Below are 70,167 nucleotides of genomic sequence, written 5' to 3' on the forward strand. Positions count from 1 at the left end.
ACCGCCAGACTTTATTCCTCAGCCTCTTGCAACGTTGCTGTTTATACCAGGCGTGTAGTTACCATGACGATGATGTCGCGCCATGATGATATAATAGTGATTATATGTCGCCAATCACCAACATTCCGCCACTAAGAAAAAGGGAGAAATCGCAAATTTGACGACGGATCCCGAAAAAACGAGCCGACCGTAACTATCAGTGATTCAGAGTCATCAAGGCCAAGGTTCTAGAACTTGACTTTAGAGACGTCTGTTTTAACGAGCTGTGTTCAGTCCAAGTTTGTTATTCTATACCTGAACTGGGAATTAGTGGCCCATGTTTTAATCCGGCCCCTAGAACGATTTTAGCTTCTATTTTTAAACCGTCTGTAACAACTTTCTGCACTTGTCCTTAATAAAGATGACACGAAATTAATTAAATAATAGATTCAATAGCCTGTATTTGACAGAAAAGTGATATTTTATTTGATATTTAATTTGTATTTCTTTTTTTTTTTCACATCAATGATCGCGTTCCGGCCCACCACTACTTGCCTGGATTCGAATATGGCCCTCAGAGGAAAATATTTGCCCACCCCTGCTCTATACTAAATCATTATACATTAAAATAAAAAGGATTTAAAAAACTAAAATGAACCCCAGCCAGACTGGCCAGTGAACAGCGCCCCTAGCGGTGGTGACAGGACCGTGCTTTGGCGCCCTCTACAGGCGAGAGGCCGCAGAACACGCAAAACGCCCTTAACTTCCAGGAGCCGCAGAAAGAGCCGCGAGCACCGGCGCAAACATGCGGCTCCTCTGCCTCTCTCTGGGCCTCATCGTGCTCACGTCACCGGACACGTCTACGGCCAGCGAGAGCCGCGCGCCGGTCATCGGTAAGAGGCATTTACATGTTAGCTTAGCGTTAGCTCCGCACTGACGTAGTCCCGTAGCTCACGTGCCAGACTCACGAGCGCGTTTTGTGCCAAATCACAGGCGTATTTTGAGTCATATTTGTGTATTACAAACGATTACGAACTGTATTTATGACAACAGAAGCGTCATTTTGCATTTTATGATGAATTATGAATATTATTTTTACATTTATTTTTTTAGATATGAGTGTATAGTTCACTTATTACAGAAAATACGTCACAATTACAAAACCTTGAAATACATAGTACTTAACATTTGAATTGGCATTTTATATCTTACATTTTTTTACTCATAAGAATTGAACAATACAAATCATCTTTTCTACTTATTCATGTGAGTTTGTTTTCATTATCATACAATTGTTGGACACGACAGAGCTCCATGAACCTGGAGAAGGTTTAAGCTTCATCTGCTTCTTTGTTTTGTCAAATTAAGCACTAAATGTACAGGATTAAACTAAACTATCAGTGAAGCAGAATAAAACCAGGACTAAACCAGGACAAAACCAGGACAAAACCAGGACAAAACCAGGACTAAACCAGGACTAAACCAGGTCAAAACCAGGTCTAAACCAGGACAAAAACATGTCTAAACCAGGACAAAAACAGGTCTAAACCAGGACAAAAACAGGTCTAAACCAGGACAAAACCAGGTCTAAACCAGGACAAAAACAGGTCTAAACCAGGACAAAAACAGGTCTAAACCAGGACAAAACCAGGTCTAAACCAGGACTAAACCAGGTCAAAACCAGGTCTAAACCAGGACAAAAACATGTCTAAACCAGGAAAAAACAGGTCTGAACCAGGGCAAAAACAGGTCTAAACCAGGACAAAACCAGGTCTAAACCAGGACAAAACCAGGTCTAAACCAGGACAAAAACAGGTCTAAACCAGGACAAAAACAGGTCTAAACCAGGACAAAACCAGGTCTAAACCAGGAAAAAACAGGTCTAAACCAGGACAAAAACAGGACAAAAACAGATCTAAAGCTAAATTAAACAAAGACTAAACCAGACCCTAACCAGGAATAAACTAGTATGAACTCAGAATTGGGTTTGGAGGGACAATGACAGTGGTGTCCTCGGGCAAGACACTTCACCTTTGCACTCGCGGGTTAATCTACTTTTTGTTTTGTAAAATTAAGCACTAAAACCAGCAAAGAGTCCAAGTGAAATCCCAAGTCCACAACGGAGTTATTTACATTCACAATTATCTTTTAATTAGAGATGAAATTAGTGACTAACTTTTACTTTCTGTGTTTATCTGCTCAGATGATGTAGATGATTTAAGTATTTGTTTTTGTGTTAATTAATACTTTCCATCTGCACAAACCAAGACATACATTCAAAATTCAACATCTTTGTAACGTTTGTAGAGGTCTAAAACAACTAGTCAGCAGGTTTTATGAACAGTAAGCCCTCATCCAGACATTTAATTATATTACAATGTGCTCGTTACAACTGTTTTAAAACTGTTATCGTGATTTAATTGAGGCCCTGATTGCACACGATCATCTCAACGTGTGTGTTTTTTACAGGAATTCTTTCCCAAGAGGTGAGTAAATACGACCCCACGCCCGACGTCGAGTCCTACATCGCGGCTTCGTACGTCAAGTTTGTGGAGTCGGCGGGTGCAAGGGTCGTCCCTGTCATGTGAGAACTGACCCTGACTATATCGAGCGCTCGTAAATGTAAATGCTTTAAACGCTGTAAATGTGCAACTGGTTTCTCCTCGTTCACTCAGGATCAACCAGACTGAAGAGGAATACAGAGCACTGTTCAACTCTATTAATGGGTAAAATGGAATAACTTATCCAACATATCTTATGCTCCTCCCAAAAAGTTACACAGTGTGTTTCCACGTTGCCCCGTCACGTTTCTTCCCTATTACGTTTCTTCCCCGACACGTTTCCCCGACACGTTTCTCTCATTGGGACTTTGCAGATTAAAAAAACATTTTCATTTCGTTTGCTTTAGGCTTCTTCTGCCTGGAGGAGGAGTCAGCCTCACCTCGTCCGGTTATGCCAGAGCTGCCAAGATATTTTATGATTTGGCAATTGAGGTAAAAGTCTTTATTTATTGACACGTTTCTGTTTTATATAATAGGTCGTCCTCACAAACTGCAAAGAATAAAGTGTAGTTTATGCAGTTTTAAGGCTTTGTGTAAACGGCACTGATTAGAAGTGTGTCTCATTCACGTGTTTAAGAGTCAAATTAAGTTTTTCTCGTATCGATAGATCTCGACTTTCAATTTGATTTTCTTTATCAAAAACAAAATGGCGATAAACACAATAAAATGCACGTAAATGTAAAGACTTTTAAACGTTTCACACAAAAACAGCCCAGTTTCTTCCTCCAAAGTCTGAACTCGTCTCCAAACGACACACTTTTACTGCCAGAGGATTCAAACCTTCAATGAAAGCCAAACGCACAGTATTTGTTTTTAAATCAGATGAAATGAGTATAAAGCTGAACATTGCTTTGCGTTGTGTAATTCCAGGCCCACCACCAGGGGGACCACTTCCCCATCTGGGGCACGTGCCTTGGCTTTGAGCAGCTGGCGTATCTGACGGCTCAGGAGCCCGTGTTGGTGAGCACGGACACGAGCAGCGTGTCGCTTCCACTCAACTTCACCGATGGTAACGAGACGACTTTATATTTATGTGTTTATTTCGCTTTTCATACACACAAAGTTCAGTTTTTACACTACGTGCCTCGTAGACGCACAGGGATGTCAAGATTATCAGGTGAACAGGTCACAATTTACCGTATTTTCCGGACTTTAAGTTGCACCTTTTTTCATAGTTTTGGCCGGGGTGCGACTTATACTCCAGAGCGACTTATATGTGACATTTGTTATTTTCACACTGGCAACCACAAGAGGGCGCTCTAAGCGACGCAGAAGAAGAATCTGCACTTCCTCTTCCTCTGGAGTTTGTGGAGTTGTTTTAGAAGTGACACAGAGGAAGAAGAATTCAATGGATTTAGTGATTTGGGGTAAAACTGATGAACCAAGAAATTACAATTGTGACCATTTTAGAAACAAAATCAAGTATTTTTGTTCAATATACAGCCCAAAAAATGCACGTAAATGTAAAGAACTTTTTTTATTTGGCTGTTTTTGTCACATTTAGCTTCATTTTGTCTTTCAGAAAGTAAAAAAGTTGAGGAAAAGTGACACTTCAGACCTCGGGAATGAAAGAGAATTTAAGATTTCACTGTCCCTCAGTCAAGGTCTCAGTAAACGTGAATAATCGTTAAATCGTGATGTTTTTTGCACAATAATCGTAACACTGAAATATGACGGCGTCACGTCCCCAGCGTCTACTTGTCTCAACGACAAAAAAGACAAAATAATCAGTCAAAAGTGCGATTTATCAGATTTCCAAAGCAGTTGTAGTGATATAATGTACTCTGCAACTCAGGCATTTCATATTTCAGTTTTCTGTATAGTGTTTTTGTTTGTTTTTGTCCCAGTCGTGTAAAAAGTGCACTTTAAACTCAATTGTAATTCAACTTTTTTTACCTGCATTTAAACTCTGCTCGCTCTAAATATCAAAATAACTCTATATAATCTAAATAATATTCGCTGTCTGTCTTTTGAGTAATGCAAATGGTACAAATTAAATATAATACACAATCATTTTACCTTTAACTAGGTTTTTGAAAAGGGCAAATGACGTTTTTACTGTGAGAACGTAATACATAGTGATATTTTTAGTGATGTTTGTTACCGTATTTTCCGGAGTATAAGTCGCACCAGCCAAAAAATGCATAACAGAGAAGAAAAAAACATAAGTTGCACTGGAGTATGAAATACAGTTGCAAGTGTGAAAATAACATAATATCACATATAAGTCACTCCGGAGTATAAGTATATAAGTGTATATATATATAAGTATAAGTCGCACCCCGGCCAAAACTATGAAAAAAGGTGCCACTTATAGTCCGGAAAATACGGTATGTTTTTTGTCCTTTTGCAGAAGCCAGAGGGAGTCGGATGTTCAAGGATTTCCCGGCTGATCTGATGAAGGCGCTGGAAACGGAGAACCTGACAGAGAACTCACACCGGTGGAGTGTCTCCGTGGAGGTACGTGTGAATATGACGGCATAAAACCACTATATTATGTTATAAAGCTGTTTTAAGGCATAAGTCGCACATTTGTCCTGTGAAAACGTGACTGTCTTTGCTCAGTTGTTCTCTGCGCACTCACAGAAGGACACAGTTTATTTTAGAACTTTAGAAACATGAGATGGGGAAGGCGTTTAGCGACGTGTTATCCCTGTAGGGGGCAGCAGAGGGCCATCAGAACTGGTTAGATTTGTTTGTTTTAGTGTCAGTTTTTGTGATTTGTCATCAAAAACAATGGTGCAAAATATATATCATGTTAACAAATAAATGACTATTAGTCCTACGTGCTTCATTTAAGAAAGTGACAGTTTAAATGTCTTTTTTGTAATGCAAACGCATCACTTTGTGCAGACTTACAACGGCAACAAAAACCTGAAGGAGTTTTACAAAGTTCTCTCGACAAACACCGATGGGAAAATAGAGTTTATATCCACGTGGGAAGGTAAGGAATCAATACGGCATAAACAAAATGAACAAAAAGACTGATTTAACGGAGAATTATGCACATTTTTTGCCGTTTTCGAAAACAACCACTGAAGTATATTTATTATTATTTTTGTTTTATTTATCACAATTTTGATACTGAAAATTCACAGATTTTGACAAATATTTCTACAATTGTAGTTTTGTTTCATCTTTACCTTCAGTCACCATGACAACTGCATCATATCTTACCTATTTTCCGACTCACATGAAACAAAAACACGTCTTTTTATATCGTAGAATGACATTTTCGAGAAAATCGTAGTGTATTTGATCATTATCGTGCACTAATGATCATTAACCTGTTCATATCTACCGTATTTTCGGCACTATAAGGCGCACTTAAAATCCAGTGCGCTTTATAATGTGGAAAATACGGTACTCATTTTTGGTGAAAATTCTACTTTGTCCCGTATTTTCCGCACTATAAGGCGCACTTTAAATCCAGTGCGCCTTATAATCCGGTGTCCCTTATAGTGTGGAAAATACGGTACTCATTTTTGGTGTAAATTCTACTTTTGGAGGTACTTTTGAAGGTTTCGTGTCACGGATTCTTTTTATCAATTGTTACCGTATTTTCCGGACTATAAGTCGCACCAGCCAAAAAATGCACAATAGAGAAGAAAAAAACATATAAGTCGCACTGGAGTATGAAATGCGGTTGCAATTGAGAAAATAACAAATAACATCACATAAGTCGCTCCGGAGTATATAAGTATAAGTCGCACTCCGGCCAAAACTATGAAAAAAGGTGCGACTTATAGTCCAGAAAATACGGTATGTACTTTTATAGATGAGCATGTACTATTTTTTAATTCCCAGCGTACAATTACCCAATCTATGGCGTCCAGTGGCACCCGGAGAAGAACGCGTACGAGTGGACCAAGCCGCACTACGCACACTCGTCCACCGCCGCCAAAGTCACGTTTTACTTCGCAAACTTCTTTGTCGATGAAGGTTTCGTGCCACGGATTCTTTTTATCAATTAAGCGGCGCTCGTTTTGCCGTCGGCTCGAATTACGTGTTTCTCTCGTCTTTGCAGCGCGGAGAAACTCGCACTCGTTTGAAAGCGAAAAAGCGGCGAGGAAATGTCTGATCTACCGGCACATTCCCACCTGCACCGGCGACAGAGGGATGTTCGAACAGATGTACTACTTTTGACCATGTAGCGTTTGGTTTTATTCACATTCTCTCTCAACGTTTCCTGTATCGGGACAGTGTGAATAAAGTTTTTGATGCTCAATTCTTCAGGTCTGATTAAATGTGGTAAAGTTCATTAACAAAAACTCAACTGCACTTTTTTTGGGGGGGAAATTTCTTTTTGAAGCAGTAAAATTTTGAGTATTTAACTTTGGATACGTCAATACCAAACAGAAGGTATCTGAAAGAAATATTACTCAAATATGAATTGTTAAGTTTTGAATAATCTAGTTTTGTATAATTACTCAGGCATTGTAAATATATTTTTAAATGTAATAAAAATATTGTAAACTTTTTTGATGTGATATTTCCAAGAAAAATGCTTTGATTTAAATTTACCATTTGGTCAGTCACAATTGTAAAATCTTAATTTTTCACAAATACATTTTAGCAGTGTTTATTCCCAAAGATCACAATGTAGAATAACACTGAAAATTACCAAAAATATTTAGTCATTGTGGTATTGGAAATTATCGATTATTTTTACATTTAGTATTTTCACAGCACCACAAGGATAAGGGCATGTATTCACCAAAAAAATATTGGTCATTAGCACAGGTCAGTTTACTAGGTGAACAGAGTTGGCAACACATTTTATAAAACTTAAAATAATGTCTTTTATTACAATATTATTTATCAATGCTTCAAAGTGAAAAAAAAAAACATTAGATACATTGTCATCCCTAAAATTTCAACCAATTTACAAAACTCAGAAGTTTAGTAAAATAAATTAGAGTTAAGGGGCACCAACCGTTTTTCCCAGACAATATTTATATAGACATTAGCAAACATCTTTTAACATGTTACTTTCTCGTACAGTCGGAGCGAACCTTAAAAGCCGTCTTGCTGTTCGGCACGACGGCTCAACGCGTGTGTTGCCTTGGCAGCAGGTACATTGGCACTTTGACCTGCCTGGGAAAACTTCACATTTCATTACTGACTTTTAGCTCAATTAAAAACTGGGCATCCACTTCCCTTGGTGCCAAGACCATTCAAGCTTGGGCAGCAGCTTTTGTTGTAACAGGTTCTTTTGTAGCACTGGCCTTGCTGTTGCCGAATGGTTGAAGTTTCGTGGAGGATATTTCTGCTGCAGAGGACGGAAATTGTATCTGGTATGGTAACGCACTGTGTGATGCGGCGCGAAGCGTATATACTTAGGAAAGTCAGAAACGCGCTCGTCTTGGTAGGTCTCTGGTCCCCCCTTTACGCTTTGATACTTGAAGCTATGCTCTCGTTTTGGCTTCACCGGTTCCTCCGGCGACACGTTGGGTTTGTACAATTGCAGAGCTGGATATTGGACTACGTAACCAGGAACATGTTGCTGCTTGTTTAGATACCAGGGACTCGGCACTTTGACCCAGTACGGAGCCAAACGTCCGGAATCCCACGACGGCAGCTGGGCCGGTTTGATTTGGGGCGTTTGGGGGACTCTCCGTGGCTCGTACGCAGGGTCAACGGGCGGTAGGACTGGTGGAGGTGGTTTCTGCAGGCCAAACACCCACCGCGTCGGGTTATGGAGAACTGGCTTGGGCACGATGATCGGTCGCCTCACCTGCGGCGAAAAAACGGAATACGTTTAAACTGGCAAGCGGCGGTCACGGTTTTCTAGAATGTAACTGCAAGCTAAAAGGCGTGAGATCAGAGTTGAAAGACAAACGGTCGCATCTTTTGCCGTACTTGCCTGCTCTACCATCGCCCCGGGTTTCTGAACATTGTGTGGGTCGGCAAATGCAACAGGACCTGCTAATAAAGTTACAAAAAAGGACTTAAGTTATATAGCATTAATGGGCCGATCACAGCCGTTTCTAGACTTACCATTTGCCCAATGCGCCACTATAATCATCAAACAGAACATCAATCTAGATAAAAAGGAGAAAAGATTCATTAAAACATATGCAAGTCATTAAAATGCATGTAAAAGTCATTCAAATATGTAAAAGTCAAACAAACTTAAAAAAGGGTTATGAATGAATATACATAGTACATCAACTGCTACAAAAAAGCTGAAGTCAAATTTAGGTATAAAAAGGGTTACATTGCTGCACTTTTGTGATTATTTGACTGACTTATCATTTGTCTGCTAATTTAACCTAAACTAACACATTTTAAAAGACACGTTTTGACACATTTCTCTTGGATTGACAAAATATCGTCCACATATAGTCATCAGGATACTCCTTTTCATTTCAGTCCCGTTTCCAAAGTCAAACTACGACTCATTGAACCTCAACTACACAGGCAAATACACCAAGTACTACAATTTCATTTAAAATTCCAGGTAGGCCCAGGTTGGACTCACCTCACAACCAGCCCCATCGTGCACGGTTCACGTTCTGTCCGACTGCCAAAGGTTAAACACAAGAGGCGATGAAGCTGCAGACCTCGTTCTTCCACCAGGCCATGAAAATCAGCCGTCTCAGGTGTGCAGAACAGGTGAGGCTGATTACGCCTTCTTCATCTTTAGCACCTGGACACGCCCATGACCTGCCGCCGCCACCTGCTGTTGACTCGCCGCATGTGTGCCAGTGTACAGATGAAGCGTTAGCAATTCAAATGGAATAAAGCATCTAGAGTTTATAATAAATTGAATGTAGATATGGTTTAATTGATTTTACAGGCAGTAAAAAAGTATTGCTTGTGGTCATTTGCATTCACCAAGGCTGCATTTGTCCCCTTGGTCGTACTTTACATGCCAAATGATAAACTAATATAAGCTTAAATCATCATGTTTACAACAAGATTTTTTAAGTTAGCAAATCAAGTGTTCAACAAGTAACAAAATTCTGGTGAATTCTGTTAATTCTGTTTTATTAAAATCCATTGTTTTAATATCATAATCTACTGTACAAAAGTTCGGTAAATACATGCGTAAACATAGATCTAGATGTTAACCCCAGTTATGATGTAGGCTTGTGTTTGTTGTATTCATATATTTTTTACGGTTATGTAGGCTTGTGTTTGTTGTATTTATATAATTTTTACAGTTTTGTATTTTTGTGTTGTGTTTATTTTATTTTAGAGTTATGTAGGTTTGTGTTGTGTTGTATTTATTTGTATTTTTTACAGATGTGTAGGCTTGTGTTGTGTTTATTTTATTTTTACAGTTATGTAGGCTTGTGTTGTGTTAATTTTATTTTTACAGTTATATAGGTGTAATGGCAGAAAATGGGTCATGTCATGTCATTCTAATGTTGTTTTAGGCCATGACATGTCACGGAATTAATATCTTTGTTGTTCTCCTGTGTGCAGATGGGATAAGAATATGAGGTCCTGATTATACTGAATATCTACTGTCCGGCGCCTCTTAATCATCAATTAATGCGTCAGGACCGGATTCAGTGTGGAAATGGTCTTAGATTAAACCTCTGAAGAGAGAGCTGGAACCGTCACAAACGTGATAGTCTGGTCTATCTCTTTTTGAGCTGATTTGGGTTGTGATTATGTTATGTTTGTTACCACCTATAAAAGGTGTACTTTGTAACTTGTAAAGTTAGGTAGGGACAGAACGAACTTGTCTTAGGGAAAGTGAGGGTGTTTATCCACTGTGCACGTGAATAAACTTCCACCTTTTGAGAGAGACCGAGAGACTCTGTTTCTGCTTCAAGTTATTGCCTGGTTACTCTTTACTTGATCATTGTTTACAGGAAACTGCCGTAACATAGGCTTGTGTTGTGTTTATTTTTTACAGTTATGTAGGCTTGTGTTGTGTTTATTTTATTTTTACAGTTATGTAGGCTTTTGAGGTGCTTATTTTATTTTATTTTTACAGTTATGTAGGCTTTTGTTGTGCTTATTTTATTTTTTACAGTTGTGTAGGCTTGTGTTGTATTTATTTTATTTTTACAGTTTTGTAGGCTTGTGTTATATTTATTTTATTTTTACAGTCATGTAGGCTTGTGTTATGTTTATTTTATTTTTACAGTCATGTAGGCTTGTGTTATGTTTATTTTATTTTTACAGTCATGTAGGCTTGTGTTATGTTTATTTTATTTTTACAGTCATGTAGGCTTGTCCATCCATCCATCCATCAATCCATCTTCTGCCGCTTTATCCGGGGCCTGGTCGCGGGGGCAGCAGTCTGAGCAGGGACTCCCAGACTTCCCTCTCCCCAGACACTTCCTCTAACTCCTCCGGGGGGATCCCGAGGCGTTCCCAGGCCAGCCGAGAGACATAGTCTCTCTAGCGTGTCCTGGGTCTTCCCCGGGGCCTCTTCCCGGTGGGACATGCCTGAAACACCTCCCGAGGGAGGCGCCCAGGAGGCATCCGGAACAGATGCCCGAGCCACCTCAGCTGGCTCCTCTCGACGTGGAGGAGCAGCGGCTCTACTCCGAGCTCCCCCCGTGTGGCCGAGCTCCTCACCTTATCTCTAAGGGAGCGCCCAGCCACACGGCGGAGGAAACTCATTTCGACCGCTTGTATCCGCGATCTTGTTCTTTCGGTCACTACCCAAAGCTCATGACCATAGGTGAGGGTAGGAACGTAGACCGACCGGTAAATAGAGAGCTTTGCCTTTCGGCTCAGCTCCCTCTTTACCACAACGGTCCGATGCAGCGACTGCATCACTGCAGCCGATGCACCGATCCAACTGTCAATCTCACGCTCCATCCTTCCCTCACTCGTGAACAAGACCCCGAGATACTTGAACTCCTCCACTTAGGGCAAGGACACCCCACCCACCTGGAGAGGGCAAGCCACCTTTTTCCGGTCGAGAACCATGGCCTCGGATTTGGAGGTGCTGATTCTCATCCCAGCCGCTTCACACTCAGCTGCAAACCGTCCCAGTGCATGTTGCAGGTCCGGGTTTGATGGAGCCATCAGGACAACATCGTCTGCAAACAGCAGAGATGAGATCCTGTGGTCCCCAAACCGGACACCCTCCGACCCCTGACTGCGCCTAGAAATTCTGTCCATAAAAACAATGAACAGAACCGGTGACAAAGGGCAGCCCTGGCGGAGTCCATCATGCACTGGGAACAGGTCTGACTTACTGCCGGCAATGCGAACACAGCTCCTGCTCCGGTCATACAGGGACCGGACAGCCCTGAGCAAAGGGCCCCGGACCCCGTACTCCCGGAGCACCCCCCAAAGGACACCCTGAGGGACACGGTCAAAAGCCTTCTCCAGATCCACAAAGCACATGTGGACTGGTTGGGCAAACTCCCATGAACCCTCGAGCACCCGATGGAGGGTATAGAGTTGGTCCAGTGTTCCACGACCGGGACGAAAACCACTCTGCTCCTCCTGAATCCGAGGTTCGACTATCGGTCGGATTCTCATCTCCAGTACCTTGGAATAGACCTTACCCGGGAGGCTGAGGAGTGTGATCCCTCTGTAGTTGGAACACACCCTCCGGTCCCCCTTCTTGAACAGAGGGACCACCACCCCGGTCTGCCAGTCCAGAGGCACGGTCCCCGAACGCCACGCGATGTTGCAGAGACGTGTCAACCAAGACAGTCCTACAACATCCAGATACTTTAGGTACTCAGGGCGGATCTCATCCACCCCCAGAGCCCTGCCACCGAGGAGTTTGCGAACAACCTCAGTGACTTCAGCTTGGGTGATGGATGAGCCAGCCTCCGAGTCCCCGGTCTCTACTTCATCTTCGGAAGACGTGACTGAGGGATTAAGGAGATCCTCAAAGTATTCCTTCCACCGTCCGACGACATCCCCAGTCGAGGTCAGCAGGCCTCCACCCGCACCGTAAACGGTGTTGGTGAGACACTGCTTCCCCCTCCTGAGGTGCCGGACGGTTTGCCAGAATTTCTTTGGTGCCAACCGATAGTCCTCCTCCATGGCCTCCCCGAATTCCTCCCAGGCCCGGGTTTTTGCCTCTGCGACAGCACGAGCCGCGGCTCGCTTGGCCTGCCGATACCCGTCGATGACCTCCGGAGACCTACAAGCCAGAGTGGCCTGATAGGCCTCCTTCTTCAGTCTGACGGCATCCCTTACTTCCGGTGTCCATCACCGGGTTCGGGGGTTGCCGCCACGACAGGCACCGGAGACCTTGCGACCACAACTCCGAGCAGCCGCAACAACAATGGAGGCGGAGAACATGGTCCACTCGGACTCAATGTCCCCAACCTCCCCCGGGACATGGGAGAAGCTCTTCCGGAGGTGCGAGTTGAATACCCTACTGACAGAGGGCTCCACTAGACGTTCCCAACAGACCCTCACAATGCGCTTGGGTCTGCCAAGTCTGTCCGGCTTCCTCCTCCGCCATCGGATCCAACTCACCACCAGGTGGTGATCGGTTGACAACTCTGCCCCTCTCTTCACCCGAGTGTCCAAGACACGCGGCCGGAGGTCTGATGACACGACAACAAAGTCGATCATTGACCTCCGGCCTAGGGTGTCCTGGTGCCATGTGCACTGATGGACACCCTTGTGCTTGAACATGGTGTTCGTTATGGACAATCCGTGGCTAGCACAGAAGTCCAATAACTGAACACCGCTCGGGTTCAGATCGGGGAAGCCGTTCTTCCCGATCACCCCTCTCCAGGTGTCACTGTCATTGCCCACGTGGGCGTTGAAGTCCCCCTGTAGAACAACGGAGTCCCCGGTCGGTGCACTGTCCAGTACCCCTCCCAAGGACTCCAAGAAGGCCGGGTACTCTGCACTGCTGTTCGGCCCGTAGGCCGCCACAACAGTGAGAGACCTGTCCCCCACCCGAAGGCGGAGGGACGCGACCCTCTCGTTCACCGGGGTAAACTCCAACACGTGGCGGCTGAGCTGAGGGGCTATCAGCAAGCCCACACCAGCCCGCCGCCTCTCCCCGCGGGCAACACCAGAGAAGTGGAGCGTCCAGCCCCTCTCGAGGAGATGGGTTCCAGAGCCCAAACTGTGCGTGGAGGTGAGGCCGACTATATCTAGTCGGTATCGCTCAACCTCCCGCACAAGCTCAGGCTCTTTCCCCCCCAGCGAGGTGACATTCCATGTCCCCAGAGTTAGTCTCTGTGTCTGGAGATCTGGTCGCCGAGGCCCCTGCCGTCGACTGCCGCCCAGATCTCTCTGCACCGGCCCCTTATGGATCCTCCTGCGGGTGGTGGGCCCACGGGAGGGCGGCCCCACGTCGCTCTTTCGGGCTGTGCCCAGCCGGGCCCCGTGGGGTAAGACCCGGCCACCAGGCGCTCGCCATGGAGCACCCATCCCAGGCCTGGCTCCAGGATGGGGCCCCGGTGACGCCGATCCGGGCGACGTAAACTGCCTTGTTCGTGTTGTCATCATAGAGGGCTTCTGAACCGATCTTTGTCTGACCGTCACCTAGGACCTGTTTGCCTTGGGAGACCCTACCAGGGGCATGAAGCCCCCGACAACATAGCTCCCGGGATCATTCGGGCACTCAAACCCCTCCACCACGTTAAGGTGTCGGTTCAAGGAGAGGATGTAGGCTTGTGTTTATGTTTATTTGATTTCTACAGTCATGTAGACTTGTGTTATGTTTATTTTATTTTTATAGTCATGTAGGCTTGTGTTATGTTTATTTTATTTTTACAGTCATGTAGGCTTGTGTTATGTTTATTTTATTTTGACAGTCATGTAGGCTTGTGTTATGTTTATTTTATTTTGACAGTCATGTAGGCTTGTGTTATGTTTATTTTATTTTTACAATCATGTAGGCTTGTGTTATGTTTATTTTGACAGTTGTGTAGGCTTGTGTTATGTTTATTTTATTTTGACAGTTGTGTAGGCTTGTGTTATGTTTATTTTATTTTGACAGTTGTGTAGGCTTGTGTTGTGTTAATTTTATTTTTACAGTTATGTAGGCTTGTGTTGTGTTTATTTTTTACAGTTATGTAGGCTTGTGTTATGTTTATTTTATTTTGACAGTCATGTAGGCTTGTGTTATGTTTTATTTTATTTTTACAGTCATGTAGGCTTGTGTTATGTTTATTTTATTTTGACAGTTGTGTAGGCTTGTGTTATGTTTATTTTATTTTGACAGTTGTGTAGGCTTGTGTTGTGTTAATTTTATTTTTACAGTTATGTAGGCTTGTGTTGTGTTTATTTTTTACAGTTATGTAGGCTTGTGTTATGTTTATTTTATTTTGACAGTCATGTAGGCTTGTGTTATGTTTTATTTTATTTTGACAGTTGTGTAGGCTTGTGTTATGTTTATTTTATTTTGACAGTTGTGTAGGCTTGTGTCGTGTTCATTTCAGGCAGACGCACAATTATACGCGTGTAATAAACTCCCTTCCGGGCGGCGCACCTGACGCACACGCGTGACTCTCACGGGACAGGTGCAGGAGCAGAGTCCACCCCGCGCGTGTCTGGGCCCCGGGACACCGCACTCCCGCCGCAGACCGGGACCGGGAGGAGGCACGTGGTGTGAATAACGTGATCCAGACGAGTTCACGTCGCGTCATAGAACCAGACGTTCTTCACTCGGTTTGATATTGATCTGTGAGAAAGACTTCCGGTTGTGTAAATGGAGAACACCGGCGCCACGGGTGAGAGATTCTTATTATAATGTATGTTGTGACGTAAGCACGGCTGGTTAGCTCAGTTGGTTAGAGCGTGGTGCTAATAACGCCAAGGTCGCGGGTTCGATCCCCGTACTGGCCACGACTTTTCCTTCTTTTGCCTGGTTAGTTGCGCTTAAATTCACTTAACTTTCGTGAAATCGTGAAAAATACTAGAATTAAAAGTATCTGAGATTTAATTTGTATACGACAGATTCTCCTGTTTTTTCTTATTCTGACATAGTTTGGCAGAATAGCACGTGTGGTAAATGTTTATCATAGTTTCACTTCTGTTAAGTTGCATTTTGTGAAGACGTTTTGAAAAATAAAGAGTAAATAAATGATAGGAAGTAGAGTTGATTTCTAAAACGGAATCCCTCTGTGATGTCATCAATGTGCGACGTGCCATTGCAAACTCAGAGACAGTTTATGCTTGACTGACACACAGTTTAAACGATCGTTCAACAAATTAAATGTGTTTTATGGTATTATTGTGCGTCAAATCATAACTGTTAACTGTCAATTATATGGATTTTGGCTCTTGTTTACAGTCTGGTTGCTAGGTAACAGCTGTGGAATTACCTCTACCTGTCATATCTGCTGCTCATGTCCAAACAGGAAGTAGAATTATAAACTTTACTAAAATGGTCAAACTGGGGCCAAATAGGGAAAATGTTTAAAGCAAAATCTGAAACATAATTGTGTTCACTGCGTTTTAGTGAAAAGTGTCGTCCAAAGTATCAATTTAACATAATTTTAAACCAGCAAAAACAACAAAAGACATTAGCTCAATTTTCACCAACGACATGTATTTACTCAATTATTATGGGAATATTATTGCTCTATTGCCCTACTTTTAATGTACTTTTGCCAATCTGAACTTCTGTTGACAGTTTGTATTATTATTTATGGCTCACGCATCGATTTTGAGACTGTGTGTGCTGGGGGCGGGGACAGGGGGGACGACAGGCGGGACGACAGGCGGGACGACAGGCGGGACAGGGGGGCAGTGGTCGCGGGACGGCGGCAGCGTCAGGCGCTCTCCCCTGGACCTCATCATGAACCAGATCCGGCGGAAGCGCTCGGACCGCAGGCCCCTGGGGCGGCTCCTGTCCTGGGCCTCGGACCGCTCCGTGAGCCGAGAGGACGAGGGCGACAGGAAGGCCCCGAGTCCAGGTGAGCTCCATGTCTGGTGATGTGCTGTCGCCGCGGCAACCCTGGGCTTAAACCTGAGGGGAAATGTATTCAAATGTATTCTAAAGTCAACTGCAAAGAACAATAAGTGGAAAAAAGAAACCATTATTGTAAAATATATCAAATCTGATCCATACTGAACATTCTCTATGAACATTCTCTATGTACTGTACATTCTCTATATACTGAACAACAGTCTTTATTCTTATTATGTTGGGTTTCCATAGGAACAGTATTTTGAGCGACTTAAAGTCCCTTGTGCGTCTTTAGTCACCTTTAAATCTGGTCTTTAACTCTGGTCTTTAATTCTGGTCTTTAACTCTGGTCTTTAACTCTGGTCTTTAACTCTGGTCTTTAAATCTGGTCTTTAACTCTGGTCTTTAACTCTGGTCTTTAAATCTGGTCTTTAACTCTGGTCTTTAATTCTGGTCTTTAACTCTGGTCTTTAATTCTGGTCTTTAACTCTGGTCTTTAACTCTGGTCTTTAAATCTGGTCTTTAAATCTGGTCTTTAATTCTGGTCTTTAACTCTGGTCTTTAATTCTGGTCTTTAACTCTGGTCTTTAACTCTGGTCTTTAACTCTGGTCTTTAAATCTGGTCTTTAACTCTGGTCTTTAACTCTGGTCTTTAAATCTGGTCTTTAACTCTGGTCTTTAACTCTGGTCTTTAACTCTGGTCTTTAACTCTGGTCTTTAACTCTGGTCTTTAACTCTGGTCTTTAAATCTGGTCTTTAACTCTGGTCTTTAAATCTGGTCTTTAACTCTGGTCTTTAACTCTGGTCTTTAATTCTGGTCTTTAACTCTGGTCTTTAACTCTGGTCTTTAACTCTGGTCTTTAAATCTGGTCTTTAAATCTGGTCTTTAACTCTGGTCTTTAATTCTGGTCTTTAACTCTGGTCTTTAATTCTGGTCTTTAACTCTGGTCTTTAACTCTGGTCTTTAAATCTGGTCTTTAAATCTGGTCTTTAACTCTGGTCTTTAACTCTGGTCTTTAATTCTGGTCTTTAACTCTGGTCTTTAAATCTGGTCTTTAACTCTGGTCTTTAACTCTGGTCTTTAACTCTGGTCTTTAACTCTGGTCTTTAATTCTGGTCTTTAACTCTGGTCTTTAACTCTGGTCTTTAACTCTGGTCTTTAATTCTGGTCTTTAACTCTGGTCTTTAACTCTGGTCTTTAAATCTGGTCTTTAAATCTGGTCTTTAACTCTGGTCTTTAACTCTGGTCTTTAATTCTGGTCTTTAACTCTGGTCTTTAAATCTGGTCTTTAACTCTGGTCTTTAACTCTGGTCTTTAACTCTGGTCTTTAACTCTGGTCTTTAACTCTGGTCTTTAAATCTGGTCTTTAACTCTGGTCTTTAATTCTGGTCTTTAACTCTGGTCTTTAATTCTGGTCTTTAACTCTGGTCTTTAACTCTGGTCTTTAATTCTGGTCTTTAACTCTGGTCTTTAACTCTGGTCTTTAACTCTGGTCTTTAAATCTGGTCTTTAACTCTGGTCTTTAACTCTGGTCTTTAACTCTGGTCTTTAATTCTGGTCTTTAACTCTGGTCTTTAAATCTGGTCTTTAACTCTGGTCTTTAACTCTGGTCTTTAACTCTGGTCTTTAACTCTGGTCTTTAACTCTGGTCTTTAATTCTGGTCTTTAACTCTGGTCTTTAACTCTGGTCTTTAACTCTGGTCTTTAAATCTGGTCTTTAACTCTGGTCTTTAACTCTGGTCTTTAACTCTGGTCTTTAATTCTGGTCTTTAACTCTGGTCTTTAACTCTGGTCTTTAACTCTGGTCTTTAAATCTGGTCTTTAACTCTGTTGTCTGCTCCAGAGGCGGGGGGCGGCGGCGAGCTCGACCTCGGGTGGGGTCGAGTTCGCTCTTTTCTCCATAAACTGGGATCGGAAACGGCGAACGGGAAGATCAACCTGTGTCACTGCGACCTGACCGCCACTGACCTCCTGGAACTCGGTAACAACATGTTTGACTTACTAAAATAAAGAAAGAAACGGTTTAGCTGAAGGTCATTTCTTAATAGAGACTAAAACGGGCGTAAGCGTCGACTAAACGTGCCTAAAATAAGGTTCTAAACCACAGGCACGCTGCTGCGCTACGTCCCGCTGCTGGAGGACTTGAATTTGTCCTGGAACGATCTGATTGGTGGAAGCCTCGGCGCGGTCACCTCCCACTTCGACCACGTGAACCGTCTGTCGGCGCTCAAGCTCAGCGGCTGCAGGCTCCGCCCCCAGGACGTCGACGCGCTGGGTAAGACGGCCCCCGGAGGAAAGGCTCCGACGCGAGGGCCGTGTTTAGTGTTGGTTTAGATCTGATTTAGTCGCGCTTCCTGATTGGTCCACGGGAAGAAAAGAGTAAATAAATAAACAAACATTTAATTTAAAGGTGCTGCAATTATTAGTTTTGTATTATTTATTTATTCATTTTCCAGACTCAGAGTCCGTAAAAAAACACATATTATACAGGCAAAAATAATACAAACAAATTTCATGTTCATTTTTGCCTGTTTTGTTGCTGTTTTTAAGTTTGCAAACTCTAAAAAGGTAAAAGATTCATAATAGTTTAGAGCGTTTAAAGGATATTTTACTTTATTTGTGTTTAATAGATTAGGCTCCTGATGTTAAGGCTTTACTGGACAAATACTTTTCATTTTGTCTACAGATATATTACACACTTAATCAGAAATTTTGCACGTTTTCAAGATAAAATGCAATTTTGAGGTTCAAATCAAAAAAGCAAAAAAAAATTCTAACCTAAAAATTCAAAAAAGTTGCTTTGTTGCTTTTTGTTTTTTAAATCAATATTGGGAAAAAAATCAAGATATTAAGATCCTTAATATCCTTAATATATCAGATCAATTTAGATCTGATGTCAGTTTATCATAGAACATGTTTTGTGGTTTAATTAATTTATACTCCAGGTATTTTCTTTTTTCTCTCTATTTACAATTACAAAACAGTAAGAATAGTGAGAAGAAAAACAACAACAACAACAACAACAACAACAGACATAAGACACTGAACTTTATCAAATCTATCCACTCATGATTTTTAAACACTGAACAAATACCGTCTTCTCCATGTGTCCTTTGTAGTACTTCCACACACTATTTCTACACGTATTCTTTCAAACGAGGCTAAACGTCCGTCTGTGGTTTCCAGGCAACGCTCTGAGCTGCCTGCCATCACTCCATGTCCTGGATCTGTCCTGGAACGCGGCGCTAGGCGGCGGCGGGCTCCGGGGCCTCGTGGGGAAACTGCAGCCGTCTCTGACACAGCTTCACCTAGTGTCCTGTGAGCTCACTGCAGCCGATGGCGCGTCACTGGGTTTGTGAAAAATACCGACACTCGCCACGTTTGAGGAGATATTCAGCCCGATACAAGATGTGTTCATGACTTACTAATGTCCAAGTACATTTCCCTCAAGCATCAATCATGTTTTATCTGATTTAGGCCTGTGTTTGTTTCCACTGAGCTCTGGTTTTGTCTCATAAACTGTTAAGATCTTCAGAAGATTTTAATATGATGTGACATGATAAATGCGGTGTTGAAATGATCGCCATTTACTGGAGCTTGAATGCAGGAGCTTTTATAATACCGTATTTTCCGGACTATAAGTTGCATAGTTTTTGCCGGGGTGCGACTTATTCTTATATTTATACTTATATACTTATACTTCAGAGCGACTTATATGTGATATTATTTGTTATTTTCACATTTGCAACCGCATTTCATACTCCAGTGCCACTTATATGTTTTTTTCTTCTCTATTATGCATTTTTTGGCTGGTGCGACTTATACTCCAGTGCGACTTTTATAGTCCAGAAAATACGGTACATGTTTTGTTCATGGATTAAAAAATATATTTGTCTGACTTTCCGATAATAAAATCTAATATACACACCGTTAGAAAATATGAGTTTATATTATTAAGTAGCTGGAAGAGACAAAATATGAATAAAAAACATTATTAGTGATTTAGCATGTCTAATTAGCACATTTAGCATTGGTACGGTTCCTGACAGAGAACTTTAGTGTAAGTTTGGCCCTTTATTATCGACCAAAACAAGAACCAAAATAGACCAGAAACGCAGCAATTTATGCAACTTTCCCCTCAAAATTCACACATTTTAGGCTCTTATTGTCTTATTCTTCCACACACGGCACGTTTTAGGACATGTCGTGTTTTAGGTGCTTCATTCGTCCCTTACACCACGTCCCGTCTGCTCTGTCTCAGGTGGGACGCTGTCTTCGCTGCCTGGCCTGTCTGTGCTGGACCTTTCGTGTAACCCGCACCTCATGGACGGACTCGGGGAACTGTCCTCCGCGCTGTCCCACACGACTTCACTCGGAGCGCTGAGACTTCAGGGAGTGGGACTGACACTCGGCGGCCTGAACGCTCTGGGTGAGACATCTGAAACCAAGTGGACACGAGTGATGCGTCTTCTCTGCGGTACAGGCCGAGTTTGTTAGCGCGAGGGTCAAATGGGCAAGGAAAGGAGGAAAAACCATTAAAAATGAGGAAAAAACATTAAAAATGAGGAAAAACCATTAAAAAAGAATAGCACATATTTCTTAAACGTTTTATCTGTGTTTGTGCAGAATAACTTCCATATTCTTCAGACACATTCTGTTTTATGGGATTTTTGAACTCCTGAATTTATTAATACCTGATTAGTGTCAGTTAAATTTGTTGTTTCTGGACTCTTATTTCGTCCGGCGTAATGGAAAGAGTAAAGCTAATGCTAATGCTGATGCTATTTTCTTTTTATATATTTTTTACATATTTGAAATATACAAAAAACACACAGAGAAGACTTAAAACGTGACTGTAAATGAAAGCTAAAGCTCGTCCTCGTTGCTTCTGAGCAGGTGAAGCTCTACAGTCGACGCCCTCGCTGCGTCTCCTGGACCTCTCCCGTAACAAAGGCCTGTCGGGACACCTCCCTCTCCTCTGCGCTCACCTGTCTCACCTGTCTCTCCTGGAGACCCTGGACCTCCATCTGAGCGGGCTGACGCGCTCCGACGTGCACGCTCTGGGTACAGTGAGGTTCAGCTGAAGAAACCACTCTATATATATCTAAAAACATCAATCTAATCCTCCTCGTCTCCAGTCCAGGTGCTGCCTTCCCTCATATCGTTAACCGACCTGAACGTGTCGTCCAATCAGGAGGCAGGACACGCCTTGCACGCGCTGATCCCGGCGCTTCCCCTGACGCACATGAAGAGTCTCCCTCTGAACAACTGCGAGCTCAGCGGTGAATCCTACACCGCGCTGGGTGAGAACAGAACACACACTTCATTTTGTCAAACCAAAACTGTCCCACAACTCTTACAGCAAAAGGAGGCGTGTCCAGAAGACGTCCGCGGGACGTCTTCTGGACACGCCTCCTTTTGCTGTAAGAGCTGTAAAATGTGGAACTCGCACTCAAAACAGTCGAGTGCGACTTAATTTATTCTCTCTGGACTTGTTTTTTTTTGCTGCTTTATGTTTTTAATTTTGAAGGATTTTTTTTTAATAAACTTTGTATGCATCGCATCAGCTACAAGCTTTGTTTTGTAACCATGCACGACTGTATCGTCCCCGTCAACATGAAATAAATGAATAGAATAAATTAAATTAAATAGATTAAATAAATACAAAAATAAATTAAATACAAAATAAATTAAATACATTAAGTAAATTAAATGCAGTAAATTAATTAAATTGAACAAAATACAAATAATAAAATAAAATGAATGCAATAGCAGCACATGTATGAACTGCGATATTACTACTGTATTTTCCGGACTATAAGTCGCACCAGCCAAAAATACATAATAGAGAAGAAAAAACTTATATAAGTTGCACTGGAGTATGAAATGCGGTTGGAAGTGTGAAAATAACAAATAATATCACATATAAGTCACTCCGGAGTTTAAGTATAAGTATATAAGTATAAATATAAGTATAAGTCACTCCCCGGCCAAAACTATGAAAAAATAAAGTAGTAGTAGTAAAGTCCGGAAAATAGGGTAAATTCCCTGGTAATGTCACGAGCTTGTCTCCATTGCAATAGTAAAGTGCCGTACGAAACAGGAGATTTGTGGAGAGAAACGGGACAAGAAGAAGAAGAAGAAGAAGAAGAAGAAGAAGAAGAAGAAGAAGAAGAAGAAGAAGAAGAAGAAGAAGAATAAGAAGAAGAAGAAGCAGAAGCAGAAGCAGAAGCAGAAGCAGAAGAAGAAGCAGAAGCAGAAGAAGAAGAAGAAGAAGAAGAAGCAGAAGAAGAAGCAGAAGCAGAAGAAGAAGAAGAAGAAGAAGAAGAAGAAGAAGAAGAAGAAGTGTAGTTGGAGATGTAATCGCTAACTTAGATTCGGGAGCAGGACCACGCCTCAACCTCTTACTTCCCCAGCAACCACACCTCCACTCTTTAACCACGCCTCTTATTACCCAGAAGGCCTATATATGCAAAGGCCAATCCCAGCATCTCTTGTTGTCTCTGCTCTCTCGACCCCACCCTCCCACCCCATGTCTCTATCATCGTCACCTTAACACATAACCATCCATGGAGGGGGGGTTCTGAATCGGCTGGGCTGATTACCCGAGACATAGCCCCCATCCTGAGTCTCTACCCAGCCATCTCATCGATCTCTCTCTCTCATCTCATCTCATCGATCTCTCTCGCTCCCGCTCTCGCTCTCGCTCTATCGCTCTCTCTCTCGATATCGCTTTAGCGCTCTCTCTCTCTCTCTCTCGATCTCTCTCTCGCTCTCTCTCTCGCTCTCGATATCTCTCTCTCTCTCGCTCTCTCGATATCTCTCTCTCTCAATATCTCTCTCTCGCTCTCTCGATATCTCTCTCTCATCTCATCGAGCTCTCTCTCTCTCATCTCATCGAGCTCTCTCATCTCATCGAGCTCTCTCTCTCTCATCTCATCGAGCTCTCTCATCTCATCGAGCTCTCTCTCTCTCTCTCATCTCATCGAGCTCTCATCGATCTCTCATCGACCCATCATGACTTATCAATAAACATTCTTTCGTATTCCATTGTTGTGGCGTGGTCCTTGCTAGTGAAGAAGAAGAAGAAGAAGAAGAAGAAGCAGAAGCAGAAGAAGAAGAGTTTAGAATGGTGAGTACATTTAAACTTCATGTTGTGTCCAGCGCTGGCTGTGCCGTACCTTCACCGCGTGGACGTCTCGTGGTGTAAAGTGGCCGGCGGTCGACTGTCGCTGCTGCTCGACGCTCTTCAGCCTGCAGCGCTTCAGGAGCTGAGACTGAGCAGTTGTGAGCTCACCACCAACGACGCCCGACACCTCGGTGACAGAAAACACACGAAAGCGGTCACACTTTCACACACCCAAAACCTACATATCCTCCACGTATCCGCGTCATACTCTTTTATTTATTTATTAAATATCCAAAGAGAAGATCCTGATCATTTCTGTTAGCATTAGCCTCTTGATGTTGCTATATTACACCAAAAAGTCTGCATACTGAGGACCCTACTCTGTAAATGATAAAATAAACAATATTTTGGAGATTTTGATTACATTTTTGTAGCACATTTGAGCTGTAGAACAATTAACGACTCATTTATGATACTAACTATTGTTGTGTTTCATTCTGCTGTTTTGTTTGCTGCTGCTCTTGTGGCTGGTTTTACTGAAATAATCCCGTTTTAGGTTTATTGCGTCGGTGGCAAGTAGTTTCAATAGTACCGTTTACCAGGAAAGTTTCTGTAACAGTATTTCGCACTTCAAAAAATGTGTTAAAAAAGTATATTAAAGTGAAGGGAGGGAGGGTTGAGCGAACAGATGGAGCAGTAACTGAGGCGTTATAAGGTAAGGTATATAAGGTATAAGAAGGCTTCTGGCAAAAGAGGCGTGGTATATTAACTCCATTTAAGTATGCATACTGTAATACATCTGACATTAGATACCTTTATTCTGTTTGTTCTTCTGTATCTACCTCTGTAGCTACCTGCGTTGCACTAATGAAATTTCCCCATGTGGGACAATAAAGGAATATCTTATCTTATCTTATTCTTTGACTTCACTACATTTGAGTATCTGTAATTCCCACTCCACTAAGGTAGAACGTTTCTTTAAAGAAATGGCCGTGGAGACTTTGAGTTAAAGACCAGGTTTGACATAAAAATATATCACTACAAATGATAGAAACGTGAATTTACAGAGTCGGCCGCTTCTTTTGGACAAAAAGCAGCTTAATTCCAAATTCCAAAACCATTAAAAAAGAGGAATAACCATTAAAAAAGAGGAAGGAAAAAACATAAAAAAGAGGAATAACTATTAATAAAGAGGAAAAAACATAAAAAAAAGAGGAATCCCAGCAGTTTTTTATCTCTTTGCGAACATTACGTGTGCAAAAGCGTGCACAGACTGGTTTTACGGTGTATGAAGTCGCATTAATCTTAAGTTTTCGTCCCGTTCAGCCTCGGCGTGTCGCGGCGGCGTCCTCTCCTCCCTCACAGTTCTGAACCTCTCGTACAACGGCTCGGTCGGGGCCGACGGCTGGTCCGCTCTGCTCGCCGCCGGAGGACTGGGCTCGCTGGAAGAGCTGGACCTCAGCCTGCGACCTTTCACCTCCGCCGGCTGCTCCGACTGGCTGCCCGCCCTGCTCGGAGCGCTGCCTCGTCTGGCGGCGCTGAGGCGGCTCGGGCTGCAGAGGTGGACGACCGGCGACAAAGAGAAGCTGCGGCTGGAGCACGCTCTGAAGAAGAGGAACGTTCTTTTGGAGATGGACGCAGAGGAGGCCAAAGAGATTCAACACGAGGAGTAAAAAACACGAGGAGTATTCATGAAACGTACAGATACTGCTGTTGTATTGTTGTACTGCGACTAAAAACAAGCTCTTACGAGATGAGTTTAACCGTTTGACTGGCACGATGAAGACAAATCAAAACAAAAGTTGATTGCACATTGTTCTTATTCTTGAGAAAAGATTATTTTTTTGTATTTTCAGTAAAAAGCCATTGAGAAAAAAAGTGTATTGTGTAAATTACTGGTGTAAAGAGGAATAACCATTACAGAAAATGGTTATTCCTCCTTCCTTTTTTTTAAAGGAAAAAACTTTTTTTTTTAAAGGAAAAAACATTAGAAAAAGAGAGAAAACATAAAAAAGGAAGAATAACCATAATAAAGATGAAAAAAGAGGGGAAAAAACATTTAAAAAAGAGGAAAAAACATTCAAAAAAGAGGCAAAAAATTTTAAACAGAGGAATAACCATTAAAAAAGAATAGCAACGTGTTATCTGTGTTCGTGCAGAATTACTTCCATATTCCTCAGACACGTTCTGTTTTATGGGATTTTTGTTCTTATTCTTGAGAAAAGATTATTTTTTGTATTTTCCGTAAAAAGCCATTGAGAAAAAAAGCATATTGTGTAAATTACTGGTGTGAAACTGCAATTGGTGATGAGCAGACGCTGAGGAAGTCTCAACACAGAATATGACTTACCGTGATTTATGTTCTTTCATTACAAATGCACATCATATTAAAGGTTTGTGCAAAAAAAATCAGGCTTGTCAAAAACACAATTTTAAACGGGAACTTGATTTTTTTAATTTCTGATGCAGATTTATGTTCGTTCTCACACAAAGAACTTAATTCCTTTTGGCTCATGTCCGGCGTCGTCGCTGGAGTCGTTCTCGGGTATTTTGCAAAAACGTCTTCTCAAAGTCTGAAAAACTTGCGCGAGGAACACACGTCCGTCCACTTCGTACGCTCTGACGTCCGTGTGGTCACAGTGGAGACGACCTTTGTCCATCAGCGCTCTGAAAGCCTGCCAAAGGGTTGTATATATCTTTAAAAAATGGCAAAACTGCAAAAACGTTACCACACTTTAACGTTTCACATGATTACCGTATTTTCCGGAGTATAAGTCGCATCAGAATACAAGTCGCACCAGCCAAAATGCATAATAGAGAAGACAAAAACATATACAAGTTGCACTGGAGTATGAAATGCAGTTGCAAGCGTGAAAATAACAAATAATATCACATATAAGTCGCTCCAGAGTATAAGTATATGAGTATAAGTATAAGTTGCACCCCGGCTACAACTATGAAAAAAGGTGCGACTTATAGTCCGGAAGATACGGTAAACCAATTTTAATACTCAAAAAATAAACACAAACTGCAGTACTATGTGTGGAAAAGTAAGTGAACCCTGAACTTGACATTATAACTAGTTTGGACAGCAATAACTGACACTGAATGTTTGTGATGCGTCTGTAAGTGTGTTTGGCCCCGCCCCTAAAGTAGTAGAAGTACTGTGTGTATTTGTTACCAGGCAGACCGGGTCTTCGAAGTGGTTCCCCCAGATGTAGATGTGAGTTAACGTGGAGTTCTGATCCAGAGCTTTGGCCAAGGACAATAAACCCGCAGTGCGGATGCTGTTACTGCTCAGAGACAGCCTGGAACACAACGGACGCCATGGTAACGAAGGCAGAATGACTCCAGTGAACCTGAAAATGTTCAGTTCAACCCCAGATACTACTAAATATGGTCAAAACTGCATAAACCACATCATCTTTGGGCTGTAACCTCAAAAATAACCAAAAAAGAAAGTCTGACTGTAAATCTAAACTGTTGAAAATATTCATTTCAAATGGTACAACAGATCAATTGTAATTTTATTCATGTATTTATTCATCAAACTTTATTTAACCAAGTAAAAACCCATTGTGATCAAACTCTGTGTAATTTTATCAGAACTATTAATTTTTGTAATTGTTATTACTATTTTTATTATAATTTTTGATATTATTACTATATTTTGTATTATTTTTAATATTATTTATTATTATTGTTGTTGATATTATTATTTTGTTTTATCATTATGACTATAATATTATTATTGTTGATATTATTATTATTATTATTAATTGGACGGCTGTAATGACTGTAGTGTTTCTGTCATTGTAAAAACATAATAAGCCTCTCACTCTTTCAGGGAACAGTTGGGAGACGCTAAAGCCCCACTCAGATACTCGGCGCCCTCGTCTTCCACCTGATTGGCCGTGAGATCGAGGACCTCCAGGGCGGAGTCCTTCCTCACCAGCGCGTCGACCAATGGCAGCACGTCGTCCCGGGTCACGCGGTTACTGCAGACAAAAGGGGAGGAGATTACAAAATGGATAAAGAAGCTGACTGGGGTGCGACTTATACTCCAGAGCGACTTATATGTGATATTATTCGTTATTTTCACACTGACAACCACAAGAGGGCGCTCTAGGCTCTAAGCGACGCAGAAGAAGAATCTGCTCTTCCTCTTCCTCTGGAGTTTGTGGAGTTGTTTAGAAGTGACACAGAGGAAGAAGAATTCAGTGGATTTAGTGATTTGGGGTAAAACTGATGCTTTGGTAAACTTGTTAGCATGTTCTTTATGCTATAGTTATCTGAATAACTGTTCATATGTTACGTTAACATACCAGACACTTACCACAGTTCTGTCTGTGCCTCATGTAGCTGAAGGAGTTAGCGTTAGCATACGTCATGTAGCTGAAGGTGTTAGCGTTAGCATACGTACACCTATTCACCATGTTCTCTAACCTGTTATTATTTTAAACTGCATTTTAAGATGAAATGTCTGTTCTTGGTCTGGGATTTGATCAAATACATTTCCCTAAAAGACGCGATTTATACTCCAGTGCGACTTATATTCGGGAAAATACGGTATTATTATTATTCATTTTTTTTTCTATAATTTTTTTTTCTAATTGTGCTACCAAAAAAAAGCAGATAATAGCAAGTTAATGTAATGAAAAAAAGTAATTAAATAGCATTTCTGACCCGCGCAGATTGAGGTACTTTAAGCTGTGGTTGAAGAGCAGTGCTTTGCTCAGTCGCTCGATTCCAGAGCTCATTATTCCCATGGCCCCTAAATGCAGCTCCTGGAGGCTCCGGTTCACGGCCAGCATCTGGGAAAAGTGCACCGCCCACTCCTCCTGAGACGGGTGAAAGTCGGGTATTTACACCCAAACGTATCGTCGAGTGCAGGAGAAAAGAGCACGGAGTGTTTTTACCTGATGTCCAAAGAGCAGAGGCCGGCTGATGTCCAGACTGAGCAGCGTCCGGTTGCTTTTCAGAACGATGGCAAAAGCAATGACACTCTGAGTATCCTGAAGAAGAAGAGCACAACATGACACTCTGAGTATCTGAAGAAGAAGAGCACAACATGACACTCTGAGTATCTGAAGAAGAGCACAACATGACACTCTGAGTATCCTGAAGAAGAAGAGCACAACATGACACTCTGAGTATCCTGAAGAAGAAGAGCACAACATGACACTCTGAGTATCCTGAAGAAGAAGAGCACAACATGACACTCTGAGTATCTGAAGAAGAAGAGCACAACATGACACTCTGAGTATCCTGAAGAAGAAGAGCACAACATGACACTCTGAGTATCTGAAGAAGAGCACAACATGACACTCTGAGTATCTGAAGAAGAAGAGCACAACATGACACTCTGAGTATCTGAAGAAGAGCACAACATGACACTCTGAGTATCTGAAGAAGAAGAGCACAACATGACACTCTGAGTATCTGAAGAAGAAGAAGAGCACAACATGACACTCTGAGTATCTGAAGAAGAAGAGCACAACATGACACTCTGAGTATCTGAAAAAGAGCACAACATGACACTCTGAATATCCTGAAGAAGAAGAGCACAACATGACACTCTGAGTATCCTGAAGAAGAAGAGCACAACATGACACTCTGAGTATCTGAAGAAGAGCACAACATGACACTCTGAGTATCTGAAAAAGAGCACAACATGACACTCTGAATATCCTGAAGAAGAAGAGCACAACATGACACTCTGAGTATCTGAAGAAGAGCACAACATGACACTCTGAGTATCTGAAGAAGATGAGCACAACATGACACTCTGAGTATCTGAAGAAGAGCACAACATGACACTCTGAGTATCTGAAGAAGAGCACAACATGACACTCTGAGTATCCTGAAGAAGAAGAGCACAACATGACACTCTGAGTATCTGAAGAAGAGCACAACATGACACTCTGAGTATCCTGAAGAAGAAGAGCACAACATGACACTGAGTATCTGAAGAAGATGAGCACAACATGACACTCTGAGTATCTGAAGAAGAAGAGCACAACATGACACTCTGAATATCTGAAGAAGAAGAGCACAACATGACACTCTGAGTATCTGAAGAAGAGCACAACATGACACTCTGAGTATCTGAAGAAGATGAGCACAACATGACACTGAGTATCTGAAGAAGATGAGCACAACATGACACTCTGAGTATCTGAAGAAGAAGAGCACAACATGACACTGAGTATCTGAAGAAGAGCACAACATGACACTCTGAGTATCCTGAAGAAGAAGAGCACAACATGACACTCTGAGTATCTGAAGAAGAGCACAACATGACACTCTGAGTATCCTGAAGAAGAAGAGCACAACATGACACTCTGAATATCCTGAAGAAGAAGAGCACAACATGACACTCTGAGTATCCTGAAGAAGAGCACAACATGACACTCTGAGTATCCTGAAGAAGAAGAGCACAACATGACACTCTGAGTATCTGAAGAAGAAGAGCACAACATGACACTCTGAGTATCTGAAGAAGAAGAGCACAACATGACACTGAGTATCTGAAGAAGAAGAAGAGCACAACATGACACTCTGAGTATCCTGAAGAAGAAGAGCACAACATGACACTCTGAGTATCCTGAAGAAGAAGAGCACAACATGACACTCTGAGTATCTGAAGAAGAAGAGCACAACATGACACTCTGAATATCTGAAGAAGAGCACAACATGACACTCTGAATATCTGAAGAAGAAGAGCACAACATGACACTCTGAGTATCTGAAGAAGAGCACAACATGACACTCTGAGTATCCTGAAGAAGAAGAGCACAACATGACACTCTGAGTATCTGAAGAAGAGCACAACATGACACTCTGAGTATCCTGAAGAAGAAGAGCACAACATGACACTCTGAGTATCTGAAGAAGAAGAAGAGCACAACATGACACTCTGAGTATCTGAAGAAGAAGAGCACAACATGACACTCTGAGTATCTGAAGAAGAAGAGCACAACATGACACTCTGAGTATCTGAAGAAGAGCACAACATGACACTCTGAATATCTGAAGAAGAAGAGCACAACATGACACTCTGAGTATCTGAAGAAGAGCACAACATGACACTCTGAGTATCTGAAGAAGAGCACAACATGACACTCTGAATATCTGAAGAAGAAGAGCACAACATGACACTCTGAGTATCTGAAGAAGAGCACAACATGACACTCTGAGTATCCTGAAGAAGAAGAGCACAACATGACACTCTGAGTATCTGAAGAAGAGCACAACATGACACTCTGAGTATCCTGAAGAAGAAGAGCACAACATGACACTCTGAGTATCTGAAGAAGAAGAAGAGCACAACATGACACTCTGAGTATCTGAAGAAGAAGAGCACAACATGACACTCTGAATATCTGAAGAAGAAGAGCACAACATGACACTCTGAGTATCCTGAAGAAGAAGAGCACAACATGACACTCTGAGTATCTGAAGAAGAAGAAGAGCACAACATGACACTCTGAGTATCTGAAGAAGAAGAAGAGCACAACATGACACTCTGAGTATCTGAAGAAGAAGAGCACAACATGACACTCTGAGTATCTGAAGAAGAAGAGCACAACATGACACTCTGAGTATCTGAAGAAGAAGAGCACAACATGACACTCTGAGTATCTGAAGAAGAGCACAACATGACACTCTGAGTATCTGAAGAAGAAGAGCACAACATGACACTCTGAGTATCCTGAAGAAGAAGAGCACAACATGACACTCTGAGTATCTGAAGAAGAAGAGCACAACATGACACTCTGAATATCCTGAAGAAGACTGTGTGTGTGTGTGTGTGTGTGTGTGTGTGTGATACTGACCAGGTCACAGTGCTCCAGGCGCAGCTCTTGCAGGGCGTGGTTCACCTGCAGGAGGTCGGCCAAACGCATGGCGCCCACATTCTTCACTTTATTCCCCGACAGAGTGAGCGACAGCAGCGTCGTGTTCGACTGAAATGAACAACACCTTTTAACAGACAGTTCATCTCTAAAACGCTTCATTATCTTGATCTTATCTTGGACCTGCAGGCTCTGGGACAGCAGCTGCGCCCCGCTTTCCCCAATGTCATTGAAGGTGAGATCCAGAGAACGCAAAGAGTTTTCTCCCTGTTGAGTGGGAAAAAACGTGAAATAAAGACTTTTAAAAGGTCATACATGATGCAAATATGTGTCACCTGCAGGAGCTCCGCCAAGTGCTTCACGCCTTTGTCTGTGATGTTGTTGTAGCTCAGATCTAGAGCTGCACAGGAAGTTTATTATTTATTTATTTATTATTATCACGAGTAAATGTAATATTTGCCTCATGTTGCACCTTTCCTCACCTGTCACATCTGTGGTGTTCAGCAGACATTTTGACAGAGCAAGAGCATCTTCATCATCGAGTCTTGGAAAAGGATTTAGTTTGTTGTTTCCACAGAGTTTCCAAACAGATTTCCTGCTTTTTAAAAATGTGCGTTCAGTTTCAGGTGAATCCATTTCATTAAGTATCAGATGCAACAGCGCGGAGGCTCCTGGGAGCATCCGCGGCCCCCACGGGCCCTGGGACAGTCTCCAAAGCCCGCGGGTTCAAAGCGGAAAGGAACCGAAGGCACGCGCGTTCTGTTGTCATACACGAGACACTGCAGTAGATGGCGCCAATGAGACACTTTATGGAGACTGACCGACATAAAACACCAGAGAAGAAGATGATGATGAGCGGTCAGCGCATGGGTCAGCGCGATAATAGTAAAGGGAGAGGGGGGAGATAAAGAGGAGGATAGTAAGAGGAGGAGACAGAGGGGGAGAGACAGATGAGGAGAGGGGGGGAGACGGAGGAGGAGACAGGAGGAGGAGAGAAAGTGGGGAGACAGAGGAAGAGAGAGGGGGGGACAGAGGAGACAAAGGCGGAGACAGGAGGAGCGAGAGGAGGAGACATAAGGGAGAGGGGGGAGACAGAGGAGAGACAGAGGGGAGAGGGGGGAGACAGAGGAGGTGACAGAGGAGAGACAGAGGAGAGACAGAGGAGGAGACAGAGGAGAGACAGAGGAGGAGACAGAGGAGAGACAGAGGGGAGAGGGGGGAGACAGAGGAGGTGACAGAGGAGAGACAGAGGAGAGACAGAGGAGGAGACAGAGGAGAGACAGAGGAGGAGACAGAGGAGGAGACAGAGGAGAGACAGAGGAGGAGACAGAGGAGAGACAGAGGAGGAGACAGAGGAGAGACAGAGGAGGAGACAGAGGAGGAGACAGAGAAGTAGAGACAGGTGAGATGAGAGACAGATGAGGACACAGTATCTGAAAGCTGCTGTTAAAAAGTGACTTACTTTGTCTTTGGCGTTTTCCCCAAAACGTCTGAAACGTGAGGATTCGTTTTAATTTCATTTTCGGCACAAAAACGGTGATAAACTTCGGCTCGCGCTTGCATTCTGCTGACGACACCGCCCCGCACGGCCCTGGAGGAAAGTTTGTGTTGCCATAGCGACTTGTTGGAGCACGTGACGGTCTCCGGTTTACACTCTAATGTAATATATTTATTTCTATTTAATATGTTTTCTTATTCAGTTTGTCATGGCGTCTATACGTGTTAGAGTTAAATCAACCAATATTGCCAATTTGTTTTATTTATTTTTTACGACGGCGCTGTATGATGACGTGTACGTAAGGGGCGTATGTACGTAAGGTAAGGTGAGTGGCGGGAAATGAACGGTGCCCGAAGATACATTTTTTTATCATCATCATTCACGTTGTAAAATAGATACTTACGTTAAATTAAACGCAATTCTAACTCAACTTTAGCTCCTTATAATGGCCTCATCCAAAAGACAAATGAAGAAGATGAAACCCTCCGATAAAAGTGAGAGGAAAACATTTAAAGATGTGAAAAACAAGGTCCTGAGAGCTTCAGAGGACGACGAACGTGAGATTATTTACATTTACTACAATTAACTATTACGTTTTTCATTTTTAAGACAAGCTAATTAAATTGTCTACAATAAATTATTTTTGGTTGAATATAAACATTACCTTCAAATATTTTTTTACACAGAAAATGATTAAGATTGTGTGTTTTGGATATATATATATATTTTTTGGAACAGCTACATAAAAATGAATCTTGCTTTTCTGGAAGGTATTTAATGGTTTATATGAGGAAAAAAAGCAAACAAGAGTTATACTTGAGTGTAGAAACATGAGCGAGGATTAGTTTTAATTTCATTTTCGGCACAAAAACGCTGATAATCTTCAGTGATAATCTTCAGTTAATTATAATAAGCACGTTGTCAGTCGCATTACACATTTTGTACTTGTTTTTCGCAGCGGACGCACGTGTTGAAAAGCTCTCAAAGAAGCGTCCTTCCTCAGACTTGGACGATGACGACGCTGCACTTCCTGCTCGCGCCGGGTTCAAGTCCATGTTGGATCAGTTCAGCTCGGACATAAACAAAGCGGTGCAGGTGACGTCAGCGCTGCCACGATACTTCAAACTTTGATACTACGGAAACGGCCTTAATATTAAAAATAATGATAAATATAGCCGCAAGCGGCAATGATCGGCCCTCGCCACGCCGCAAGAGGAGGGGGCGCTAACGCGCCCCAATTCTCCTTTTATTACATCTACTGCTGAATCTGTGACGCTGTCACATCTTCTCCCCTTTGTTTTACCATCAAAAAGCAATTTTATTTAGAATTCTTGGCAAAATGTGCGGCTTTGCCGCACAGACACCGTGACTCTTAGAATAAAAATGTGGATAACTTTTGATGGTCCACCCCTGAAGATGAGTCTCACCAAATTTCAGGTTAATATGTCTAACGCCCTAAGAGGAGTTCGTGAAAGTCTAAAGTGTAAACATGTTCTGGCGATTTCCCCATTGGAATAACATGGGAGGTTTTGGTCATCGCTACGGCAACGCCATAACAATTATGACATGGGTCTCATTGACTTTTTTGATGGGGATGCCAAAATTGAGTTGTGTGTCAAATTTCACATAATTTCGCAAAACTAAATATTTAACCTCCATATAAAATCTGTAGGGGGCGCTGTGGCTCCAAATTAATTTATTTCACTTCAAGTAGGTTTAGGGCAAAGAGTTTAACAACTGTTTCTAATTTGACGCAATTCGGACTTTATCTGCGCAAACGGCAGAAATGTTAAATTTGGGAGATTTCTGAAATTCTTGCTACAGTTTGCGGCTTCGCCGCACAGAGACCGTGACAGGTATCAATGTAATTTGGATAACTTTTGATGTCCCACTCCTCAGTAGCATTTTCACCAAATTTCAGCTTTTTAGGGCCAACGCCCTGGGAGGAGTTCGTAAAAGTACGACGTTTGGAAAAACTCTGAAGTCATGTTTAGCCATTTTTGAAGCAATATGGCCGACATTTGGTTGGGCGGATAATATTTTTTACTTCTCTTGTCACCATCTACCTCTGCGCCAAATTTCATGATTCTACGATCAGATTTTTTTTGGGTCATTTCCCATCTCTCAATGCATTTTTGGTACATTTGGGGGCGCTGACGCGCCAATTTTTTTAATTTTAGAAAAAGGAAATAGCCAGAATGTAGAGAGGCACGATTTTTAGAGGTGTGCAAATTTTTGTGACTTTTCGTCAATGTTCACTGGGTGAAAAATAGGGGGGTTGGTCCCGAGAAGAAGAAGAAGAAGAAGAAGAAGAAGAAGAAGAAGAAGAAGAAGAAGAAGAAGAAGAAGAAGAAGAAGAAGAAGAAGAAGAAGAAGAAGAAGAAGAAGAAGAAGAAGAAGAAGAAGAAGAAGAAGAAGAAGAAGAAGAAGAAGAAGAAGAAGAAGAAGAAGAAGAAGAAGAAGAATATTCCGATGCGAAAACAATGTTTCCCATTTTTCAAATATCATGAACTATACATTTTCGGAAAGCGCTCCTACCTCATGGTGTGGGTCCCTGGTCACTGACGGGTACTTTCGTTAATTTTGAGTGGGCTCCGCCCACTTTGTGTTTTTGGCCCTCTATACAGTAATAATGTTCAATTTTTGCATTACATGCTTATATGCACGGAACATGCAAGAGATGGGGAACGTATTCGTGAGCTACTTAGCGCAAATGAGTGCTTTATATGGGGATGTAAAGTGCTCGTTTAGTGCGAACTTTTGCACGGGCTTTGTCCGTTTACAACGGTAATGTTCCATTTTCCTACGAGGCGTGCATGAGTGAAGGAGTGCGTTAGTGAGTGTTTGGAACCTTACGAGATTATAAGCCTCTCGCCAGCTTGTGGCGCTCGGGCCTAATAACGGGGTAGGCCCTTTTCATGGAACCGAGCGGGTCGTTCCGGTGGCTTTAAAACTGCGGAGCTCCACTTCCTGCTCCATTCCTTATGGAGCATTAGCCGAGTCTAATTAAAATAGAGCAATGATAATGAATGAAGACAAAGATGGATCATCACAGCAGCATATTCAGACCTTTAGTACCATGTAAATACTTCACCTTTAGACATCTGTGTGTTTATAAAGTGCGTTAGTCTCTAAGCTAATGCTAACATACAACAAATGTAATCAATACTGTTCAAATAACACCACAAACTGAACTAACCTGTTTAAAAACACTCCACTTTCTATTCCATGTGCTTTTATCAAGTTTGTCTGTTTTATATTGAAGTTATGTACGTTAGCATTTAGCTTTAACACAAACATTGTATTAACACGTAGCTTTCCTCCGGTGACATAAAAGTGCCAGTGATGATCCATCTGTAACTCGCTCTCTGATGTCACTGATATTTTAATTTTGATTTATTTGAGTAAGACTCTGCTAATTCACACGAGAATCAACGGAACGAGAAGTGAAGATCTGCTCTTTTTACCACAACCAGAACTCGCCGAGCGCCATCGTGAAAAATACCTAATATTGAAAATAATATTACTAATCTATTATTACTGTATGTGCTACTTACCATTCTAAAACTATCAAGAAAAGGTCTACATTTGTTCAGATTATTTATTTGTATTATTGATATCTACTGCTGCTGTTTTAGTTCATGGTTTTTTTAACTATGGTGTCACTGTTGATCATTAACATTGTGGTACGAATTATTATTATTATTATTTTTATTATATAAGTATTAGCTGTAGTTTAGCTTGTTTCCAACAGTCGTCCCAGGCAAGTGTGGAATGTGCATAATACAAAACAACCATTTACATTATATATACAATACAAATAGGATTAGTAGAAACATATAAAAAATTGTAAAAACTACAAATTACTGGGTGAAAACACAAACAGTTAAATGTTTTTTATTGTTTATTTTTTTAGTCTTTTCACATATTTTTTAACAGAATATTTGCGTAACTATATTTGTGTGACCACCGAAGTCTCTAAAACGCAGGCCAAGCGGAAGCGCCTGGAAACCCTGACCGGTAACTACGCCAAGGGCAGCCAGCACCGCCTCGAGCAGCTGTGGAGCGCGCGCCAAAACCAGCGCCAGCGGTTGGCCCAGGAGTACTCGCAGCAGGTGTCGGCGGCGCTGCAGCAGTGGGAGGTGGAGGCGCGGCGCAGCGAGGAGCAGGAGGAGCGCCTCAACAACCTGTTCAAGCAGCAGCTCAAGGCGCTGCAGCAGGTCCGAGCGGCGCAGAGCCAGAAGCTGAAGGCCGTGCGCGAGCTCTACGAGGCCTTCGCCAAGAACGTGGAGGAGATGCAGAAGAGCCACGACGCCTTCGTCCAGGCGGCCACGCAGGAGCTCCGCAAAGAGATGAGCACGCTGCAGAAGAAGATACTCATGGATACTGTAAGAGCACGGCTTTAGAGCAGCACACACTCATGGATACTGTAAGTGCACGGCTTTAGAGCAGCACACACTCATGGATACTGTAAGAGCACGGCTTTAGAGCAGCACACACTCATGGATACTGTAAGAGCACGGCTTTAGAGCAGCACACACTCATGGATACTGTAAGAGCACGGCTTTAGAGCAGCACACACTCATGGATACTGTAAGTGCACGGCTTTAGAGCAGCACACACTCATGGATACTGTAAGTGCACGGCTTTAGAGCAGCACACACTCATGGATACTGTAAGTGCACGGCTTTAGAGCAGCACACACTCATGGATACTGTAAGAGCACGGCTTTAGAGCAGCACACACTCATGGATACTGTAAGAGCACGGCTTTAGAGCAGTAAAAAATATCACATAAATAAATCTACTTAAAGGCGCAATGGACAATTTTTCGGCGATTTGAGAACACAGGTGGAAGTGCACATGCCACTCCCCCGTGCGGACTGATACAACACACACGTGCGTTTGTTTATTAGCGCAACGGATCGCATCACATCGCTCGTCTCCCGTAGATTTCTGTCCACTTCTGAGTCAGCTCGAACTGTCTTTCTCCGTCTTCATTTTGCCCCGTACACTGAGGGAACTATATTATGATAGATCCATGCGCTTAGGCACGCGGAAACGTGGGGACGAACCGCACGCGGCTGCAGGTGAGCGGTAGGTGCGTTTTATGATTGATACGTGGCAGGACTAATCGGCAGTCCACGACACGAGGAAATAAGACTCAGATTTGTGCCAAAAAAATCATCCATTCAACCTTTAAGTACTGAAGAACTTGTTTAGAATATTCAGAGTAAAAATCCTTTAATTTCGCACAGATTTCCAGAATGATTTAAGTGTCAAATGTAGTTATCTGGATATTTGTGCTTATTTTGGTTTAATAGAACGACTTCAATCAATTTCTTAATTTTTCTTGTCAATATTAACTCTGTGGTAGAAAGTACACATACCCGAAAGTAAAACGTATCCACTGTAAAATGTACAAGTAACTGCTCCTGTCAAACTTATATAACAATAATACTATTACAAAGTACTACGTCTAACTGCACAGATGGGCCGAGCTTGACTAAAAAGGCAGATTTATGAAACAATAAAGTTAAATATTCATTCACATTTATTTGAGCCGTTGAGGAATAACTTGCTCTTCTTACAGTAACTTCACGTTCTCTTTCGCCGCATCCATAAATCTCCACTTTTAGTCGTTATTCCTCGCCGTCTACAGTAATACTCACAATCTCTCTGAATACACAACGTTTAATCATCAATAAACGCTCTTAGTTGTTCCTGTGGTTGTGTTTCTTCAGCAGCAGCAGGAGATGGCCAACGTGCGCAAGTCGCTGACGTCCATGCTTTTCTAACCGCTCGTTTTATTTATTTACTGTTCATTTTATGCGTTAACAAACTATGAATTCTATAGAAACGTGTTCAGTTTCACGTTGAAGTTTGTTGTATCTTCACAAAGAAAATGTGAATCTATTTCTTAGGTTTTTGGTGTTCTTTTCTTTTTATTGTAAGTGTCTGTTCGTTTGAGGATGTTTTGATTATTAAAAATGAAAGCCAAAATGACATTAAAAAAAGTTATCAAATCATATCGTTTCTGTTTTTTGTTTAATATAAAAAATTAAAATAAATGGATCAAAAATAAAATAAAACAAAATATAGAATAAAAATGAAAAACAAAATACAAAAATAACTCGTATTGTTTTTTGTTTAATAAAGTAAAACGCGGATTAAAAAAAATCAATAAAATTATATCGAAAAATACAATATTGAATAAAAATAAAATCCAAAAATAAATAAAATATAAAAATGAATAAATCGTATTGTTTCTTTTTTTGTTTAATATAAATAAAATGGATAAATATAAATAAAATATAAATACAACATAAATCGTATTGTTTCTGACGACAGACAACACATTTGCCCCTTTGGCTTTTATTTCACGTTGCGAAAGTAGTTACAAGCCAATCACATTTCTTAACACATTATTCCAACACCCAATTAAAATGAAACTAAAACTGCAATCATAGTTAACTCGATCGAGACACTGGAAACAAAGAATCAAATATGAAGCACAACGGTTTGAGCTACAAGGAGAACAATGCCACAGGGTTTCTAAACTGTAGTAATCATCAAAAGTACAAAAAAGTGGTAAAATAAAATGACCATAATAAAAACACCACAGGAAATATGTAAATGTTAGTATTTTAGGCCAAATTAATAATGTGTTTTTTAGAGACAGAACTTGCGAGTATTGATTTAAGTATATGTTTAAAAAGGTTTAGTATTAATCTACCAGAAGTTGCTAAAGAATATCTGAATGAAAACAAAAATATAAACAAACAGTGAATAAAGTCGACCCTTAATTTAGCTTTTTAATAATATTTATAGATAATAGAACTGATTTGAAATGCCTTGTACACAACTGCAACTGAACGGGGACAAATAACTACTTTATAAATCAAGTATCAGGTATTTTATCAAACATTTTCCATTTCATTTTCCATATTTAAATCCAGTTTTCATCCCTCTGGCGTAGTCCCGGTCAAGAGTAGGTCAATCCTGATCCGGGTCCACGACGACGCTCAGAAACGCGACAAAATCTTTAGCGTAAGAAGTATTTCAGCCTTTACAAAACATCACTACACTGTCAGGAGTCGTTACAACAGTCGCAGTAACAATATTCAAATATATAGTTTATTCCTACCATTAGACGAGGGATGTTCAATACGGCAAAACGCTATCACACATTTCAGTAACTGGCAAGACATTTCCACACAATGTAACTTTTCAGAGAGGCCACGCTTCACTGCGATTGGTTAAAAGCAGCCGCCACTCGCTGGGAACAGGAAGAGTGGGCGGGGAAATGTCCACGGCGCTAAACGGAAAGACCAATGAATCGCGGCGTATCACTGCTACTAAACACAGTATTTATGCCTTAATGTATAAGTAAAACTGTCAAAACAAGGCAAATTTAGACTTAAAGGAGACATATTGCGCTTTTTCAGATACTTTATATTTTCTTCTTTGTAAACCACAATATGGATCTAAAACGGCTTAGAAACAGGAACTGGACCGTTGAATTCCTGCTCAAAACTGCAGAACTGGTAAGCTCCGCCCCTTCATCGAGATAAGCCCCGCCTCTTCACCTTCACAAGCGGCAGATGTGTATTTACACGTTTAAGTTTTTGAAAAGAGGCAACGTGACATTTTAGAGCTCTACATGTGTCATTTTGTGTCTTTTCAAAGACACAAAATGTATCCTTAATACATATGACGTGTAATCAATTAAATAATAGATTCAATAGCCTATATTTGACAGAAAAAAAAACATTTTGGGGATTTTTTTTCCTCACACCAATGATGGCGGGCCGGCCCTCCGCTACTTGCCTGGATTCGACTATGGCCCTCGGAGGAAAATAATTGCCCACCCCTGCGTTACTGTGATATACAGTATTTTCCGAACTAAGTCGCACCTTTTTTCATAGTTTTGGCCGAAGTTGCGACATATACTTATATTTATACTTGTGTACTTATACTCCGGGGCGACTTATATGTGATATTATTTGTCATTTTCACACTTTGGAGTATGAAATGCGATAGCAACTTACTCCGGAAAATACGGTATTCAGTTCGCCGCAATACCAGTTACTGCCACAGCGACACGCGTTTTCCGATTGAACCAATATCGTTGGTTCAACATCCCTTGGCGGTTTCCGTGGCTCCTCCCCCCCGGAGTTCACGTGCTCGCCGGCGCCGCCCCCTGCTCGCCGTTGTCCACAGTCTGAATGATGACGATCTGCTCCAGGTTGGAGGCGGGCGAGGTCGGCCGCAGCTGCTCCACCAGCGCGTGCAGCGTGTCGGACGTGATGGTCTGCTCCTCCGCCGCCGCCTCGAAACCCACCTGCTCGCCCTCGCCGCCGATCGGGGCGTGCGACGGCTCCGCTTTGAAGTCGCGCAGGAGGGCGGCGGCCGCGCTCGTGTCCATGGCGCCCGCGTCCATGGAGAGGCCGGCGGAGGAGGAGACGGCGTCGTTGTCAACGTCGTCCTGGGTGACCATGGTGAGGCGAGTGGCGGCGGCGTCGGCGACCATGGCCAGGTGAGCGCTGCCGTCGGTTTCCATGGCGATCTCGGCCTTGGGCGTGGAGGGTTCGGGGTTGGAGGGTTCGGAGAAGACCAGGCTCTTTTGGTCCTGCGACAGTTTGCTCTGGACGAAGGCGACCGGGTGACTCGACGCCAACAGCACGACTGAGAAGAACAAACGTAAATAAAGTCACATGGTTGATCAAGCTTCATTAGATATGCGAGTACGAGAGCGTAAAGTGGTCACCTGCTCGGGCGCGCTCCTTGTGCTGCCTCACTTCGTCGGCGTGAGCTTTTTCTTGGTGCTTGATCATGTTTTTGACGCTGGCGAATCTGTTGCCACACAACAGACACTGCACGCCATTGTTGCCATCTGAAACGGGCACAGCACCAGAGCCAATTAGAGCAGAGCGATACAGACAAAAATGAAGATCGGACAATATTAGTCTTAGGCTCCGGGCGACTTATATGTGATATTATTCGTTATTTTCACACTGGCAACCACAAGAGGGCGCTCTAGGCTCTAAGCGACGCAGAAGAATCTGCACTTCCTGTTCCCCTGGAGTTTGTGGAGTTGTTTAGAAGTGACACAGAGGAAGAAGAATTCAATGGATTTAGTGATTTGGGGTAAAACTGATGCTTTGGTAAACTTGTTAGCATGTTCTTTATGCTATAGTTATCTGAAGAACTGTTCATATGTTACGTTAACATACCAGACACTTACCACAGTTCTGTCTGTGCCTCATGTAGCTGAAGGTGTTAGCGTTAGCATACTTACACCTATTCACCATGTTCTCTCATCTGTTATTATTTTTAATTGCATTTCAAGATGAAATGTCTGTTCTTTTATCAAATACATTTCCCCCAAAAATGCGACTTATACTCCAGTGCCACTTATGTTTTTTTTCTTCTCTATTATGCATTTTTTGGCTGGTGCGACTTATACACCGGAAAACACGGTACCTATGACACTTCTACAGTTTCACACACAAAAAGCTTCTCCACTCATGCAAAGTAAACATACACATCTACAAAAATACAGTTATATCCATAAAGTATTGATAAATTGATATATAGTGCTTATTGTGACCTGGATGAAGCCGCCTCATGTGCTTCTTCAGCTCTGACGACGTGACAAACTTAGAGTCGCACTGAGGCTGGGCGCATTTGTACGGAGTCTCGCCTGAAAAACCACACAAAAACGGATTAAAATGGGAGCTTTCAGCGCTGCTTGATGGATAAACCACTTAAAAGGTGCCTGTGTTATGGTGCCTCACCGGTGTGTTTTCTGGCGTGCGCGATGAGGGAGGAGGAGACGGAGAAGGACATGCCGCACAGGTCGCACTGGTATGGCTTCTCGCCCGTGTGCCGCCGCTTGTGGTACGTCAGGGTACTGCTCTGAGCGAACGCCTGGCCGCAGATGTCGCACACGTACGGCTTCTCCCCGGTGTGCAGCCTGGAGCCAGAAGAACCTCGGTTAGCGTTAGCGGCGGAGGCGGGAATGAAATTATGCAATGTTTTCAGTCAAACGCTTTGGTTCGATGGTAAAACTATGATTAAATGAAGAGGTTTTTGAATGATAATACTTTGAAGTGGCTCTGACATGTTGGACGACTCGTTGAACTAAAAATTATAATATTTTAAATTTTGCTAAAGAATTATAAAAATGATATTCCAGAATAGCAGATTTTGTGGTATTTTTCTCTTTTTACAAATAAAAAATATAACACCTTTATTTTGTTGAATTATTGTTTAGAGGGTAAAAAAGGTTGTTTCTTTGTGTAAATTATGCATATACTTGAAAAATGACCCTAGTGTGATGTCACTTCCTGTCATTTTCTACAGATTTTTCAACTGTTCTCCACAAATACCTGCTCGATTGGAGTAAAACTATGATTAAAGGTGGTATGGATGATTTTTTTCAGCAAATTTTTTATCATATTTCCTCGTGGCGTGGATAAATCATTTGTCCTGCTACGTATCAATCATAAAACGCACTAATCGCTCACCTGCAGCCGCGTGCGGTTCGTACCCACGTTTCCGCGTGCCTAAGCGCATGGATCTATCATAATATAGTTCTCTCAGTGTACGGGGCAAAATGAAGACGGAGAAAGACAGTTCGAGCTGACGCAGAAGTGGACAGAAATCTACGGGAGACGAGCGATGCGATGCGATCCGTTGTGCTAATAAACAAACGCATGTGTGTGTTGTATCAGTCCACACGGGGGAGTGGCATGCGCACTTCCGCCTGTGTTCTCAAAATACAAGTGCCTCTGACAGTTTGGACAACTTGTTGAACTAAAACGCAGTTAAAATTTCTTTATTTTAAATTTTGCTAAACATTTGATCCCAGAATATCTTTTTTCTCAAATTTTTCCTTCTTTCAAATAAGAAATATATGAGAGCACCTTTATTTTGTTGAATTAATGTTTAGAGGGTCAAAAAAGTTGTTTGTTTAAATTATGCATAAACTTGAAAAATGTCCTTAGTGTGATGTCACCTGTGATTTTCTACAGATTTTTCTACATTTCCTTCACAAATACCTACTCAATTGGTGTAAAACTATAATCCATATGTAAAACAGGTACAAAGGCACCAAATAAAGTCAAAATTAGATCAATACGTCACTTTAAACTACAGTATTTTCAGGTTTCAGATGACATCACACATTTCTATAAAGCCATTTATACTTAAAACAGAAGGAAAGGCAGCTAAAATGACCGTAATATTGTTAAAACGCGGATTTTTGTGGCGATACAAATAGTTAACAAGTCTGGTCATTCAGATTAAACCTTTGTGAATTTACCTTTTTGACAATTCATCGCAAAATACGACGTAATCCGTCTCTTGCCCCTTATCTGAGAGTAGGGCATAATCACAATTAAAGACTCATTCCGCGCATTACCTGATGTGTATTTTGTAGTTGGACGAGGTGGCGAACTTGAAGCCGCAGCGGTCGCACGTGTATGGCTTCTCTTCCCCGTGATGCATCCGACAGTGGGCCACGAGCTGACACTTCTGGGCAAAACACTTGTCACAGTTCGTGCAGGCAAATGGCTTCTCCCCTGAAAAGACGCAGACGCAGGACACAAAAATCAATCAAAATTATGAAAAAAACGACTACTGCGTCTATGTTTTATGTCTATTATGCTATATTAAGCTACGTTTTGCCGTAAACCATGATATGAAGTTGTTATAAAGTGTCTCCCTCTGAGCTCTAAGCACTTCTCCTACTTGTAACATCACTTACTACCGAGTACCAAGACTTACATACTACATACTACAAGAAATACTCAGGAAAATGTGTCAAAAGTCGATTTAAGAGCCACAAAAACGCTTGTATAAGTCACAACGATTTGTTGATATAGTACCGTATTTTCCGCACTATAAGTCGCACCTTTTTTCATAGTTTTGGCCGGAGTGCGACTTATACTTATATACTTGTACTCGGGAGCGACTTATGTGATATTATTTGCTATTTTCACACTTGCAACCACATTTCATACTCCAGTGTAACTTATATATGTTTTTTTTTCTTCTCTATTATGCATTTTTTGGCTGGTGCAATTTATATTCCGGTGCCACTTTTAGTCCGGAAAATACGGTACTATATCAACAAATCGTTCAGTAAATTATGGAAAGAACAATACTTTTTGGAGGTCAATATTGTATTGAGTACTTTTTACTTGTGAAAGGCCCTTTTTTATTTAACAGATTTGAGCTGTGGAAATAACATAATATTGAAATTTTAAATCTTATTTTAGGGTTATAATGTCAATAGCATGAATTAGTTTCCATATTATCGTTTATCATCTATTCCCTTCAGCAATGTATCTGTATGTATATTATTAGGTCTTCCAAAAGAGCTGTAATTAGCCAAAATCCAAAACATGCATTGGCTCATGTGCACATCATTTTAACTGTCACTATCATCAGTTTGACAATAATAAATCTAAAATGCCGTGTTGGTTCCTGTGTTGTCGTTACCCGTGTGAATCCGCAGATGTGTCTTGAGCTGTGTGGCTTGTCTGAACGTCTTGGAGCAGAAGATGCATCCGAACGGCTTCAGTCCTTTGTGGATCTTCTCGTGGCGCCTCAAACTGCTCTGGTCTTTGAATACTTTATTACACTCGGTACACGACAGCGACTGCTCGTTGGCCTCCGAGGGGTCCTGCTCGCCGTACTCCCTCCCGTCTTCTCCGATCTCTCCCCCCTCCTCGCCGTCCTCCTCCAGCAACACGTCGAATCTCCTCGCGGGCCGGCCTCGCCCTTTGCCCCGCCCGCGCCCTCGCCTGCCCCGCCCTCTCCTGCCGCCGTATTTCACCTTTTTGGGCGGCGGATCGTCGAAGTCGTCCTGGGATGGGCTCCAGTCGGCCGACGTATCCCAGAGGTCTTGAGTGTCTTTATCCGGGTCGTCTGCGACAACGGCGTCTTCCGACTTGACGAGAAGCGGTCTGCCACGCCCCCTTCCGCGCCCCCTGCCACGCCCCGCAGCACCCTGGGCCGAATCGCCGCGGTCTTCGTCTTCGCAACCGAAAAACGTCTTGGGTTTCCGGGCTCTCTTTTTCTCCGGCGTGTAATCGTCGTCGCCGTCGATGAGCTTTTCCAAATCCTCCTCGTTCTCTTCCGGCTCGGCCCCGTCGTCGTCCATCGTCCAGTTTCCGGTCACAGACGAGATGGAGATGGAGAGCGGGGAGTTGGGCAGGTCCTCCAGCTGCTGCTCGGTCGCGGGGCTCGAGGGGGCGGCGGCAGAGGCGGCGTCCGGTTCCGCTTCTTTGTCGGCGTCCGGTTCTTTGTCGGCCTCAGATTGGGACGATTCGCCGGGCTCGGAGGATTCGGGGACATCTGGGAAGTTTTTGACGGCGTCGGGCATTCCCAGAAACACGGCGGCTCGACGGACAGCGCTGTGGCGAGTGCTGGAACAAACGAGATGATCAACATTAGAAACGCATGTTTAATCACGTGTCCTGAGACTGTCCCGTGTGTTTGAGACGCCAACGTCCCACTCAGTTTAAGAACGACGTGTTTGGGCCTCAAAACCCCTGCCATGGACACAATGGATGGATACCTCTGGACCTACTGGCAGCTGGGAAGAAGGCAGCATCACAAAACAACAAAAGACTGGACATAATCAACACATGGGATAGCTATTAATATATATTTTATCACATTTGGACACGTTTGATAGTCACTGCAATAAATGTGGCTCTTATTTAGGATTAATGCGCTGCAACCCTTTTTTTCTTGGGATGCCACGCCTTATTTTCCAATTTTATTTTATTTAACTTATTTTGTTTCTTTCTGGTCCGGCCCGGTTTCGTTTCAGTTGATTTATCTCCTAAAAAAACATAATAAAAAGAGGAAAATGTAGAAGAAACATATATTTAAGACTTGATATATTCACCTGGGCTAACAAGAATATACAGTATGATGCCGTTGTTGTTGCTACTATTACAACACAGACTGATACTTTAATAGACCATATTTATAGATTATTATAACTCTTTTAAATAATATATTGCATTTGGAGAACATAAAACAAGGCAAACTGAGCATTAACAGTCTTTATTGGGCTTTATAAGAAGTATTCTATTGTAAATTCACTACTACGTGAACAAGAAACAGCAATTTTGGGATTTGGTGTTGGCACTCCATCTACTGGCAAAAGAGGGAATTACAAAGTGGAAATAAACAACTCGCCCTCACACGCCAATGTAAAGCGTGCAACGCGATTTGACGACAGAAACGAGTCCGGCGATGATTTATTGGACTTAAAATCGCTCGGGAGAACTCCAGATTTCTACCTATGACATCACGAATCAGAATCAGGTTTGAAATAGTGTTTTCTGAGGCTCGGAGAAGACGTCCTTGCAAACAGAATGAATGAAACGAAGCTAAATACAACTCTAATTATGTTTTTGACGGAACGATGTCACAACACGAGTCCGTTTACCTGCTCAGGTTCATCTGTCCAGTGTAGACGAACTCCAGGAGTTTCTCCAGAGCGTAGCGGCTGACCTTCTCGGGGTCCAGGGTGGCCACGTCTTGACCTTTGGTGGCTAAAGAGGAGAAGTATTTGCTGAAGCAGGCCAGGATGTTCCGATGGGCCCTGAACTCTGCGTCTTTGACTTTGATGGTGATGTCGCACAGCAGGTCCATCTCCCGCTGCTGATGCAAGCGCTGAAGGAGGAGCTTCCCATGGGACGCCACCTGAGCCATAGCTGCAGCAAGATGATGATGGAATGCAATACGTTTAACATCCACGATATTCGAAAGACGCATCATCAAATTATGACAGGTCAGTACAAATATATTTGGTAGAAACTGGATCGAGTGGGACACGAACCACAAATCTTTAGTGCCCCTTAAAAATGAATGTAATATGGCCTGTGTTTATACAAAACTCATTCTAAAAACCACCTACACTAAACATTGGTATAACAAAATTAGAATTATCATCATGTACATAAAAAGTGTCTACACTGATTAAAAATGACTGCTTTAACTTTAAATATAAATCAATTTGTAAAACACTAAGAACATCTACAAACTTGTGGAACGTGCCATTTATGTAATAATAATTAAAAATATTAAAAATACAGTTACAATTACCACCAATTCCTCACCACAAATAAAAAAATATAGTTCTTCTAGTTTGAAACAAAATAAGTTTCATTGCCGTAATCAAAATTCACAAACAGAATAATAATAATGTAATAAAGGCATGCAACAAAATTAAAAACATGTTAAACGAAATAGACTTAATGGACTGACTATTAATAGAAAATATAATTAGAATGTGTATTGAGGTTAAATAATTGACAGCTGTCTTCAGGTTATGGTAAAATAATAAAACATCACTGTGTTCGTTTGAGACTTACTCAAAAGTAGTGGGTCTGATTCAGATAATCTTAGGTTGTGGCTTTTCTGGAATAAAAGGAGAACACAAAAAGGTACATTAATACACGCAGTTGTTTTTGTTCTACACATTTCGCATTAATTTGAAAGTGCATTCTGTATTTGGAGTCTGACAGGTGAGATTGAACGCAGTTTTGAAAATAAAAGCTCGCTGCCGTTTCCTGATCAGGCCTAGCACAGATGCTAATGCTAGCAACGCTGGCATAGTTCATATAAACTCGCTTTTTCCGGCCGGGTCCGATCGAACGCGGCCCTTAGCATGAGTTATAAGCCCGCTGCACTGCGCAATACGCGGTTACATCTGCGCATTTTGTTGTAAAAACGTGAACGGGTCGTGATTGCGATAGCTGCTTTAGTAATGGTAGAAAGCGCGGAAAATCGTGTGCTCTTATTTCGAAAGTTTCATGTTTTGCACCGGCGCCGCGGATGTAAATAACCACAGATTTCTACTCGGGGACGGATCATAAACTACTTACACGCACATGTCGAGAACTGCGAGAAAAACGCGCTTTAAATCACTCTATTTTGACCAAATGGCAAAGTAAATAAAAGCACAAAAGTACCTTCTAATATCCGAGATCTCCAGCCATTACCCTGAGATTTCCTCAATTCTCGCGAGGGTTCGTTGTCAATCAAAGAGTGTGAGTGGATCAAGAGCATTTTTTGCCAGACTGGGAAAAAAAAGGTCAAATAATTTGTTTTGTTTTTGCAGCTTTCAACACAACAAACACATTTATATTATTTAATACACAATTATTGTCGGTTCTCTTAAAGTTTGAAGATGTGTATTTATTTTGTAGAGGCTAATGCTGTATGCTAACTATTTCATTTAAAAAAGAAGAAAAAGGTATAGTAAATCATATTAACCGGACATGGAAATGCTTGGTAAAAATTGCATATTTTTTGTATTTATTTTTTTTGCATTGACTTTTAAATGTAGTTGATATTTACTTCGGACACATTGAACAATTATCGATAATAGTTTGAATGTGAATGAGGTGTTTGTCCAGCAGGTGGCAACAGTGCACTAGTTTTCACAAGGTTTTCTAATGGCAAATATTATGGCCTTATTAGGCTTTACTTTGTCAAATAATATGTTATCTCCCATATAAATATTCAAATGAATGTAACAAGTAAATAAATACGGATTAGTTACTGTTTTGAGGTGTCATTAAACTAGATATGAGGGTCAAGTGGGTATGAAAAGTGGAAATCATGTGCTTGGAAATCATGTGGACTTGGAAATTATATATAATTCCCAAAAAATCTTAAATTAAACGAACAACGTGAGTCTTAGTCACGGTGGGAACTGCTCTCTGTATCTGAGTCATGATCTGATGACCTTCTCTGTCGCCTTTTGTCTCGGCACATACCTCTGAGATGGCATCACGGCTTCACTCAGCACTTCTGTTTTTTAGTCTTTAAGTCAGACTAAATATAGCCGGCAATCACAATCAGTTCTAAGCAGGATATTTAAAGCAACTTCAACTCTTAATTCTCTTTATGACAGTACAATTTGAAGTACAATGCAACAGAAAAATCATGGGATAAATATCATATTGAAACTACTTTATGCCACAGACACAATAACAATACATCATCCAGAATATACATATATATTATATACAGTATCATGAACAGGCATGAGCCGTAACAAATAATTAAACAAATGAAGCTTTAGCCGTAGAAGTTACAAGCAAAACACTTAAAATATCCAAACCATTGCAAATAAATAAATATAAAAAAATACAGAATAAATACTCAAACCTAAAAAATATATATATTGTTCCAAGTATCTGATGTTTATAGTAATTATACGTCACGAGCCTTGACGCGCTTTAGAGCAAAGTCTATTTAACTTTTTGTCTTTACAGCCTGGTTTCATTTCAATCTAAAGTTTATTCAAAAATAACACATTCTTTCACGACCAAGTGCGAGTTTCTCACGTTCCCCACATCCTCATCCAGAGCGCGCGCGTGTCTTTCCCCGCGTGACGCCGTAATTACCCCGCTGCCGCGCGTTATTACGGCCCTTCTCCGTTGTTACGATAATGAAATACCGTGTGTCCGCCGCGCTCGTGCATCCGCGGGCCCGAGCCGTAATTGGCGTTGCGTAATTGCCGCAGATTGACAGGTTGCGCTGTTGTAGAGGGCGGAGTTAGCGCGAGCGTCAAAGCGTCAGCGTAAACCAGCGACAGCCGGAAGTGAGGCTTTGGAAAATAAAACGGCACAAAATCGTGGTTGTAGTTTGATCATCGTTCGCGGTGACGGGCTGTGCAGAATATAAAACACAACGTGTTTTTGAGATCACTTTTAAAAGAAGAGTACAGTTACCATTTTCATCAATAATACACTTCAATATTATTCTTTATGCAGAAGCTTCGAGTCACTATTTTTCAACGAGTTTACGGTCGATGATTTATTTTATATTATTTAAAAGGCGTAATACAGGCATAGAATAGAAATAATAATTTGACTTTGGTGGGGGCGTTCCTGGGAGGGGGGCTGAGGTAGTAAATTGGGGGTAACTTTTTGTTTTTTTTACAGCCCAATATTTCAACAAATGAAAAAAGTAAATATACATGATACATATTTATATTAAAGGGGTCGGCGATTTGAGAACTCAGGAGGAAGTGCACATGCCCCGTGCGGACTGATACAACACACACGTGCGTTTGTTTATTAGCGCAACGGATTGCATCGCATCTCTCGTCTCCCGTAGATTTACGTCTACTTCTGAGTCAGCTCGAACTGTCTTTCTCCGTCTTCATTTCGTCCCGTACACTGAGGGAACTATATTATGATAGATCAATGCGCTTAGACACGCGGAAACGTGGGGACGAGCCGCACGCGGCTGCAGGTGAGCGGTAGGTGCGTTTTATGATTGATACGTGGCAGGACTAATCGGCAGTCCACGCCACGTTCAAGGAAATAAGGAACATAAGGAAATGACTCAAAAAAAAATCGTCCATTCAACCTTTAAAAACTTAATTATTTAAAATTATTTAATCAAAAATATTACATTCAACCACCTGAGCACCTTAAAGACCGGCCCTCAGAGACAAAAACAGGCCTCTTTTCACCCTGTAGAAGGCAACGTGGCTTAGATTCAATGTAAAAAAATAAATGAGTTCTATGTCAAAAAAAATTCTATGTCAAAAAAATAAAATCGTAATAAAAACACAAAATAACCTTCATAAAAACGCGTTGTTGTGTATTTTACGTCCGTAGCCATGACGCAATAAAAGCGTTTACACTCGTAACACTCGTGTCTTATGCTGAAGGATGCTTGGCCCGGCCGGAAGTGTAGGTGTGGCTCGTGGCAGGTGCTTCCCGCGTTGCACTGGTCGCCAGCTGCAGTTGTCGCGCGTGCTGCGTCCCACACAGCGGTGCTCCTCGCGTCTCTCATCTGGAGGTGAGTGCGTCTCTCTGCTCCTGTCCCGCACGCGCTCCCGGGCCGCCGCGTGCGTGAGGATTTACCGCGCGCAGAAACTTTTACGCACGCGGCAACAACGTGAGCGCGTGAGATGATGATTATTTATTGATGCAGCAGCCGCGTGTCTCTCTCTCTCTCTCTCTCCGTGGGGGCGCTTTTTGACGTGAGAAGGCATCCGTCCACTGCGGCGCACAGGGCATCACGCGCGCGGAGACTGCAGGACCCACGCGCTCACAGACCAAACAGACCCACGCGCGCACAGACTAAACAAACCCACGCGCTCACAGACCAAACAGACCCACGCGCGCACAGACTAAACAAACCCACGCGCTCACAGACCAAACAGACCCACGCGCGCACAGACTAAACAAACCCACGCGCTCACAGACCAAACAGACCCACGCGCGCACAGACTAAACAAACCCACGCGCGCATAGACCACACAAACCTACGCGCGCACGGATCATTGAAACCCAGGCGCGCACAGACCAACCAGACCCACGCGCGCACCCAAACCAGACCCACGCGCGCACACATAAACCAGACCCTCGCGCGCACATAAACCAGACCCACGCGCGCACCCAGACCCACGCGCGCACCCAGACCCACGCGCGCACCCATAAACCAGACCCACGCGCGCACACATAAACCAGACCCACGCGCGCACACAAACCAGACCCACGCGCGCACACATAAACCAGACCCACGCGCGCACATAAACCAGACCCACGCGCGCACACATAAACCAGACCCACGCGCGCACACATAAACCAGACCCACGCGCGCACACATAAACCAGACCCACGCGCGCGCACATAAACCAGACCCACGCGCGCGCACATAAACCAGACCAACGCGCGCGCACATAAACCAGACCCACGCGCGCGCACCCAGACCCACGCGCGCACACAGACCCACGCGCGCACACATAAACCAGACCCACGCGCGCGCGCGCACATAAACCAGACCCACGCGCCAGTCATGTTCCTTGTGTTTTCTGAAGCATGAGGCTCTGAACGCGTCAGACCGGTCGTTCTTCATTCTCTGAAATCAAACCACTTCCTGTCATTCTGTCCATCAGTGTTTCACCCACAACACGAGGAAAGTTCAGTCCAGCACGAGCTCTGGTTCAGTCCACGTCACACTGAACACCATGATGAACACATGAAACACTTGAAACATCATCGACATCGGGATTAAACCTGGACCAGAACAGAACTAATGCCTGGCCTGGTTCTGGTCTTGGTTTAGTTTATGGTGCGTTCACACATCCTTTGGTCTGGATCGGGGCTAAACAAGGACTAGAACCGGACCAAACTGAGCTCACATCCAGACTAAAACAGGCTCAAATTAGGAGCAAACAACGACAAGAGTGAACACAGTTTTGATCATGTTCTTGTCCAGTTTTAATTCTAGTTTGGATGTAATTTAATTTGTATATTGTGCATTTCCAAGGACATGTCCCACTGTCCACTATTGACATTCTGACAAAAGCTCTCAAAACCTTTAAGTATTTCCACTTTTTGCCACAGTTTTCACCCGAGTCTGCGTCCTCTCTCGTCCAATCGTCTCCAAACTAAAGCGTTCCAGGCGCTTAAGGAATAATCAGTGTCTAAATGAGTAGTATAATTTGTCAAAAAACGACATCTCGGCTTTGAAAATGTGCCACAAAGTGGACAATTGTATCAAAAGGCACTTCAGTCGTCGTTTGGACTGCACAGACTCTTAAGCGGTTTTATTAATGGCATTATCGGCTCAAAATGGCAAAAAAGAATGAATAATTGATCAACTTTTGCCACTAAAACATTTCATTTGCAGTCGTTTTTCCACCTTCAGTGAGCGTACTGGTGAAAACACGTTCATGTGGACAAACTGCTTTCACATCGCTGACGTGCCAGCGTTTGTCACTTCCGTACGCCTTATTTGCCAATAAAACACTCCAGACGCTCTGCAGTTTAGCTTCATCCTGAAATATTAATGTGGAGCGGGACTTATGGGTGAGTCACGCCGGAGAGGGCGGAGCAAACGCTGATGAGACCGGCGTGAACGGTGAGAATAATCGTAAAGGCTTAAAAATCATCATCGTGGCATTTTTAAAAGAAAAAAATACAGTGTTTTTAATTCAATTTATAGGCATTTAAATGTATTTTTTATCGTGCATTTTTTTGTGTTTAGGTTATTCTAAAGCAAGATTTTCAAAATTTTTTGGCAAAGAAACAACCATATTTTCTGGACTATAAGTCACACTGGAGTATAAGTTGCACCAGCCAAAAAATGCATAATAGAGAAGAAAAAAACATATATAAGTCGCACTGGAGTATGAAATGCAGTTGAAAGTGTGAAAATAACAAATAATATCACATATAAGTCGCTCCAGAGTATAAATATAAGTATAAGTCGCACTGGAGTATAAGTATATAAGTATAAGTCGCACCCCGGCCAAAACTATGAAAAAAGGTGCCACCTATAATCCGGAAAATATGGTAATAATTCCTCTCTTTACTGTTGGTCTCAGAGTGGTCATAAACAGGCACAACTGGGACAAATCAATGGTTTTGGCTCCATCTGCTGCGACGTAGGACTCAGGGACTGTCCCGGGTACAAGGGGACGTCTGGTCACCCCAGCTCTTTGCTCGCATTTGCATTAGGAAAGTGAGCGAAACGCGTGGTAAGGAGATTAAAACGAACTGTCCTTTATTTCACGATGTTTACACGTAAGAATCGGGTACAGCGCCTTTAAGTATCGTCAGATTTATTCATGTGCTGCCCAAAACTTTAACTTGAGTTACACATTTGACACTTACGGGTAAAGCGCAGTTTTTGTCTTGCTTTTTTTTGTGTCGCTTTAACTTTCACAAACGTTCAGATTCGTGGAGATGCCATTGCCTCAAATGTTCCCCCGTATGGCATTAAACCCGTCCATCTTACATTTATTTGTCATTTCTTCACGGATAAAGATAAGTTTAATGTCATACAGGTAAAGTAATAGCATCTGAACTCCATTAAATGTACGCAATATCTGTATTTGTCTTCCTTCTGATCCTTTTCTGGGGCGATCTGTGCGTCCTGTGCGAGCCCGTAGTGTCTGAGGCGTGTTGCGCGGTCCACTAACGGCATTTGCAGTGGGCGTTTCCCGGTCTGACAGTCAGAGAAAACAGGTTATGCCTCAAACTCAGAGCAACGTGTTTGGAAATACAGACTACTACTGCTCCTGCTGCTGCTCAGAGGCTGCAGTGAAGTAACTACAGCCAGAGGAACTGTTTCAAATACAGGAAATACCTCCGAGAGACCGAAAAGAGGAAGGATTTTCATTTATTATCAAGGTTGGTGTGGTTATTTTTCACTACGGAGCCTCTAGTTGTGGCTGCTCTTTCTTGTGTTTTGATTTTGACCTGGTTCTGTGTCAATTTTGTTCCACCCTGATTTTTTTTAATTGAATCTGTTTAATCCTAGTTTCTTCGTGGTTGAGTTGAGCTCAATTATTCCAGTTTTTGGTCTCAAATTGTGATTTTGTTTGATTCCTGATTTTAGCCTTTGATTTGTAAGTTGAAGTCTTTTTGCACTTATTTAATACATAACATTGTACCTTGCAGTTGTATTAAAATAAACATAAAAATACAGAAAGGCGACAGTATTTGTCGTCCAGAGTTTCATAGTCACGAGTGTTCATAATCTAATGACTCATCAGTTAAACAAACAAGCTTGATTGCTTTGCAAATTAATACTGTTGCAGCCGTGTCCTGGTCGTGCAGGTCCTAATCCTGGTTTAGTGAAAGGGTGTGTTCACACTTAGCCCAGTTTGAGTCCTAATGTTCTGGTTAATCCTGGTTTTCCCCATTCAAAGCTCAGTCGAGACCTGTTTAACTCCTAATTAAGTCTCAGTTCATTTATCGTTTTGACTTCTTTTTTTAGTCCTGTTTAAGTCCTGGTCTAGACTGGTTTTAGTCACGTTTACGTGTTGTTTTAATTCTAATTAAATCTTGTTTTAGTCCCATTTAAGTGTTATCTTAGTCCTATTTAAGTGTTGTTTTAGACACATTTAAGTGTTGTTTTAGCCCTGGTTTAGTCCTGGTCTGGACCTGGTTTAGACCTGGTCTAGTCCTGGTCTAGTCCTGGTTTAGTCCTGCTTTAGCCCTGGTTTTAGTCCTGTTTTAGCCCTGGTTTTAGTCCTGCTTTAGTCCTGCTTTAGACCTGCTTTAGTCCTGCTTTAGACCTGCTTTAGCCCTGGTTTTAGTCCTGGTCTAGTCCTGGTCTAGTCCTGGCTTTAGTCCTGCTTTAGTCCTGCTTTAGCCCTGCTTTAGACCTGCTTTAGTCCTGGTTTAGACCTGCTTTAGTCCTGCTTTAGACCTGCTTTAGTCCTGCTTTAGACCTGCTTTAGTCCTGGTTTAGACCTGCTTTAGTCCTGCTTTAGACCTGCTTTAGTCCTGCTTTAGACCTGCTTTAGACCTGCTTTAGTCCTGCTTTAGACCTGCTTTAGTCCTGCTTTAGACCTGCTTTAGACCTGCTTTAGTCCTGCTTTAGTCCTGCTTTAGTCCTGCTTTAGACCTGCTTTAGTCCTGCTTTAGTCCTGCTTTAGTCCCGCTTTAGTCCTGCTTTAGACCTGCTTTAGTCCTGCTTTAGTCCTGCTTTAGTCCTGCTTTAGACCTGCTTTAGTCCTGGTTTAGACCTGCTTTAGTCCTGCTTTAGCCCTGCTTTAGACCTGCTTTAGTCCTGCTTTAGTCCTGGTTTAGTCCTGCTTTAGTCCTGCTTTAGCCCTGCTTTAGACCTGCTTTAGTCCTGCTTTAGTCCTGGTTTAGTCCTGCTTTAGCCCTGCTTTAGCCCTGCTTTAGACCTGCTTTAGTCCTGCTTTAGTCCTGCTTTAGACCTGCTTTAGACCTGCTTTAGTCCTGCTTTAGACCTGCTTTAGTCCTGCTTTAGTCCTGCTTTAGTCCTGCTTTAGTCCTGCTTTAGACCTGCTTCAGACCTGCTTCAGACCTGCTTCAGACCTGCTTTAGACCTGCTTTAGTCCTGCTTTAGTCCTGCTTTAGTCCTGCTTTAGTCCTGCTTTAGTCCTGCTTTAGTCCTGCTTTAGTCCTGCTTTAGTCCACCGTCACACTTGAGTTTGTTCAGGTTCATTGTACATATTCAAACTCTGCTGTTGCTTCAGTCTCAGTTGTAAAATAAATATTTGCTCATTAAATTAATTTGGAAATTAGTAATAAAACTGTTTCTATTACATCTATTTAAACTGTCGAACTGAACACACAGTATACATTGCAAAACAAATATTAGCTGACACAATATCACAAGGAAAGAAATATTGCGGGAATATTGCATGTATTTTCTTTATATTAAAAACCTAAAAACTTTATCCAGAAATGAGCATAAAGTTGTTTTTAGTTTGATGCTCAGTTAATTGCGTTAATGATGTCCATTTGAAATAAATTCAAACGCTTTAATCTGAAAGTGAGAACATTTTCATTCCTTGATGGTAAAGTACGGTAGATAAAAGCTTTGGGATCTATATTACCGTATTTTCCAGACTATAAGGCGCAAAAGCCTTTAATTTTCTCCAAAAATATCCTTCTTATCCAGTGCGTCTTATATACGGATTAACTCTGGATGTGCTCACTCAAATTGATTTTGTGTGGTACACGTTTTGTCTTATGGTCCAGTGCGCCTTTATATATGAAAAATGATCTAAAATAGACTTATAGTACGGAAATTACGGTAGTTGTTTGCGTTTGTTTCTATCTGTGACTTTTCCAGAACTTAACTGTTTGTTTGACCCGTCGTGCTCGTGATTATACTTGTTCTTATCTGTGTTTTTTTACCATGAAGTGGGCAAAAAAGTTGAATTAAGTTGAGGAAAGACAGACAAAAGTGAACCTTAATTGTTTACAACGTTTTTGCAATCGATTGTTATTAGAAGGAGGAGATATTATTTTAAAAACGCACAGTAATATCCCAAATGTAGTCGCAGAGGCAGAAGTGAGACGGCTCCACTACAAGTAAAAGTACATTTAAAATCCACTCAAAAAAGTACAATCACGTGAAAATGTGTATGTTTTTAGTTACTTTCCACACTTTTTCCTCTGTGTTTGACATGTTTGCATTGTTGATGGTTGAACCTTTATTTCCTTCAGGACAAAGGTTGACTCCGTGATAACAAAAGAAAAAAAAAGATAATTAGTGTCTGATAACTGCTTTTCCACTGGTTGAAGTTAAGTTATCGTCTTTTATCAGCACTAAACACTCTCTTTATTTCAAAAATGTGCCAATGCGATATAATCTGTTACTCTTTGAAGTTTCCTGTTGGCATTTATTTAAATATGAGATCATAAAGTTAAGCCTACTTTGCAAACACAAGATGATAAGAATGTAAATGTGAAGAAGCCACGCCAGGAACAAAGTCAATAAATCAATCAGAAATATATATTATATGTATATAAGTGTTTGCTTTTTGTTTGCATCCACTCGTTTTGCAGCTTTTTGGCAGTTTTATTGTAGTAAAGAAGGCAATAACTACAATATTCACATTGTGCGTGTCACTTTTGTCACCCGCCTCTGCACAATATTTACAGTAATCAATATGTCACACCAAAGAATGTCACAATGTTGGTGTTACGAAACATCCCTCTGACCAAACTACTTACACAAAACAATGAAATCCAACTTTCCTAATGAAAAAGCTGTAATATTGTCACATAAACTGCATTAAACAGTATTATACATGTAGTTTGACTTGTGTAGAGCGTAGATGGAACAGAAATGACTCGCTGTTGCCATCTACAGGCCTGTTAATGAAATGACACACAATATATTATCACATTTATCCATTTCCCTGTCGTCGTTTCAATCCCGTTGAGAGCGAAAACGTGATGCTTTTCCGTTACTATCGCCCCTGCGCTGGAGCCTACATCCTGGCACCTTTCACTGAACTGCGTTATTACCATTGCGAGATGGGGCCAAAGCCGATACCGGAGCTCTAGCAGATTCGTTTGCGCGGTTTAAATATCGTTTTGAACTGGATCAGGAGCAGATTCTGTCGCTGTGGAAACCTCTGCTGTTGATGGCGTCGATTGAACTTCCCGTTTGTCACTTTGTCGATGGAACGCGATTGGACGGTGACTCCAGGCCTCGGGATCAGAAAAGGTCAGGTTTGATATGCGCTTGTGGATCCACTACAATCTCGTCTCGTTTCATTATCGCACCAAAGGGATCAGTAAGATATCTTTTTGTTGTGATTTTTGAGTTGCCATTTCAGTCCAGAGTGCACATTTTCATGGAGAGCAAACATTTTCACCTCATTGAACGTGTTTCTAAGTCCCTGTGTTGTTTAAATATGTATTTTCATGGTGTTTGAAGTGTCCTCCGTCGCCCCCTGCTGTCTCTGGGCGGAAAAGCTGCCTTGCAACATCGACACAAAGACAACTCTCCTGAGAAACCCTGGCCCTTTTCTCATATATCGGGCAATGTGAAATGTATCTGATCATACCGAAATAAGACGTTCTCTGACACTGTATTCTCACCAGGGAGCTGCAGGGGGAGCTCTATCGCTAATGTTTTGAGTCGTGCACACGTTGTAATCCACGTTTGTTTCTCCGATTTTGACAACTGCGACACAGAATCCCTGAGAAAACGTGTGACGCAGCATCGCTCCTAAAACAACCGCTTAAATGACACGAAAGACTCGCGACACTTGAGCTTAATTACATCTTTGCGGAGAGATTAGTTTGAAATCTTCGGCCGCCGCCATCGACAAACTGTAACAGGATTCAGGGAGAGTCCTTAAGCTCCGTACGACTGAACATGTGGTGGTAAATATTTTCGGCTGCAGGGCAGGACGAGGCGCTTGTAAATGTGGAAACGCATGTACTGGACATTAGAGGGCGCAAGGAATGAGTTAAACAAACAAATCAGTTCTGCAACGAGACCTTTCACCGGCATTACATCATTCTGTTCACTTGAGATGCAACATGTTTGACCATCTTACAAAATACAATGCATGACTTTATATATATATAGATACCATATTTTCCTGAGTATAAGTTGCACCAGCCAAAAAATGCATAATAGAGAAGAAAAAAACATATAAGTTGCACTGGAGTATGAAATGCAGTTGCAAGTGTGAAAATAACAAACAATATCACAAGTCACTCCGGAGTTAGTATATAAGTATAAGTCGCACCCCGGCTAAAACTATAAAAAAAAAAGTGCGACTTCTAGTCCGGAAAATACGGTATGTGTATGTTGAATAATTGTGAGATATTTTTTTTAGAGAAGTAGGATTTTACACAAATACAATAATGATCCTTTTTTATGATTTTGTTTTTTTATTATATAACTTCTTTTTCTTTTTGTCTTTTTTTTTTCTCTGAAGATAAAAAAACATAAATGGAAAAAGACATTTCCATTAAAATATTGTCTATTCAAATTATTCTTTTGAGCTTTTTAAAGTAGTCGTTTAAAATATTTGATCTTTCATGTCACACCACAGGACACACTTTAAATTACTTCTTAAAAATATAAAAAGTGGAGATAAACGTGACATTGTAGTAAAAAAAAGGTATTATACCTTTTTGACTTGAAGAAAAGTGTCATGTTGCAGGACGTCTTTGTGTTTTTTGTTTTAGAATGCAATACATTTATCCACAACTTAATTAAAACTCGTAATTCATAGTAGACATTTTTGTGCCCTGTTGAGTAGGATTTTGGAGGAAGAGAAACATTATATTGAAAGTAATTTAAACCTGAGGGTGTGTTTTTGAAAAAGGCTTCGATATAAAAGATAAAGTTGTGTGTTTCCCATAAGAACGTATTGATTTCTTCTGGAGGATGAAAAACGATCCTCGACTTCACCTTCAAAAACAGAACAAACTCGTATCAAACTCTTATGGATTCAGTTCATTTTTCAAACTGTCATCTTGTCTTTCGTACTATTATCACAATTTAACTGTTTTTGGTGATGTTTTCTTGACATTTCTTATAATTTTTTGTTTCCCTTCAGCTTAAAAATAACCTTTTTTTTACATGCGTTGTACAAACTGAATGATTTTATAAGTGTATCGTCTTTCTCATTATAGATTGTGAGGCGATATCAGATTTGAACATTGTTTTGAAGGATTTGTGAAGTAAAAGGAGACGTTTTAACAGTTTTAACCTTTTGATCAACTTAAATAACTCAAAACAAATCAGCGCTAAAGTCTTTTTTTTGTCAGGCTCCAGTTCTACATCTTAAAGTACATTGTCATTTATTTTATTCTGTGATCTCCTGCTCCGTTTACGATGCACACGCTTTACACTAATGTGGCTGTAATGTGCAGAAGAGTCCAGTAGAGGGCAGCACTTCACAACACTTTCCTGTGCAAATATGATGCATTCATTTGTGGCCACATTCTCTGCAGTTTATCTTGAAGTATTTTAGGAAACTACTTCTCCAAATAAAGAGTAATAACTGTCTGGCTTTATGTGATTTAAGGACACAAAACTTGCACAAAATCAGATTATTTCCGATAGTTTAATGCTGTCAATGTAAAGCTTTTGTAGATTTATTGACACTTTAATAAGTCACCGTTTAATCCCTCTCTTTTTCTTGTTGTTATGTTGTTGTTTGCTGAGTCTTGTGCCTTCCGTGACTTGTGGAGATTTGGTTGCAGCCCACGTGTTTCCCACAAACTCTAAACTATTTCTCGCGGCGCTGTGAAGCTTTTCTGACCCTGCGGATTCCTCTTCTCCGTTCAACATCTGAGTCCCGGCTTTTGTCTGCTCCTGTCCTAAACCTTATCGTAGTCCTACTTTCATCGTTTCAATGGTTGTCTGGACCGTGCAGACGCCAAAATGCACGCGGAGACATCTTTTTACGACAAAAACTGTGGCGTTATTAAAGCAAAAATGTCAAAAAAGAACATTGTTTTAGATTTGTATCCATAATACAGTTTATTTGTTAATATTCTTGATCTCGAAGTCTCCAGTCACAATATTTCAACCTTTTATTTGGTTAAAAATGTAAAAAAGTCTACCGTATTTTCTGGACTATAAGTCGCACTGAAGTATAAGTCGCCAAATAATGCATAATAGAGAAGAAAAAAAACATATATAAGTTGCACAGGAGTATGAAATGCAGTTGCAAGTGTAAAAATAACAACAATATCACATGAGTCGCTCCGGAGTATAAATATAAGTATAAGTCGTACAAAGGCCAAAACTATGAAAAAAGGTGCGACTTATGGTCCGGAAAATACGGATTAATCACATAAATAATCGCTGACTGCTAAAATAATGATTGTTCACGGCCTTGGTTGTTTTGTAGACGGGTGAAATCAGGCTATTAACTATAGAAAATGTTAACTACCATTAAAAATCCATCCGTCTATGCATCATTTGAACATTAACCATGACATTTACGCGCCAGGAATCGGACCAAAGCGCCAGAAAAACATCCGATTTCTGAACGATCCAAATCAAATCAACGCTGCAAATTTACGTCCGTCAAACGCAAAAAGATCTCCTGAATCTGATCATTTAATGCTTCACTCGGCTAAAGTCTACGCCGCTTCTCCGTCCCCCGCGTGGCGTTTCTCCTTCTTCTTCACGTGTATTTCGGGTTCGGTCGGCGCGCGGTGGGTGTAGAACGAGTCGGTCCGTCGCTGCAGGAATGTCGACGTCGTGAGTCACGGTAAAATGTGTTTTTCTGGTGCGTTGGGTTTGTGCCCTCGGGTGTGTCTGAGGAGAGCGAGGGCACTGCCAGGTCACCCACGGAGACCAATAGAAAGATTAGAATCAAAGCTGTTTGGCGTTGTATTTGTTAGTTACCGCGACGTCTGTTCATTTGAGTACTTGTCACTCCAAAAGCAGGAAATGAATGATTTGTCTGAAAGAGTTGGCGGTGGGAGATGTATTGAAGGATGACTAATGTCGCAGTTGTTGCTATGGAGGAATTTAAATATTTATTGGATTGTTAAAAAAGACACAGAAACGTCTATTGTCTTAATCAGGTTAATCGATAATCGTGATAATTCAGGTCACGATATAATCCTAATAATAATAATAATAATAATCGTGACTATTTCAGAAGCAAAATCCAAGTATTTTTTGTTCTATTTATTTTTGTTCATTCCAGTATTGTGTATTTAACCAACAGAAGGTCAGAGAATCAAACAATGACACAATCAAAAGCCTTGGACCTCTTTTTCTGCGAGAAAAAACTACGACATTTGTCTTTTAAATAAACTTTTTTACACAGGGCTGCAACTAACGATTATTTTATCAGTCGACTCGTCAAACTCTTCTCTCTACTGCACATTATGGCATACACAAGCAAATTAAATGTTTCAAAATGCTTATTGAACGCTTTTAGATGGAGAACATTTACAAATATACATTTTTATAAAGTAAATAAAGTGTATTAATGATGAAAAGTAGAAACTATTTGATTCACTTTGACATTTTGATGCAATATTGCTGCTGTTTTTGTTCTAAAAGTCACAGTATTTTGCGTGTTTTAGAGTATATAGTTAATTTACCTGAAACTATTATCAAATTACTTTAATAAACAACTATCATTATTATTATTATGATTATTACTGAGCAAATGCGGCAGTGTAAGAAGAGAATTGTGGAAGAGAAGAACGAGAGCAGAGAGGAGAAGCCTTTGCTCTCCATTTAGCTTCCTCAGACTATAAACCTGCTCTCCGATTGGCTGCCTGTGCTTTGGCCCCGCCCCCTCAGTCCTGTTTGAGCGCGGACCGCCTTCGAGCATCACTTCGCCCTGAGCCGCAGACCTGTCAACATCACCGGCACGTGGAGAGAGACAGAGAGCGTGTGTGTGTGTTTGTTTGTGTGTGTGTTTGTTTGTTTGTTTCCTGCTGCCGTGGATCAGAATAACATTTGTGGATTTTTTTAAAAAAAGTGTCCGGACGATGGGCGTGTCGGTGCGACGCCGGGCTCAGGTCGGTTCACACTGTGTGTGTGTGTGTGTCTGTGTGTCTGTGTGTCTGTGTGTCTGTGTCTGTGTCTGTGTGTGTCTGTGTGTGTCTGTGTGTGTGTGTGTGTGTCTGTGTGTGTGTCTGTGTGTGTGTCTGTGTGTGTGTCTGTGTGTGTGTCTGTGTGTGTGTCTGTGTGTGTCTCTGTCTCTGTGTCTCTGTGTCTCTGTGTGTCTGTGTGTCTGTCTGTCTGTGTGTGTCTGTGTCTCTGTGTCTCTGAGTGTCTGTGTGTCTGTCTGTGTCTCTGTGTGTGTGTGTGTGTGTGTGTCTCTGTGTCTCTGTGTGTGTGTGTCTCTGTGTCTCTGTGTGTCTGTGTCTGTGTCTGTGTCTGTGTCTGTGTCTGTGTCTGTGTTATAGATAAAAAAATCTGTTTCAAAAATCAGTTTAAACATCCGGTAAAAAATCTGTTAAAAATACATAAAGCTGAAATGTCAGTGATCCAGTTATAGATATAAATAAAGCGTTTTAGAGTTAAAAATGAGCAGTTCTGGAGGACGCTTGTCTCTGTTTGGATTGTCAAAAGTGGAACAACATTTAAATTAATCAATACAAACCTAGATACTTATTTGAACAAATATCGATACTAAAAAAATCACTTAAACTAGACAAAATTTAACTTTTGTGAATTGTTTTTGAATAATCTTGAGCTTTATCAGAACTATTATAACCCCACATGGAAACATAAAGAGAATATTACTATATTTTCCGGACTATAAATCGCACTTGAGTATAAGTCGCACCAGCCAAAAAATGCATAATAGAGAAGAAAAAAACATAGATAAGTTGCACTGGAGTATGAAATGCGGTTGCAAGTGTGAAAATAACAAATAATATCACATATAAGTCGCTCTGGAGTATAAGTATAAATATTGATTATTATTGTGGTCAGAAGTGGGCAATATAGCAACAAAAAATTGTGTCGTTTTTAGTACAAAAATGACTGATAAAAAATAAAAAAATATATATATTAAAATAAAAAAAAATATATATTAAATTATATTTCTGCACGTTTGCGATTAATTGTACAGATATTTCACATTTGTCTTATAATCGAAGCTCAGTTAATACATTTAAAGTCATGTTTTAACACATTTCTGATGGATTGACATGATATAATCTGGATTGACATAATATAATCACATCCTTTTCCTCAAAATCAAGCAGGAAATGTTATTATTGTGTTAACACTTGTCTCTATGGAGATGTTGTTGCTTTGCCTGGAATAGTTTTTTGTAAAGTTCTGTGTCACTTTGGTGTTTTTATGGCTTAAAAATACCTCGAAAACCCCCCACACACAGATCTGACCTGTAATTTGGTACTTTACTATGGGATTAACAATCTATCGTGTGTGCGTTTTCTGTGGGACATTTGTTTGTAGTAGGTTTGTAGTTTAATGAGGAACTTCTGTAACTAATTATGTAGAAGCTAAACAGTGGTGGAACGAAGCAAAGTGCAAAAGTTTAAACTGTTGGTATCTGTACACAAAATTTTTGAAAAGAACTTAAAAAGTACTAAAAACGGCTTTTCTTGAACGTTTGAGACCGAACACTTTCTTTTTTTGTCTTTTCTTCTTTGGTGTTTTATGGCGGTTTGTATCCAAGTGTTACGTGTTTTTCGGCGCATATCACAGGTATTTTCGTCATTCAAAGTTCGTTTTGTAGATCATCATAGTCTGATTCTTGCTGTTACTTTCTATAAATCTCGTTCTTGTCGTTTTTTCGGGATCCGTTGTCAACTTTGCGTTTTTTTCCCTACTTCTTCTTCTTCGGTGTTTATGGCGGCTGGTATCCAAGTGTTAGATTACCGCCAGTCTTTAGACTTTATTCCGTTTTTTTCCCAATCTCTAAGAGCAAGGGAATGTTGGTGACTGGTGACATCATCATGATCAGTGACATCATCATCACGGCAGCTGTAAAGAACATGGCCGTGCGTTAGTCACTCGCGATGGCTTCTTGCCGTTGCACAGCGTCTAGTTGTTTCATTGAATCCAGAATTAATGAGAATACCCTGGTTGTGGATAGAGAGGATTTTGTACTCTTTATGGTGGATGTTGTAAACTGTGCTGCTCAGACTCAAAGCAGAACTGAAAGGATCAGGATCATTGCTAAAGCTGCAGGGAGATTCCTTGGAACAAAGGAGCTTGATTGGGCAGATATAGAAAACAGGCTAAAGGCGCTAAATGGGAGTCGGAGTGATGGGGGTCTGCTTTTGGGGAGTCAGAGTGATCAGAGTGACGAGATGGGGGTGGGGGTGGTCTCCTGTCCTCGCCCAGTCTCGTAGACGCACGGCTACCAAGCAGCGACATCAGTGGAAATATTAAAGCCTATAGAATGAAGCCTAAAGAATAAAGCTGTACAGTGGAAGCACCGAACGTCAAAGAAGGAGAGGAAGATGAAGAAGAGTCTCCCTGGAATAAAGCCGGTTGGTCTCTAAAACAACAACAACTATTCTAGTCACAAAGACATATCATGACCTCATGGGCTTTGTAACACCAAAGCAATGGAAGGAGTACTTTTACGGACTACGACAGAGTCTGAGGACTACGACAAAGTCTGAGGAATAAAGTCTGGCGGTAATGTAACAATTGGATGCCAACCGCCATAAAACAACAACAACAACAACAACAACAACGACTACGACAAAGTCTAAGGAATAAAGTCTGGCGGTAATGCAACACTCGGATGTCAACCGCTATAAAACAACAACAACAACAACAACGACTACGACAAAGTCTAAGGAATAAAGTCTGGCGGTAATGCAACACTCGGATGTCAACCGCCATAAAACAACAACAACAAAGTCTGGCGGTAATGCAACACTCGGATGCCAACCGTCATAAAACAACAACAACAACAACAACAACGGACTACGACAGTCTGAGGACTACGAAAAGTCTGAGGAATAAAGTCTGGCGGTAATGCAACACTTGGATGCCAACCGCCATAAAACAACAACAACAACAACGACTACGACAAAGTCTAAGGAATAAAGTCTGGCGGTAATGCAACACTCGGATGTCAACCGCCATAAAACAACAACAACAACAACAACAACAACAACAACAACAACAACAACAACAAAGTCTGGCGGTAATGCAACAATTGGATGCCAACAGCCATAAAACAACAACAACGACTACGACAAAGTCTAAGGAATAAAGTCTGGCGGTAATGCAACACTCGGATGTCAACCGCCATAAAACAACAACAACAACAAAGTCTGGCGGTAATGCAACACTCGGATGTCAACCGCCATAAAACAACAACAACAACAACAACAACAAAGTCTGGCGGTAATGCAACAATTGGATGCCAACAGCCATAAAACAACAACAACAACAACTACGAAAAGTCTGAGGAATAAAGTTTGGCGGTAATGCAACACTCGGATGCCAACCGTCATAAAACAACAACAACAACAACGGACTACGACAGTCTGAGGACTACGAAAAGTCTTAGGAATAAAGTCTGGCGGTAATGCAACAATTGGATGCCAACCGCCATACAACAACAACAACTATTCTAGTCACAAAGACATATCATGACCTCATGGGCTTTGTAACACCAAAGCAATGGAAGGAGTACTTTTACGGACTACGACAGTCTGAGGACTACGAAAAGTCTGAGGAATAAAGTCTGGCGGTAATGTAACAATTGGATGCCAACCGCCATAAAACAACAACAACAACAACTTCACCCATGGATTTCTCTGGGACGTCGTAACTACAAAGGTAGTTTTCTTGAAGTGTATTTTTCTGCCACAGAGACTTAAAGATAAGCCTTTAAAGTAGCTCTTACACACACCGAACTTTACAGACTTGAACTGAATGTACAGAAGGATTTGCTACATTTACTTACTTTTTTAAGAATTCAAATATCAACATAAGCTTTATTAGACAGGAAAGACGGCGTGAAATGGGGGATGAGAGAAGGAGGACATGCAGTAAACTGTCGGGATTTGAACTCGCAACACTGCGGCATATTATTTGCTTGTTTATCTCATTCTAAGCCTGATTTATTTATATTATTTATTATATAAGTTTTATGTCCAAAAAATGAGGAAAAATTTGAAATTTTCTGAAAATTTTCAGTCTGATAGAGTTAACTCAAAAATAAATCCAAAATCCCTTCTGTTAATGTTTTTTTTTTAACTCTATGTGTAAAATGAACTTAAAGAAATGTAAACCTGGATTTATCAATTTTTCAGATTTAAATGTCCCAAAAATTTGCAATTTGGGCCGTTTTTACACATGAAATGCCATATTTCTAGATGAAAACATGATGTGATGAAAAACTTGTAATACATTTTTTTCTTACATTTGTGCTAGTAAACAACAGGAGAAGTTTCAAATTGCTATATTTAAATGTAAAAATCTTTCTTATTCACTTGCAGCGTCTCGCCTTAAACTAACACAATCGAGCACTTCTTCCTCCACTGGTTCTAAACTAGTGCTAAAATGTCATGTTTTTACCGCGTCGTACAATTATAAAAGACTCACTGGATTCTCCCGTTTTAGACTTCATAATACCTTCAGTATTTTCAGTTGTTGGCAAAAGCACAGTTTCAATCACATTTCATTCCACTGAATATTTTGGACTGAGAGCGCAGCACCTATTTTACCGTTTCCAATTATCCTTTTGAATGCTCGCTCCAAGACGCCAAGTGTGGTATATTAAAATTGGAAGTCTAAATGTGTGTGACCTTGTGTCTGGGCAGGATTTCACTTTCGTAGCTCAATGATAGGCTTAAAAACATACGGAAAAAGCATCACGATTTAATGGTAATTCACGATTAACGAGACCAACACGTCCCTATTCTTCAACTGTGACCGGCTTTTACGACAAAATAAAGTTAATGTGACAAAAACATTCTATAAATTGAATTAAAAAGACTTAATTTTGCTTCTAAAATTGTGGCGATTACTATTTTTTTCATATTGTGACCTGAATCGTTATCGACACTTAAACGATTTCTTACAGAATATGTGGAAAATCGTGAAAAGAAAGGGCAGTTTTTCTGGTAGTTATTTGCGAAGTTGATGAAAATGTGTTGTTTTGGTGATCCAATAGGCATCTTTTTTAGTTTAACGTGTGTACGAAGGAGAACTGGTCATTTTTTACTTGTTTTTGGAACTTTTTGAAAAGCGATGGAGTAGCTTTTGCCATTTGACTATAATTGGCTTATTCCCCCGAACTTTTACAACAACCAGAACTAGCCGAACACCATCGTGAAAAGCGTGTGACTCTAGTTTAGAAGTTCCAGTCTTCTCTCGAACGTTAAAGACGCTGTATCTGATTTTTACTGCCTTAATAACAAGAAAAACAGAACTCGTAGCACGTTGTAGCACGCTAAATATTCACCGTTCTCAGTTTTTAAGCGTTTGTCACAACTCTTCAAGGTAACGGCAACTAGCATGCTAACGGCAACTAGCATGCTAACAGCGCTCTTCCTGGTTTTTGTCCGATAAACAAACCGCTCTATAATTAGATGCAGGACACGCTCAGCTGTCTCATTTTGACACGAAAATATGCTTTTACAATACATCTGTACAAAGACGAAACCGATTTTACTTTATTACGTGAAAATAAGTCATATACAGCTCCTTTAACTTTAGATTTTCTACAGGTACGATAAAGTGCAGCTGAGCTCCCATCAGCCCCTACGTCCACCACGAGGGACGGCGCCGGTCCAAAGGGTCGAGTCCAGGCTTTTAGATAAAGACCCGTCTTCCCGTATTTTGGACGGGGTATTTTAAAATGTGGACGGGCATTTTCAAGTGCAAGGACGGCCATTTTATTGATAAATCTTTGAAAAAAGATTTATCAAAATTGGGCCGGGAAGCATTTGACAATAGTCCTCCATTACAGTTCACTGTTTACAAGTGAAAATGTGCATGCCGCACGCTGATTGGTCGACGAAATTTTTGTGCTTGGCTCTGATTGGCTGCCGAGGTCGTGGTCCGAAGAACAACTGTATCCTCCAAACGTGGCCGCAGGGTTGGCTCAGCGTCAAAGGCGTTCAAAGTGTGTGAAAGTTTGCGTCCGCGTCTCACCGGTTTCACCAGAGTCTTGGGTTAAACATCCAAAGACACGCCCCTATCTGCGAGCTGTGTGACACGGCAAACAAAGACGGTACACACACCGCGGACGCACCGACGCACCGGGCGGGGCCGCAATGCAAATAAGAGTCGGAGCCAAATGTTTCCTCCGAGCCGACCGTGACGAGATCTCTACCTGATGTTCACGATTCAAATGTCTCGCTCCCACGTGATCTGAAATAAGTTCAGGGTAAAAGTTAATTGCTTCTCTTGCTTGGATTACGTGTTTACTTTTATGTATTCGAGTAATATTTGCGTCAGCCGTTGTCGTGGGTCAAAGCTACAAATGCTTGGGTCAAAACGTTGCAAAGTGAATTGTTTCGGCTTTCCACTGACTCAAATCCACCAAAATGACGGATTAAACTAATCAAATCCTTCTAGATTTAGACCTT

General features: G+C 41.6%; 6 protein-coding genes and 1 non-coding gene across 8 annotated transcripts in view; 5 read left to right on the top strand and 2 right to left on the bottom strand.

Moving 5' to 3' along the window:
* Nucleotides 1–717: 717 nt before the first annotated feature.
* Nucleotides 718–6,851, top strand: LOC140364361 (gamma-glutamyl hydrolase-like). Its single transcript, XM_072450456.1, has 9 exons — nucleotides 718–872; nucleotides 2,449–2,563; nucleotides 2,655–2,705; nucleotides 2,888–2,972; nucleotides 3,411–3,549; nucleotides 4,894–5,000; nucleotides 5,394–5,484; nucleotides 6,348–6,482; nucleotides 6,568–6,851. The coding sequence occupies exons 1-9, from the start codon at nucleotides 785–787 to the stop codon at nucleotides 6,684–6,686; spliced, it is 930 nt and encodes a 309-aa protein (XP_072306557.1). The 5' UTR covers nucleotides 718–784; the 3' UTR covers nucleotides 6,687–6,851.
* An 8,365-nt stretch (nucleotides 6,852–15,216) lies between these two features.
* Nucleotides 15,217–15,290, top strand: trnai-aau (transfer RNA isoleucine (anticodon AAU)). Its single transcript has one exon. It is a non-coding gene; the product is annotated as a tRNA-Ile (tRNA).
* Nucleotides 15,291–16,245: 955 nt separating this feature from the next.
* On the top strand, nucleotides 16,246–25,174 carry lrrc31 (leucine rich repeat containing 31). The gene is made up of 9 exons (XM_072451321.1): nucleotides 16,246–16,363; nucleotides 18,201–18,338; nucleotides 18,465–18,632; nucleotides 19,544–19,708; nucleotides 20,619–20,786; nucleotides 21,254–21,421; nucleotides 21,496–21,660; nucleotides 23,522–23,677; nucleotides 24,813–25,174. The coding sequence occupies exons 1-9, from the start codon at nucleotides 16,246–16,248 to the stop codon at nucleotides 25,157–25,159; spliced, it is 1,593 nt and encodes a 530-aa protein (XP_072307422.1). The 3' UTR covers nucleotides 25,160–25,174.
* Nucleotides 25,175–25,969: 795 nt separating this feature from the next.
* lrrc34 (leucine rich repeat containing 34) lies at nucleotides 25,970–32,938 on the bottom strand. The gene is made up of 10 exons (XM_072451322.1): nucleotides 32,805–32,938; nucleotides 31,825–31,937; nucleotides 31,678–31,742; nucleotides 31,526–31,609; nucleotides 31,325–31,453; nucleotides 28,406–28,501; nucleotides 28,173–28,327; nucleotides 27,326–27,484; nucleotides 26,668–26,794; nucleotides 25,970–26,161 (listed from the first exon to the last, which is right to left on the bottom strand). The coding sequence occupies exons 1-10, from the start codon at nucleotides 32,903–32,905 to the stop codon at nucleotides 25,970–25,972; spliced, it is 1,221 nt and encodes a 406-aa protein (XP_072307423.1). The 5' UTR covers nucleotides 32,906–32,938.
* Nucleotides 32,939–33,285: 347 nt separating this feature from the next.
* Nucleotides 33,286–38,683, top strand: LOC140364364 (synaptonemal complex protein 3-like). Of its 2 annotated transcripts, none has more exons than XM_072450459.1 (4): nucleotides 33,286–33,397; nucleotides 33,799–33,935; nucleotides 36,830–37,228; nucleotides 38,584–38,683. In XM_072450459.1, exons 1-4 carry the CDS (start codon nucleotides 33,286–33,288, stop codon nucleotides 38,635–38,637), a joined length of 702 nt encoding a protein of 233 aa, XP_072306560.1. In that variant the 3' UTR covers nucleotides 38,638–38,683. The 2 variants fall into 2 exon arrangements, with proteins under 2 accessions (XP_072306560.1, XP_072306559.1); XM_072450458.1 differs by having other exon boundaries at nucleotides 38,587–38,666.
* A 1,898-nt stretch (nucleotides 38,684–40,581) lies between these two features.
* Nucleotides 40,582–48,289, bottom strand: mynn (myoneurin). Its single transcript, XM_072450460.1, has 8 exons — nucleotides 48,244–48,289; nucleotides 47,316–47,583; nucleotides 45,350–46,278; nucleotides 44,268–44,427; nucleotides 42,640–42,818; nucleotides 42,453–42,545; nucleotides 41,610–41,735; nucleotides 40,582–41,527 (listed from the first exon to the last, which is right to left on the bottom strand). Exons 2-8 carry the CDS (start codon nucleotides 47,579–47,581, stop codon nucleotides 41,019–41,021), a joined length of 2,262 nt encoding a protein of 753 aa, XP_072306561.1. The 5' UTR covers nucleotides 47,582–47,583; nucleotides 48,244–48,289; the 3' UTR covers nucleotides 40,582–41,018.
* A 6,659-nt stretch (nucleotides 48,290–54,948) lies between these two features.
* Nucleotides 54,949–70,167, top strand: part of pld1b (phospholipase D1b) — a 46,590-nt gene continuing 31,371 nt past the window's right edge. Inside the window, exon 1 of the mRNA XM_072450461.1 lies at nucleotides 54,949–55,044. The gene's annotated coding sequence lies outside the window, so the exon portion shown is untranslated. The remainder of the gene's footprint in view (nucleotides 55,045–70,167) is intronic.

This window comes from Eucyclogobius newberryi, unplaced genomic scaffold (assembly GCF_026437365.1).
Source record: "Eucyclogobius newberryi isolate DKJ021-1_F unplaced genomic scaffold, fEucNew1.0.hap1 SCAF_18, whole genome shotgun sequence".
In the NCBI taxonomy this organism is placed as follows: Eukaryota; Metazoa; Chordata; class Actinopteri; order Gobiiformes; family Gobiidae; genus Eucyclogobius; species Eucyclogobius newberryi.

What these genes read in the sequence shown, in the direction of transcription:
- LOC140364361 (XM_072450456.1), top strand. Translation starts at nt 785, where the DNA reads ATGCGGCTCCTCTGCCTCTCTCTGGGCCTCATCGTGCTCACGTCACCG. An exon ending in GAGCCGCGCGCCGGTCATCG is followed by an intron (nt 873 to 2,448) that starts GTAAGAGGCATT and finishes TGTTTTTTACAG; the next exon opens with GAATTCTTTCCCAAGAGGTG. An exon ending in TTTATGATTTGGCAATTGAG is followed by an intron (nt 2,973 to 3,410) that starts GTAAAAGTCTTT and finishes GTGTAATTCCAG; the next exon opens with GCCCACCACCAGGGGGACCA.
- lrrc31 (XM_072451321.1), top strand. Translation starts at nt 16,246, where the DNA reads ATGAACCAGATCCGGCGGAAGCGCTCGGACCGCAGGCCCCTGGGGCGG. An exon ending in AGCCGATGGCGCGTCACTGG is followed by an intron (nt 19,709 to 20,618) that starts GTTTGTGAAAAA and finishes GCTCTGTCTCAG; the next exon opens with GTGGGACGCTGTCTTCGCTG. An exon ending in CAACGACGCCCGACACCTCG is followed by an intron (nt 23,678 to 24,812) that starts GTGACAGAAAAC and finishes CGTCCCGTTCAG; the next exon opens with CCTCGGCGTGTCGCGGCGGC.
- lrrc34 (XM_072451322.1), bottom strand. Translation starts at nt 32,905, where the DNA reads ATGCAAGCGCGAGCCGAAGTTTATCACCGTTTTTGTGCCGAAAATGAA. An exon ending in GGGAAAACGCCAAAGACAAA is followed by an intron (nt 31,938 to 32,804) that starts GTAAGTCACTTT and finishes TTTAAAAAGCAG; the next exon opens with GAAATCTGTTTGGAAACTCT. An exon ending in GAACACCACAGATGTGACAG is followed by an intron (nt 31,743 to 31,824) that starts GTGAGGAAAGGT and finishes CTTCCTGTGCAG; the next exon opens with CTCTAGATCTGAGCTACAAC.
- LOC140364364 (XM_072450459.1), top strand. Translation starts at nt 33,286, where the DNA reads ATGGCCTCATCCAAAAGACAAATGAAGAAGATGAAACCCTCCGATAAA. An exon ending in AGCTTCAGAGGACGACGAAC is followed by an intron (nt 33,398 to 33,798) that starts GTGAGATTATTT and finishes TGTTTTTCGCAG; the next exon opens with CGGACGCACGTGTTGAAAAG. An exon ending in ACATAAACAAAGCGGTGCAG is followed by an intron (nt 33,936 to 36,829) that starts GTGACGTCAGCG and finishes TCTAAAACGCAG; the next exon opens with GCCAAGCGGAAGCGCCTGGA.
- mynn (XM_072450460.1), bottom strand. Translation starts at nt 47,581, where the DNA reads ATGGCTCAGGTGGCGTCCCATGGGAAGCTCCTCCTTCAGCGCTTGCAT. An exon ending in GGACAGATGAACCTGAGCAG is followed by an intron (nt 46,279 to 47,315) that starts GTAAACGGACTC and finishes CGTTTGTTCCAG; the next exon opens with CACTCGCCACAGCGCTGTCC. An exon ending in CATGAGGCGGCTTCATCCAG is followed by an intron (nt 41,736 to 42,452) that starts GTCACAATAAGC and finishes TGCCCGTTTCAG; the next exon opens with ATGGCAACAATGGCGTGCAG.